Source organism: Phasianus colchicus, unplaced genomic scaffold (assembly GCF_987193195.1).
Source record: "Phasianus colchicus unplaced genomic scaffold, bPhaCol1.hap1.1 HAP1_SCAFFOLD_90, whole genome shotgun sequence".
In the NCBI taxonomy this organism is placed as follows: domain Eukaryota; kingdom Metazoa; phylum Chordata; class Aves; order Galliformes; family Phasianidae; genus Phasianus; species Phasianus colchicus.
The window spans coordinates 70,640-140,621 of record NW_028325261.1 but is presented as its reverse complement, the minus strand read 5'-3'; the positions used below and the strand labels follow the sequence as shown (position 1 = coordinate 140,621).

Below are 69,982 nucleotides of genomic sequence, written 5' to 3'. Positions count from 1 at the left end.
GGGAACTGCATCGAGGTTGTTTCAGCTGTCTCTGGTGCCCCCACGCGGTCAATCGGCAGAATTGCGGCAGCGTCGCTACGTCGCCGCAGGCAGCAGGGCGCGTGCGCGCAGGCACGCGGAAGTGGTGCTCGGTCCCCCGGGAAGTAGTGCGCATGCGCCACAAGCTTTCCAATCGCACGCATTTCTTCGAAGCCCTGAGATGCAGGTGAGCAGTCAATACTTGGACCGCCGGCTCCGCGACACTTTTCTCTCTTCCGATCCAGAATGCTCCTCGTCTGTTTCCTCGGGCGGTTTTATGCCCCGGTCTGCTTCGAGAACGTACTGGAGGCGCTGCAAACGACGGCGCGTGCGTTTTGCGGCCGTGAGGAAAGCGTGCGTATTGCGGCGTCGAGGCTGGCGCGCGCGCAGAGCACGTGGCACACGCGCATTGCGGGGCACAGCCACGCGCATGCGCCGTCGCGGGCAGAGTGCGGCGCATGCCCCGTTCGGAACAGAATCCAGTGCGCGCGTAGCGCTTTTTTTTTTCTTCTTCTTCTTTTTTTTTTTTAAACCACTGGCGCATGCGTCGTGCTTTCTCATGAATCGCGCGTCCGTACTCCGTGCTGTTGTCTCGAGAACCGCGCCTGCGTAGTGCGGTGCGGAGACTGCCGCGTGCGCGGTGCCTAGCTTGGCCCGTGTGCGTTGCTCTCGCGAGACTTGCTTTTCCAGGAACGCTGCGGTGCAGGGCTGGGGCTGGAGCCCCAAACGTCTGCTCCTCCACCGCGGCGGCAAGCACGTTGGGTGCCACGAGGCGCTGAGGGGCAGCCGTGAGCCGACCCGGTCCGTTCCCGGGTGGGCTCGGGCATAAATCGGCGGAAATAGACGAGGGGCATCCTGGATTAGAAGGGGAAATTATCGCTGAGCCGGCGGTGCAAGAATCGGCTGCTTGCCCGTCCCCGCAGTGGTCTGTCGAAACAATTGCTATCTTTCAGTTGACGCGCGCGTGTTCGCTATTACCTGGAGGACTGATCACCATAGAGAGCGGCGGATTAGCGGCGCAGAGCGGTTTAAACGCCACTTCCGCGTTTGTACGCGCATGCGTTGTACCGCTTGCCGGCCTGAGCAGCAGGCAGCGGCAGTTCCGCGCATTGGCCACGAGGTGGCAGCAGAGACCGCGGGAAGAACTCCGGCGGCATTGCCGGCGACCCGCGGCGCAGGCCGTGGCGATCCGTTCCGCGTTGTGATGACGGGGGAAGAGCGCGAAGTTACAAGCGGGGGGAAAAGACGAAGAAAACAAAGGGAAACTACTCCAGACCCCGGAAAGCTGTGCTAAGTGCTTATGAATATCTGTTAAAAAAGAAAACAGACTCGTTTTTGCCAGCATCCATTGCACTGTTTCTAAATATTCACATACCGAAATGTAACTGCCCGGCAAATTTAACGATAACGAAATAAAGCACTTTGGCAGAAAGCACTGGGCTATATTAACGTTTGCTCAGCCTCTGTCTTGTTCACATTTTAATGTGTTTTTTTCCAAGGTCTTTCTTCAACTCCAGGTTTCATTTTTGGCTTTTTATTCTTTTTAATGCCATAAAACGGGTAGTTTTAGGCCCTAGCAGGTCTACGCAGGCAGAGACAAAGTTGCAGTTCTGAGATTCTTGGGGACCGTTACATCATTTCCACAAAGATTAACAAAACCTGCAGTTCTCCACTTAAGTTTACAGATGGAAAACATGAATTCAGCTGCATGGAAAGAATCGATGTGTCACAGCTGCCATCGGGAGGATGGCCAGAGAGTTGTGCAGGTCCACTGCTTGCTCAGCTGCACCTTTTTATCTGCCCTTCTCTGGTCCTCCTGCAGCTGGACAGATAGCCCACAAGGGCACGGGGGACGCAGACCCCCCCGGCCAGCTGCAGCAGTCGCTCCTGCCAGTGCTCCCTTTCCTCCCGACCATTCCCATTTTGCAGGCTGGTGCCCTGTGTGGCAGAGGAGGAGAGAGCTGCGGGCAGAAGGAAAACAGGGTGCTGGGATTCCTCCAGCCCGCTGCCAGATGTCTTCTCTGGCGTGTTGGGGGTGGGCAGAGGACTGTGGGAGCAGCTTCGAGGCTCTGGGCAGGAGGGAAGGCAGCAAAGATGCAGCTTCAGGCAGCGGACTCTGAGCTGGAGCAGTGCAGCCAGGCACGGCTGCACAGCTCACAGTCTGGACACACGGAAGAAGTTCGTCCAGCTGAGGGCTGCAGGGCTGTCCTTACCAAGCGCTCCCCCGTGCTGCAGTTCTGCATGGGCACCGATTGCTCAAGCTCTTCCCTCTGCAGGAGCTCAGAAGCAACAACAGCCCCGACCCCAAACCAGGCAGGTAATGACAACATACACACACAGATACACACCCGCTACAGAATCTGGCACTCTGCAGTCCTCCCAGAGCTTGTTGCTGCTTTTTAGGCTGCTCCACCGCTATTCTGTCCTTTTCCCTTCATTCCCCTATGTCTCGCCCCCTTCCTTCGCCCCGTGCCATCCTCATTCCTTTTTCAGGCTTCCTCCTTTCTTTCCTCACTTCCTTCCCCGTCCCTTCCCCCACAGGCAACGGCCTGTGTTCTGCTGCTGTTTCAGCTGACAATCCTGAAACCACACTTTTCAAAGACATTGGATCAGATCGCATACTGTCACTGATTTAAAAAAGAAAACAACAAGTGCAGTATTATGTATGGATAACAAACTCCTACCTGCTTGAAAAACAGTAGCAGCTCCTCATCCTGGAGTGTCACCATCACCCCCACGTTGGGCTGGCACTGCTCATCTGCCCCGCAGTGCTGCTCAAACTCCTGGCACAGCCTGCCACCTCCTTGTGTCACCTCCACGTGCCACCTCCTCTTGCCTCTCTAGTTCTGACCCCACGCGTCAACCCCATGTCCCTCCGTGTCCCCCCATGTCCCTGTGTCCCCATGTGCCCTCTCATGTCCCCTCAAGTCCTCCCACGCCCCCTGCCCCGCTTTGCTCCATGCCGATGTTGTCGGCTTGAGGACAAGGACGGGGATGCCTGTGGGAGTGGAGTCCGGGGAGACGTTGCTGGCCATGCGCAGTGGGGTGATGGTGTCCTCGGGGCATGGCTGTGACAGTGGGGTGAGGGTAGCACCCCACAAGTGGGGATCATTGCCCCCAAAATGGGGCTTGTGCCCCCTGCATGTGGGCAAGTTGTATGGGGAGTGCGTTCTGGAGATGCTTTGTCTGTTCTCCAGATCTGCAGTGACTTCAGCAATCCCACGTCGTGCCGCAGCAGAAATGGGTCCTGCGGTACGTCAGTGATCTCTGACTTGAGGTGCGCAGGGGCTGCACGAAGTACGCACGCTGCAGCCTCCCTACTTCTTTGGGGTTTGGGATTGATGTTGGAGCCCAATGGCTACACGGTGCCTTACAGGCAGGTGCCAGCTTCACCCACTGAGGACACCAAATCGTAAAATATTTTCACGATGGTCTTTAATCGCTGCGTGAGTAGGTAATGCACATTTCTCACTGGGGAGCCATAAGCTGACCCTGGCAGTTTGGCAAACAGCACTCGCTCCACTCACACCGTAATCGCAGCCTTTTCGCTGCACATGCAGCTTCTCAGCATCTTGCTGCATCAGTATTAAAATCTGTGCTCTCCTATCTATTAGAAATTTTATCAGTTGCCTTTGAGGACATCTGACTGGAATCAAAATATGTGGGCCATCCTTGCTCATTCAGTGATAAACTTCCCCTTGCCAGACAGGCAGACCCAATTCACTTTTTTTTTTTTTTTTATTCATGACGTTATGGGAACTTTGAGATCACAGCCTGAAGCAGTGATGGAGCATCTGGTGAGGGGTGGTGCAGCCCTGCAAGCACAGGTGGAAGCAATGCAGCTGTGGGACCAGGTGGGGCTGAGCCTGGCTCCACCCCTCCCTCACCTCATTTAAGGGCTGGCAGCCCCCAAGGCAGCATCTTTTGCTGGAGACTGCCTGCTGTGGACTGTTGGGTGAGTGCTCTTTCCTGGAAAGAGGCAACTGATTTTTGTTCCCTGCTGTAGGGCTTTGATCTTCCCCTTTCTGAGGGGATCTGAAGCTGGACTTGTGGGAATGGAGTGTTGTTTCTGCATTTGATATTAAAAAGAAGCAATTGGTTTGAAGAAGTAGAACATAATGCATTTGTATTCTGTAACTTATCCTTAGAAATAGTTGATCTAAGAAGTAAAATACTGTATATGTTAGTGGCATGTTTTAGAAACATTATTACTGAAATATGTGATTAATTCCTTATTGCAAAACTGTAATAGTTGTTAAGTGTTCCAAACAATGCGAGTATAGCGTGCTAAGAATTAGAAAACATTGTAGAGCTGTTCTCTTAGGATAAGAAACTCTTAGCAAAAGAAAGATCTAGCAAACATCAAAGAAGTTAGGGCCTCTACACAAGGCTGGACTGTCTCACTCCATGAGAAGGTTGGGGTGTGAAGGCAGGCACCAGGATACTCCCCTGCCTCTCTCCCAAGCTTATCTTTGTAGAAAGGAGGACAAGCAGGTATCCACAAAATAACGATCAGATGTGGAATAAGTTAATTAACTACAGATTGATGCTTATGCAGCAAAAATTTGTTTGTCCAGTGTTTCCATGTTTAGAGAAGTGTCGAGAAGATTGTGAACCTGAAGTACTCAGCCGATGAGGAGCCAGGGGGTAAGAGAGAAGCGTCGGGGAATAGGGAATAAAAGAGGTAACTCTGTTTTCTGTGTGCTCTCCTGCTTGCAGGAGGCCCGCCATTGCAATTGCAAATAAAATCTGCTTTATCAGAGATACCGTCCTAGAAAAGTATTTGGATATTTCCTACAGACTGGAGCAGCAATGTCTGCTATGCTTGTTCTTATTTTTCTTTTCAATTCTTTTCTTAAGGGAGTGAAGGGGTTATCTCCCTTTCTCCGAACTGGTAACGGAGGGGCTGACATACATTCCTTTCTTTTGCTCTTGTCTCATTTCTGGAATGCTTCAGTCAGTCCCAAGGTAATGCTGGTTGGCTGACTGAGCATTGCAACTCTGGAAATGCCTGGAGCTAATGCGCTTTTCCGTAAAGGGATCCTGTGTTCTCCAGGTTTCCTCTGTAACTCTTCTTAAGTTCAGTACCTTCTTGTGAAGTCTCTGTTCCCTCTTTCATGATTCTCATTGCCTAATCTCCAACCTGAGACTCCAAACTTGGTTTGTCTGCTATCACGTTGTCCCAATCCATTTCATGATGCGTTCCCTCTGTGTCCTCGTGTCCCGCCTGTGTCTTTGTGTCCTCCCTGTGTCCTCTGCCCATGTCCCCTCTGTGTCTCCTGTGCCACGTATTAATTCCGCCCATGCTGAGTATTTAAATCATGTTCCTTGTGTCTTTGGATCCATTCCGTTTTGCAGCTCGATGGGGTTTAAGGGTTCCTGGGGCTCCTCTAGTTAGTGGTTTAAGCACTGTGAAATCTGTGGAGCGGATAATGGAACGCCACAAATCCCTTGTTCATGCATCGCTTGTATGCAGGTGGGTTTTGTGATGGCTGTGGGATGCTCACTAAAAGATGGAATGGGTGTCACAAGGGGCTCGCCTTGCTCCCTGGGGTTTATTGTTCTGGCCCAATAAGCTATGTGGCTAGTAATAGGGTGAGGTGCATGTATCGGGCTGGGACCTGAGCTTAAGAAAACCCCCAGCCCCAGTGGCCATTTTCTTCATCCTAGCTTAGTGTAATACAGTCTCCACTACTTGAGCATACTGAACACGAGTATTCTGTTCCTGTCTTGTCTGGTTCTCTCCTAGACCTCCCTTACAAATTTGTCAGTAGTAACAGATGTCAGGGCATAGTTCTCAGAGCATGTTACTTTCCTAGTCTGTACGATAGCCAATCTCCCCACCCCTCTTCCTTCCATCTCCTGACCACCATTAAATAGCTAGTTCTGCAGCTGTGGGACCCACCAGTGTGATGAAGCAGTACCTCTGGTGTGCTGAATACTGGCACTGGCACAGAGAGGCTCTATGGCTGATGTGAATCTTCCTGACTGGACTACTTGGTGAGCTTCCCCAGAGCTGTTGAGCACACAGGCTTCCCCACCTACCCTGATTGCTCACCAGGCCATCGATGTCTTTTGTGGACATGGCTTCAGGTATCATACCAGAGACTCCTTAGATTCGGAAGTGACCATTTATGATGGTCTAGTCCAACTCGCCCACAATGAACAGGGATATTCACAGCTAGATCAGGTTGCCCTGTGTGTCACCTTGGAAGGGACAGGGCATCCACCGCATCTCTGGGCAACCTGGTCCACTGCACAGAATCACAGAATGTCTTGGGTTGGAAGGGACCTCAAGGATCGTGAATCTCCAACCCCCCTGCTACATGCAGGACCATCAACCTCCCCATTTCATACTAGACCAGGCTGCCCAGGGCCCCATCCAACCTGGATTGAACACCTCCAGGGATGGACGGGGCATCCACAGCCTCTCTGGGCAGCTGTTCCAGCACCTCACCGCTCTCTCTGTAAAGAACTTCCCCCTGACGTCCAACCTAAATCTTCCCTCCCTCAACTTAAAACGTTTCCCCTTGTCCCTTGCTGTGAAAGATATTTTCCTTATATCTAACCTAAATTTTCCCTTCTTCTTTCCTTTAGGCTCCCCTTTGGGTATCGAAAGGCTGTTACCAGGTCACCTCGGAGCCTTCACTTCTCCGGGCTGAACAGCCCCAGCTCTCTCAGCCTGTCCTCACAGGTGAGGTGTTTGATCCTTTGGTTCTTTTTTTTTTTTTTTTTGTGGCCGTCCTCTGTATGTGCTCCAACGGGTCCATGTCTCTTCTGCACTGAGGACTCTTCATATGGACACAGTACTCCAGGTGAGGCCTCTTCAGCACAGAGCAGAGGGGCAGGATCGCCCCTTTTCACCTGCTGACCGCACATCTTTTGGTGCAGCCCAGGATGTGGCTGGTTTTCTGGGCTGGGAGGGCACTTTGCTGGCTCACATACAGCTTGCCATCCACCAGGTCTTTTGGGACAGGCCTATGCTCAGCTCTTTCATCCCCCAGCATGTATTGGTAGTGGGAGGTTCTCTTGTCCCAGGTGCAAGACACTGCACCTGGATTTGTTGAAGCTGATGAGGTTTGTCTGTGCCCGCTGCTTGAGCCTGTCTAGATCCCTGTGGTTGGCGTCCTGCCCCTCTGGTGTGTCACTGGTCCTCACAGCTTGGTGTTGTCAGCAAATTTTCTGAGGGTGCACTTGATCCCGCTGGTGATGCCACTGATGAAGATATTGAAGAGTCTCAGCCCCAGCGCGGACCCCTTTGAGATGCCATTCATCACCGATCGCCATCCAGACACGGAGCCGTTGGCTCCTGGACTCGATGCTGCAGCCGGTTCTTTGTCCATTGAACGGTCCGCTCACCGAATCCGTATCCTTCCAATTTGGAAAGAAGGATGTTGTGTCAGAGGCCTTGCTGAAGTCCAGGTGGATGATATCAGTGGTTCTTCACTTGGCTATTGATGCAGTGACACCATCACAGACGGCCGCTAGATCGGTCAGGCAGGATTTACCCTTGGTCCTCTGGGTGCTCCAACAGGTCCCTGTCTTTTCTGCACTAAGGACTCTACACCTGGGCGCGATCCCTAGATATGGGATCACGTAGAATATCGTCTCAGATAAGGGAAACCACTTTACTTCACAGGTCCTACAGGAGCTAATGAGAACTCTAGAAATCAAGCGGGAGTTCCGTACTCACCGGCACCCTCCTTCTTCAGGGAAAGTAGGATGGATCGGTCAGATGCTGACAAAGCGCTTGTCAAAATGGATTTTAGAGACCAAATGACCATGGCCAAAGCGTTTACCTGTAGCCCTTCTCTGAATACGAACCGCTCCCAGAAAAGACTTGGGAGTATCAACGTATGAAGTGTTGTTTGGGTTGATGTACTTGGGAGGGAGAGGTGAGATGCCCTCTCTTGAAGCCAAGGATAAGTTTCCTAAGAACTACATACTCGGGTTGTCTGCTTCTCTGTTATCCCTCAAGGGACATGGACTGCTGTCTCGAGCTCCACCTCTGGAATTTCTAGTGCCCTCATTCCGTGCTGGAGGCTGGGTCCTAACACGCACGTGTAAGGAATCAAAGCTTCAGCCCGAGTGGGATGGACCATTTCAGGTGCTGCTGCAGTGGATGTCGTCTGCCTTCACTTCAGCAATGCTTTCGATACAGTCTCCCACGACATCCTGCAAATGAAGCTGAGGAAGCGTGGGTTAGATGAGTGGACAACGAGGTGGGCTGAGAACTGGCTTACTGGCTGAGCTCAGGGGGCGGTGATCGGCGGTGCAGAGTGCGGGTGGAGAGCTGTGAGTGGCGGCGCTCCTTGGGGGTTGGTTCTGGGTCTGGTTGTGAAAGGTAGGTTGTGTTTTTGCAGTAGAAGCTTTTAGTGTTTTCGGTACGTAGTATTGACCTTCACTGAACTTATAACCCTCTTGTGAAATAGCTGTTTTCCTTCCACTAAGAAAGCTGTTGAACAGAGTAGAAAGTTAAAGATTGGGGGCGTTCTGACTGGGGTAGAAGTGAGCCAGGTGCAAAACAAGGCAAAGATGCGGGCTGGAGAAAGAGAGCCCAGCACAGGACAGAACGCATGTGCTCACTCTTGGAAATATGGCCCTCGTATCTCCATGGAGAAGTACAAAACATATGAAAGAACAACGGGTTGGTAATGGACCTTATATGGAAATGTATCATAGCAACAGCATCGGGGAGAGTGTAAGCCTGAGACGCTCAACCAGTGAATGCCAGGAGAGCGTTACCTGCGTTGGGTTTGGAGTATAGAACGGAATGAATTTCGCTGACTGTTGCACAGTCCCTCCCTCGCTAATAGGGGACATGAGCCTGTTATTGCAATGACGAATAAACTTTGCTGCTATCACTGAGATCCTGGCCTAACCTGAATTTTTTGGCTTTGAGTGTTTCTCACAAACGTGGTGTCAAAACCAAATGTGGTTAATCGTTTCAAGCCATGGCTTGGCTGCACGCATCTGCCTGCTTCGTACGAGGTTTTTCATTACCTCGGACGCTGGCTGCAAAAAATAGAGTAATAAAAATCTTGACAACATCAATTTGCTGGTTATTTGTTTATTGACAAGTACCCCTACGCGCTGAGCGCAGGTTTGGTGGGTTTGTCGAAGATTTCCTTCGTTGTCTTTGTCGTCTTCCCTTCCCCCCTCTCCCTTCTGTGTTTTTCCTCTGCCATCAAAAGAGAGAACGGGCTGGCGATGGCTTGGTGCAGACCCACAGCAGTCCTAGCGGCGAAGTGATTTCCGCGGTCTCTGGTGCCACCGCGTGGCCGATCGGCAAAAGTGCGTCGCGGTTGTTTCCGCGATCTCTCGCGCCCCCTCGTGGCCAATCGGGGGAACTGCATCGAGGTTGTTTCAGCTGTCTCTGGTGCCCCCACGCGGTCAATCGGCAGAATTGCGGCAGCGTCGCTACGTCGCCGCAGGCAGCAGGGCGCGTGCGCGCAGGCACGCGGAAGTGGTGCTCGGTCCCCCGGGAAGTAGTGCGCATGCGCCACAAGCTTTCCAATCGCACGCATTTCTTCGAAGCCCTGAGATGCAGGTGAGCAGTCAATACTTGGACCGCCGGCTCCGCGACACTTTTCTCTCTTCCGATCCAGAATGCTCCTCGTCTGTTTCCTCGGGCGGTTTTATGCCCCGGTCTGCTTCGAGAACGTACTGGAGGCGCTGCAAACGACGGCGCGTGCGTTTTGCGGCCGTGAGGAAAGCGTGCGTATTGCGGCGTCGAGGCTGGCGCGCGCGCAGAGCACGTGGCACACGCGCATTGCGGGGCACAGCCACGCGCATGCGCCGTCGCGGGCAGAGTGCGGCGCATGCCCCGTTCGGAACAGAATCCAGTGCGCGCGTAGCGCTTTTTTTTTTCTTCTTCTTCTTTTTTTTTTTTAAACCACTGGCGCATGCGTCGTGCTTTCTCATGAATCGCGCGTCCGTACTCCGTGCTGTTGTCTCGAGAACCGCGCCTGCGTAGTGCGGTGCGGAGACTGCCGCGTGCGCGGTGCCTAGCTTGGCCCGTGTGCGTTGCTCTCGCGAGACTTGCTTTTCCAGGAACGCTGCGGTGCAGGGCTGGGGCTGGAGCCCCAAACGTCTGCTCCTCCACCGCGGCGGCAAGCACGTTGGGTGCCACGAGGCGCTGAGGGGCAGCCGTGAGCCGACCCGGTCCGTTCCCGGGTGGGCTCGGGCATAAATCGGCGGAAATAGACGAGGGGCATCCTGGATTAGAAGGGGAAATTATCGCTGAGCCGGCGGTGCAAGAATCGGCTGCTTGCCCGTCCCCGCAGTGGTCTGTCGAAACAATTGCTATCTTTCAGTTGACGCGCGCGTGTTCGCTATTACCTGGAGGACTGATCACCATAGAGAGCGGCGGATTAGCGGCGCAGAGCGGTTTAAACGCCACTTCCGCGTTTGTACGCGCATGCGTTGTACCGCTTGCCGGCCTGAGCAGCAGGCAGCGGCAGTTCCGCGCATTGGCCACGAGGTGGCAGCAGAGACCGCGGGAAGAACTCCGGCGGCATTGCCGGCGACCCGCGGCGCAGGCCGTGGCGATCCGTTCCGCGTTGTGATGACGGGGGAAGAGCGCGAAGTTACAAGCGGGGGGAAAAGACGAAGAAAACAAAGGGAAACTACTCCAGACCCCGGAAAGCTGTGCTAAGTGCTTATGAATATCTGTTAAAAAAGAAAACAGACTCGTTTTTGCCAGCATCCATTGCACTGTTTCTAAATATTCACATACCGAAATGTAACTGCCCGGCAAATTTAACGATAACGAAATAAAGCACTTTGGCAGAAAGCACTGGGCTATATTAACGTTTGCTCAGCCTCTGTCTTGTTCACATTTTAATGTGTTTTTTTCCAAGGTCTTTCTTCAACTCCAGGTTTCATTTTTGGCTTTTTATTCTTTTTAATGCCATAAAACGGGTAGTTTTAGGCCCTAGCAGGTCTACGCAGGCAGAGACAAAGTTGCAGTTCTGAGATTCTTGGGGACCGTTACATCATTTCCACAAAGATTAACAAAACCTGCAGTTCTCCACTTAAGTTTACAGATGGAAAACATGAATTCAGCTGCATGGAAAGAATCGATGTGTCACAGCTGCCATCGGGAGGATGGCCAGAGAGTTGTGCAGGTCCACTGCTTGCTCAGCTGCACCTTTTTATCTGCCCTTCTCTGGTCCTCCTGCAGCTGGACAGATAGCCCACAAGGGCACGGGGGACGCAGACCCCCCCGGCCAGCTGCAGCAGTCGCTCCTGCCAGTGCTCCCTTTCCTCCCGACCATTCCCATTTTGCAGGCTGGTGCCCTGTGTGGCAGAGGAGGAGAGAGCTGCGGGCAGAAGGAAAACAGGGTGCTGGGATTCCTCCAGCCCGCTGCCAGATGTCTTCTCTGGCGTGTTGGGGGTGGGCAGAGGACTGTGGGAGCAGCTTCGAGGCTCTGGGCAGGAGGGAAGGCAGCAAAGATGCAGCTTCAGGCAGCGGACTCTGAGCTGGAGCAGTGCAGCCAGGCACGGCTGCACAGCTCACAGTCTGGACACACGGAAGAAGTTCGTCCAGCTGAGGGCTGCAGGGCTGTCCTTACCAAGCGCTCCCCCGTGCTGCAGTTCTGCATGGGCACCGATTGCTCAAGCTCTTCCCTCTGCAGGAGCTCAGAAGCAACAACAGCCCCGACCCCAAACCAGGCAGGTAATGACAACATACACACACAGATACACACCCGCTACAGAATCTGGCACTCTGCAGTCCTCCCAGAGCTTGTTGCTGCTTTTTAGGCTGCTCCACCGCTATTCTGTCCTTTTCCCTTCATTCCCCTATGTCTCGCCCCCTTCCTTCGCCCCGTGCCATCCTCATTCCTTTTTCAGGCTTCCTCCTTTCTTTCCTCACTTCCTTCCCCGTCCCTTCCCCCACAGGCAACGGCCTGTGTTCTGCTGCTGTTTCAGCTGACAATCCTGAAACCACACTTTTCAAAGACATTGGATCAGATCGCATACTGTCACTGATTTAAAAAAGAAAACAACAAGTGCAGTATTATGTATGGATAACAAACTCCTACCTGCTTGAAAAACAGTAGCAGCTCCTCATCCTGGAGTGTCACCATCACCCCCACGTTGGGCTGGCACTGCTCATCTGCCCCGCAGTGCTGCTCAAACTCCTGGCACAGCCTGCCACCTCCTTGTGTCACCTCCACGTGCCACCTCCTCTTGCCTCTCTAGTTCTGACCCCACGCGTCAACCCCATGTCCCTCCGTGTCCCCCCATGTCCCTGTGTCCCCATGTGCCCTCTCATGTCCCCTCAAGTCCTCCCACGCCCCCTGCCCCGCTTTGCTCCATGCCGATGTTGTCGGCTTGAGGACAAGGACGGGGATGCCTGTGGGAGTGGAGTCCGGGGAGACGTTGCTGGCCATGCGCAGTGGGGTGATGGTGTCCTCGGGGCATGGCTGTGACAGTGGGGTGAGGGTAGCACCCCACAAGTGGGGATCATTGCCCCCAAAATGGGGCTTGTGCCCCCTGCATGTGGGCAAGTTGTATGGGGAGTGCGTTCTGGAGATGCTTTGTCTGTTCTCCAGATCTGCAGTGACTTCAGCAATCCCACGTCGTGCCGCAGCAGAAATGGGTCCTGCGGTACGTCAGTGATCTCTGACTTGAGGTGCGCAGGGGCTGCACGAAGTACGCACGCTGCAGCCTCCCTACTTCTTTGGGGTTTGGGATTGATGTTGGAGCCCAATGGCTACACGGTGCCTTACAGGCAGGTGCCAGCTTCACCCACTGAGGACACCAAATCGTAAAATATTTTCACGATGGTCTTTAATCGCTGCGTGAGTAGGTAATGCACATTTCTCACTGGGGAGCCATAAGCTGACCCTGGCAGTTTGGCAAACAGCACTCGCTCCACTCACACCGTAATCGCAGCCTTTTCGCTGCACATGCAGCTTCTCAGCATCTTGCTGCATCAGTATTAAAATCTGTGCTCTCCTATCTATTAGAAATTTTATCAGTTGCCTTTGAGGACATCTGACTGGAATCAAAATATGTGGGCCATCCTTGCTCATTCAGTGATAAACTTCCCCTTGCCAGACAGGCAGACCCAATTCACTTTTTTTTTTTTTTTTTATTCATGACGTTATGGGAACTTTGAGATCACAGCCTGAAGCAGTGATGGAGCATCTGGTGAGGGGTGGTGCAGCCCTGCAAGCACAGGTGGAAGCAATGCAGCTGTGGGACCAGGTGGGGCTGAGCCTGGCTCCACCCCTCCCTCACCTCATTTAAGGGCTGGCAGCCCCCAAGGCAGCATCTTTTGCTGGAGACTGCCTGCTGTGGACTGTTGGGTGAGTGCTCTTTCCTGGAAAGAGGCAACTGATTTTTGTTCCCTGCTGTAGGGCTTTGATCTTCCCCTTTCTGAGGGGATCTGAAGCTGGACTTGTGGGAATGGAGTGTTGTTTCTGCATTTGATATTAAAAAGAAGCAATTGGTTTGAAGAAGTAGAACATAATGCATTTGTATTCTGTAACTTATCCTTAGAAATAGTTGATCTAAGAAGTAAAATACTGTATATGTTAGTGGCATGTTTTAGAAACATTATTACTGAAATATGTGATTAATTCCTTATTGCAAAACTGTAATAGTTGTTAAGTGTTCCAAACAATGCGAGTATAGCGTGCTAAGAATTAGAAAACATTGTAGAGCTGTTCTCTTAGGATAAGAAACTCTTAGCAAAAGAAAGATCTAGCAAACATCAAAGAAGTTAGGGCCTCTACACAAGGCTGGACTGTCTCACTCCATGAGAAGGTTGGGGTGTGAAGGCAGGCACCAGGATACTCCCCTGCCTCTCTCCCAAGCTTATCTTTGTAGAAAGGAGGACAAGCAGGTATCCACAAAATAACGATCAGATGTGGAATAAGTTAATTAACTACAGATTGATGCTTATGCAGCAAAAATTTGTTTGTCCAGTGTTTCCATGTTTAGAGAAGTGTCGAGAAGATTGTGAACCTGAAGTACTCAGCCGATGAGGAGCCAGGGGGTAAGAGAGAAGCGTCGGGGAATAGGGAATAAAAGAGGTAACTCTGTTTTCTGTGTGCTCTCCTGCTTGCAGGAGGCCCGCCATTGCAATTGCAAATAAAATCTGCTTTATCAGAGATACCGTCCTAGAAAAGTATTTGGATATTTCCTACAGACTGGAGCAGCAATGTCTGCTATGCTTGTTCTTATTTTTCTTTTCAATTCTTTTCTTAAGGGAGTGAAGGGGTTATCTCCCTTTCTCCGAACTGGTAACGGAGGGGCTGACATACATTCCTTTCTTTTGCTCTTGTCTCATTTCTGGAATGCTTCAGTCAGTCCCAAGGTAATGCTGGTTGGCTGACTGAGCATTGCAACTCTGGAAATGCCTGGAGCTAATGCGCTTTTCCGTAAAGGGATCCTGTGTTCTCCAGGTTTCCTCTGTAACTCTTCTTAAGTTCAGTACCTTCTTGTGAAGTCTCTGTTCCCTCTTTCATGATTCTCATTGCCTAATCTCCAACCTGAGACTCCAAACTTGGTTTGTCTGCTATCACGTTGTCCCAATCCATTTCATGATGCGTTCCCTCTGTGTCCTCGTGTCCCGCCTGTGTCTTTGTGTCCTCCCTGTGTCCTCTGCCCATGTCCCCTCTGTGTCTCCTGTGCCACGTATTAATTCCGCCCATGCTGAGTATTTAAATCATGTTCCTTGTGTCTTTGGATCCATTCCGTTTTGCAGCTCGATGGGGTTTAAGGGTTCCTGGGGCTCCTCTAGTTAGTGGTTTAAGCACTGTGAAATCTGTGGAGCGGATAATGGAACGCCACAAATCCCTTGTTCATGCATCGCTTGTATGCAGGTGGGTTTTGTGATGGCTGTGGGATGCTCACTAAAAGATGGAATGGGTGTCACAAGGGGCTCGCCTTGCTCCCTGGGGTTTATTGTTCTGGCCCAATAAGCTATGTGGCTAGTAATAGGGTGAGGTGCATGTATCGGGCTGGGACCTGAGCTTAAGAAAACCCCCAGCCCCAGTGGCCATTTTCTTCATCCTAGCTTAGTGTAATACAGTCTCCACTACTTGAGCATACTGAACACGAGTATTCTGTTCCTGTCTTGTCTGGTTCTCTCCTAGACCTCCCTTACAAATTTGTCAGTAGTAACAGATGTCAGGGCATAGTTCTCAGAGCATGTTACTTTCCTAGTCTGTACGATAGCCAATCTCCCCACCCCTCTTCCTTCCATCTCCTGACCACCATTAAATAGCTAGTTCTGCAGCTGTGGGACCCACCAGTGTGATGAAGCAGTACCTCTGGTGTGCTGAATACTGGCACTGGCACAGAGAGGCTCTATGGCTGATGTGAATCTTCCTGACTGGACTACTTGGTGAGCTTCCCCAGAGCTGTTGAGCACACAGGCTTCCCCACCTACCCTGATTGCTCACCAGGCCATCGATGTCTTTTGTGGACATGGCTTCAGGTATCATACCAGAGACTCCTTAGATTCGGAAGTGACCATTTATGATGGTCTAGTCCAACTCGCCCACAATGAACAGGGATATTCACAGCTAGATCAGGTTGCCCTGTGTGTCACCTTGGAAGGGACAGGGCATCCACCGCATCTCTGGGCAACCTGGTCCACTGCACAGAATCACAGAATGTCTTGGGTTGGAAGGGACCTCAAGGATCGTGAATCTCCAACCCCCCTGCTACATGCAGGACCATCAACCTCCCCATTTCATACTAGACCAGGCTGCCCAGGGCCCCATCCAACCTGGATTGAACACCTCCAGGGATGGACGGGGCATCCACAGCCTCTCTGGGCAGCTGTTCCAGCACCTCACCGCTCTCTCTGTAAAGAACTTCCCCCTGACGTCCAACCTAAATCTTCCCTCCCTCAACTTAAAACGTTTCCCCTTGTCCCTTGCTGTGAAAGATATTTTCCTTATATCTAACCTAAATTTTCCCTTCTTCTTTCCTTTAGGCTCCCCTTTGGGTATCGAAAGGCTGTTACCAGGTCACCTCGGAGCCTTCACTTCTCCGGGCTGAACAGCCCCAGCTCTCTCAGCCTGTCCTCACAGGTGAGGTGTTTGATCCTTTGGTTCTTTTTTTTTTTTTTTTTGTGGCCGTCCTCTGTATGTGCTCCAACGGGTCCATGTCTCTTCTGCACTGAGGACTCTTCATATGGACACAGTACTCCAGGTGAGGCCTCTTCAGCACAGAGCAGAGGGGCAGGATCGCCCCTTTTCACCTGCTGACCGCACATCTTTTGGTGCAGCCCAGGATGTGGCTGGTTTTCTGGGCTGGGAGGGCACTTTGCTGGCTCACATACAGCTTGCCATCCACCAGGTCTTTTGGGACAGGCCTATGCTCAGCTCTTTCATCCCCCAGCATGTATTGGTAGTGGGAGGTTCTCTTGTCCCAGGTGCAAGACACTGCACCTGGATTTGTTGAAGCTGATGAGGTTTGTCTGTGCCCGCTGCTTGAGCCTGTCTAGATCCCTGTGGTTGGCGTCCTGCCCCTCTGGTGTGTCACTGGTCCTCACAGCTTGGTGTTGTCAGCAAATTTTCTGAGGGTGCACTTGATCCCGCTGGTGATGCCACTGATGAAGATATTGAAGAGTCTCAGCCCCAGCGCGGACCCCTTTGAGATGCCATTCATCACCGATCGCCATCCAGACACGGAGCCGTTGGCTCCTGGACTCGATGCTGCAGCCGGTTCTTTGTCCATTGAACGGTCCGCTCACCGAATCCGTATCCTTCCAATTTGGAAAGAAGGATGTTGTGTCAGAGGCCTTGCTGAAGTCCAGGTGGATGATATCAGTGGTTCTTCACTTGGCTATTGATGCAGTGACACCATCACAGACGGCCGCTAGATCGGTCAGGCAGGATTTACCCTTGGTCCTCTGGGTGCTCCAACAGGTCCCTGTCTTTTCTGCACTAAGGACTCTACACCTGGGCGCGATCCCTAGATATGGGATCACGTAGAATATCGTCTCAGATAAGGGAAACCACTTTACTTCACAGGTCCTACAGGAGCTAATGAGAACTCTAGAAATCAAGCGGGAGTTCCGTACTCACCGGCACCCTCCTTCTTCAGAGAAAGTAGGATGGATCGGTCAGATGCTGACAAAGCGCTTGTCAAAATGGATTTTAGAGACCAAATGACCATGGCCAAAGCGTTTACCTGTAGCCCTTCTCTGAATACGAACCGCTCCCAGAAAAGACTTGGGAGTATCAACGTATGAAGTGTTGTTTGGGTTGATGTACTTGGGAGGGAGAGGTGAGATGCCCTCTCTTGAAGCCAAGGATAAGTTTCCTAAGAACTACATACTCGGGTTGTCTGCTTCTCTGTTATCCCTCAAGGGACATGGACTGCTGTCTCGAGCTCCACCTCTGGAATTTCTAGTGCCCTCATTCCGTGCTGGAGGCTGGGTCCTAACACGCACGTGTAAGGAATCAAAGCTTCAGCCCGAGTGGGATGGACCATTTCAGGTGCTGCTGCAGTGGATGTCGTCTGCCTTCACTTCAGCAATGCTTTCGATACAGTCTCCCACGACATCCTGCAAATGAAGCTGAGGAAGCGTGGGTTAGATGAGTGGACAACGAGGTGGGCTGAGAACTGGCTTACTGGCTGAGCTCAGGGGGCGGTGATCGGCGGTGCAGAGTGCGGGTGGAGAGCTGTGAGTGGCGGCGCTCCTTGGGGGTTGGTTCTGGGTCTGGTTGTGAAAGGTAGGTTGTGTTTTTGCAGTAGAAGCTTTTAGTGTTTTCGGTACGTAGTATTGACCTTCACTGAACTTATAACCCTCTTGTGAAATAGCTGTTTTCCTTCCACTAAGAAAGCTGTTGAACAGAGTAGAAAGTTAAAGATTGGGGGCGTTCTGACTGGGGTAGAAGTGAGCCAGGTGCAAAACAAGGCAAAGATGCGGGCTGGAGAAAGAGAGCCCAGCACAGGACAGAACGCATGTGCTCACTCTTGGAAATATGGCCCTCGTATCTCCATGGAGAAGTACAAAACGTACGAAAGAACAACGGGTTGGTAATGGACCTTATATGGAAATGTATCATAGCAACAGCATCGGGGAGAGTGTAAGCCTGAGACGCTCAACCAATGAATGCCAGGAGAGCGTTACCTGCGTTGGGTTTGGAGTATAGAACGGAATGAATTTCGCTGACTGTTGCACAGTCCCTCCCTCGCTAATAGGGGACATGAGCCTGTTATTGCAATGACGAATAAACTTTGCTGCTATCACTGAGATCCTGGCCTAACCTGAATTTTTTGGCTTTGAGTGTTTCTCACAAACGTGGTGTCAAAACCAAATGTGGTTAATCGTTCCAAGCCATGGCTTGGCTGCACGCATCTGCCCGCTTCGTACGAGGTTTTTCATTACCTCGGACGCTGGCTGCAAAAAATAGAGCAATAAAAATCTTGACAACATCAATTTGCTGGTTATTTGTTTATTGACAAGTACCCCTACGCGCTGAGCGCAGGTTTGGTGGGTTTGTCGAAGATTTCCTTCGTTGTCTTTGTCGTCTTCCCTTCCCCCCTCTCCCTTCTGTGTTTTTCCTCTGCCATCAAAAGAGAGAACGGGCTGGCGATGGCTTGGTGCAGACCCACAGCAGTCCTAGCGGCGAAGTGATTTCCGCGGTCTCTGGTGCCACCGCGTGGCCGATCGGCAAAAGTGCGTCGCGGTTGTTTCCGCGATCTCTCGCGCCCCCTCGTGGCCAATCGGGGGAACTGCATCGAGGTTGTTTCAGCTGTCTCTGGTGCCCCCACGCGGTCAATCGGCAGAATTGCGGCAGCGTCGCTACGTCGCCGCAGGCAGCAGGGCGCGTGCGCGCAGGCACGCGGAAGTGGTGCTCGGTCCCCCGGGAAGTAGTGCGCATGCGCCACAAGCTTTCCAATCGCACGCATTTCTTCGAAGCCCTGAGATGCAGGTGAGCAGTCAATACTTGGACCGCCGGCTCCGCGACACTTTTCTCTCTTCCGATCCAGAATGCTCCTCGTCTGTTTCCTCGGGCGGTTTTATGCCCCGGTCTGCTTCGAGAACGTACTGGAGGCGCTGCAAACGACGGCGCGTGCGTTTTGCGGCCGTGAGGAAAGCGTGCGTATTGCGGCGTCGAGGCTGGCGCGCGCGCAGAGCACGTGGCACACGCGCATTGCGGGGCACAGCCAGGCGCATGCGCCGTGGCGGGCAGAGTCCGGCGCTTGCCCCGTTCGGAACAGAATCCAGTGCGTGCGTAGCGCTTTTTTTTTTCTTCTTCTTCTTTTTTTTTTTTAAACCACTGGCGCATGCGTCGTGCTTTCTCATGAATCGCGCGTCCGTACTCCGTGCTGTTGTCTCGAGAACCGCGCCTGCGTAGTGCGGTGCGGAGACTGCCGCGTGCGCGGTGCCTAGCTTGGCCCGTGTGCGTTGCTCTCGCGAGACTTGCTTTTCCGGGAACGCTGCGGTGCAGGGCTGGGGCTGGAGCCCCAAACGTCTGCTCCTCCACCGCGGCGGCAAGCACGTTGGGTGCCACGAGGCGCTGAGGGGCAGCCGTGAGCCGACCCGGTCCGTTCCCGGGTGGGCTCGGGCATAAATCGGCGGAAATAGACGAGGGGCATCCTGGATTAGAAGGGGAAATTATCGCTGAGCCGGCGGTGCAAGAATCGGCTGCTTGCCCGTCCCCGCAGTGGTCTGTCGAAACAATTGCTATCTTTCAGTTGACGCGCGCGTGTTCGCTATTACCTGGAGGACTGATCACCATAGAGAGCGGCGGATTAGCGGCGCAGAGCGGTTTAAACGCCACTTCCGCGTTTGTACGCGCATGCGTTGTACCGCTTGCCGGCCTGAGCAGCAGGCAGCGGCAGTTCCGCGCATTGGCCACGAGGTGGCAGCAGAGACCGCGGGAAGAACTCCGGCGGCATTGCCGGCGACCCGCGGCGCAGGCCGTGGCGATCCGTTCCGCGTTGTGATGACGGGGGAAGAGCGCGAAGTTACAAGCGGGGGGAAAAGACGAAGAAAACAAAGGGAAACTACTCCAGACCCCGGAAAGCTGTGCTAAGTGCTTATGAATATCTGTTAAAAAAGAAAACAGACTCGTTTTTGCCAGCATCCATGGCACTGTTTCTAAATATTCACATACCGAAATGTAACTGCCCGGCAAATTTAACGATAACGAAATAAAGCACTTTGGCAGAAAGCACTGGGCTATATTAACGTTTGCTCAGCCTCTGTCTTGTTCACATTTTAATGTGTTTTTTTCCAAGGTCTTTCTTCAACTCCAGGTTTCATTTTTGGCTTTTTATTCTTTTTAATGCCATAAAACGGGTAGTTTTAGGCCCTAGCAGGTCTACGCAGGCAGAGACAAAGTTGCAGTTCTGAGATTCTTGGGGACCGTTACATCATTTCCACAAAGATTAACAAAACCTGCAGTTCTCCACTTAAGTTTACAGATGGAAAACATGAATTCAGCTGCATGGAAAGAATCGATGTGTCACAGCTGCCATCGGGAGGATGGCCAGAGAGTTGTGCAGGTCCACTGCTTGCTCAGCTGCACCTTTTTATCTGCCCTTCTCTGGTCCTCCTGCAGCTGGACAGATAGCCCACAAGGGCACGGGGGACGCAGACCCCCCCGGCCAGCTGCAGCAGTCGCTCCTGCCAGTGCTCCCTTTCCTCCCGACCATTCCCATTTTGCAGGCTGGTGCCCTGTGTGGCAGAGGAGGAGAGAGCTGCGGGCAGAAGGAAAACAGGGTGCTGGGATTCCTCCAGCCCGCTGCCAGATGTCTTCTCTGGCGTGTTGGGGGTGGGCAGAGGACTGTGGGAGCAGCTTCGAGGCTCTGGGCAGGAGGGAAGGCAGCAAAGATGCAGCTTCAGGCAGCGGACTCTGAGCTGGAGCAGTGCAGCCAGGCACGGCTGCACAGCTCACAGTCTGGACACACGGAAGAAGTTCGTCCAGCTGAGGGCTGCAGGGCTGTCCTTACCAAGCGCTCCCCCGTGCTGCAGTTCTGCATGGGCACCGATTGCTCAAGCTCTTCCCTCTGCAGGAGCTCAGAAGCAACAACAGCCCCGACCCCAAACCAGGCAGGTAATGACAACATACACACACAGATACACACCCGCTACAGAATCTGGCACTCTGCAGTCCTCCCAGAGCTTGTTGCTGCTTTTTAGGCTGCTCCACCGCTATTCTGTCCTTTTCCCTTCATTCCCCTATGTCTCGCCCCCTTCCTTCGCCCCGTGCCATCCTCATTCCTTTTTCAGGCTTCCTCCTTTCTTTCCTCACTTCCTTCCCCGTCCCTTCCCCCACAGGCAACGGCCTGTGTTCTGCTGCTGTTTCAGCTGACAATCCTGAAACCACACTTTTCAAAGACATTGGATCAGATCGCATACTGTCACTGATTTAAAAAAGAAAACAACAAGTGCAGTATTATGTATGGATAACAAACTCCTACCTGCTTGAAAAACAGTAGCAGCTCCTCATCCTGGAGTGTCACCATCACCCCCACGTTGGGCTGGCACTGCTCATCTGCCCCGCAGTGCTGCTCAAACTCCTGGCACAGCCTGCCACCTCCTTGTGTCACCTCCACGTGCCACCTCCTCTTGCCTCTCTAGTTCTGACCCCACGCGTCAACCCCATGTCCCTCCGTGTCCCCCCATGTCCCTGTGTCCCCATGTGCCCTCTCATGTCCCCTCAAGTCCTCCCACGCCCCCTGCCCCGCTTTGCTCCATGCCGATGTTGTCGGCTTGAGGACAAGGACGGGGATGCCTGTGGGAGTGGAGTCCGGGGAGACGTTGCTGGCCATGCGCAGTGGGGTGATGGTGTCCTCGGGGCATGGCTGTGACAGTGGGGTGAGGGTAGCACCCCACAAGTGGGGATCATTGCCCCCAAAATGGGGCTTGTGCCCCCTGCATGTGGGCAAGTTGTATGGGGAGTGCGTTCTGGAGATGCTTTGTCTGTTCTCCAGATCTGCAGTGACTTCAGCAATCCCACGTCGTGCCGCAGCAGAAATGGGTCCTGCGGTACGTCAGTGATCTCTGACTTGAGGTGCGCAGGGGCTGCACGAAGTACGCACGCTGCAGCCTCCCTACTTCTTTGGGGTTTGGGATTGATGTTGGAGCCCAATGGCTACACGGTGCCTTACAGGCAGGTGCCAGCTTCACCCACTGAGGACACCAAATCGTAAAATATTTTCACGATGGTCTTTAATCGCTGCGTGAGTAGGTAATGCACATTTCTCACTGGGGAGCCATAAGCTGACCCTGGCAGTTTGGCAAACAGCACTCGCTCCACTCACACCGTAATCGCAGCCTTTTCGCTGCACATGCAGCTTCTCAGCATCTTGCTGCATCAGTATTAAAATCTGTGCTCTCCTATCTATTAGAAATTTTATCAGTTGCCTTTGAGGACATCTGACTGGAATCAAAATATGTGGGCCATCCTTGCTCATTCAGTGATAAACTTCCCCTTGCCAGACAGGCAGACCCAATTCACTTTTTTTTTTTTTTTTTATTCATGACGTTATGGGAACTTTGAGATCACAGCCTGAAGCAGTGATGGAGCATCTGGTGAGGGGTGGTGCAGCCCTGCAAGCACAGGTGGAAGCAATGCAGCTGTGGGACCAGGTGGGGCTGAGCCTGGCTCCACCCCTCCCTCACCTCATTTAAGGGCTGGCAGCCCCCAAGGCAGCATCTTTTGCTGGAGACTGCCTGCTGTGGACTGTTGGGTGAGTGCTCTTTCCTGGAAAGAGGCAACTGATTTTTGTTCCCTGCTGTAGGGCTTTGATCTTCCCCTTTCTGAGGGGATCTGAAGCTGGACTTGTGGGAATGGAGTGTTGTTTCTGCATTTGATATTAAAAAGAAGCAATTGGTTTGAAGAAGTAGAACATAATGCATTTGTATTCTGTAACTTATCCTTAGAAATAGTTGATCTAAGAAGTAAAATACTGTATATGTTAGTGGCATGTTTTAGAAACATTATTACTGAAATATGTGATTAATTCCTTATTGCAAAACTGTAATAGTTGTTAAGTGTTCCAAACAATGCGAGTATAGCGTGCTAAGAATTAGAAAACATTGTAGAGCTGTTCTCTTAGGATAAGAAACTCTTAGCAAAAGAAAGATCTAGCAAACATCAAAGAAGTTAGGGCCTCTACACAAGGCTGGACTGTCTCACTCCATGAGAAGGTTGGGGTGTGAAGGCAGGCACCAGGATACTCCCCTGCCTCTCTCCCAAGCTTATCTTTGTAGAAAGGAGGACAAGCAGGTATCCACAAAATAACGATCAGATGTGGAATAAGTTAATTAACTACAGATTGATGCTTATGCAGCAAAAATTTGTTTGTCCAGTGTTTCCATGTTTAGAGAAGTGTCGAGAAGATTGTGAACCTGAAGTACTCAGCCGATGAGGAGCCAGGGGGTAAGAGAGAAGCGTCGGGGAATAGGGAATAAAAGAGGTAACTCTGTTTTCTGTGTGCTCTCCTGCTTGCAGGAGGCCCGCCATTGCAATTGCAAATAAAATCTGCTTTATCAGAGATACCGTCCTAGAAAAGTATTTGGATATTTCCTACAGACTGGAGCAGCAATGTCTGCTATGCTTGTTCTTATTTTTCTTTTCAATTCTTTTCTTAAGGGAGTGAAGGGGTTATCTCCCTTTCTCCGAACTGGTAACGGAGGGGCTGACATACATTCCTTTCTTTTGCTCTTGTCTCATTTCTGGAATGCTTCAGTCAGTCCCAAGGTAATGCTGGTTGGCTGACTGAGCATTGCAACTCTGGAAATGCCTGGAGCTAATGCGCTTTTCCGTAAAGGGATCCTGTGTTCTCCAGGTTTCCTCTGTAACTCTTCTTAAGTTCAGTACCTTCTTGTGAAGTCTCTGTTCCCTCTTTCATGATTCTCATTGCCTAATCTCCAACCTGAGACTCCAAACTTGGTTTGTCTGCTATCACGTTGTCCCAATCCATTTCATGATGCGTTCCCTCTGTGTCCTCGTGTCCCGCCTGTGTCTTTGTGTCCTCCCTGTGTCCTCTGCCCATGTCCCCTCTGTGTCTCCTGTGCCACGTATTAATTCCGCCCATGCTGAGTATTTAAATCATGTTCCTTGTGTCTTTGGATCCATTCCGTTTTGCAGCTCGATGGGGTTTAAGGGTTCCTGGGGCTCCTCTAGTTAGTGGTTTAAGCACTGTGAAATCTGTGGAGCGGATAATGGAACGCCACAAATCCCTTGTTCATGCATCGCTTGTATGCAGGTGGGTTTTGTGATGGCTGTGGGATGCTCACTAAAAGATGGAATGGGTGTCACAAGGGGCTCGCCTTGCTCCCTGGGGTTTATTGTTCTGGCCCAATAAGCTATGTGGCTAGTAATAGGGTGAGGTGCATGTATCGGGCTGGGACCTGAGCTTAAGAAAACCCCCAGCCCCAGTGGCCATTTTCTTCATCCTAGCTTAGTGTAATACAGTCTCCACTACTTGAGCATACTGAACACGAGTATTCTGTTCCTGTCTTGTCTGGTTCTCTCCTAGACCTCCCTTACAAATTTGTCAGTAGTAACAGATGTCAGGGCATAGTTCTCAGAGCATGTTACTTTCCTAGTCTGTACGATAGCCAATCTCCCCACCCCTCTTCCTTCCATCTCCTGACCACCATTAAATAGCTAGTTCTGCAGCTGTGGGACCCACCAGTGTGATGAAGCAGTACCTCTGGTGTGCTGAATACTGGCACTGGCACAGAGAGGCTCTATGGCTGATGTGAATCTTCCTGACTGGACTACTTGGTGAGCTTCCCCAGAGCTGTTGAGCACACAGGCTTCCCCACCTACCCTGATTGCTCACCAGGCCATCGATGTCTTTTGTGGACATGGCTTCAGGTATCATACCAGAGACTCCTTAGATTCGGAAGTGACCATTTATGATGGTCTAGTCCAACTCGCCCACAATGAACAGGGATATTCACAGCTAGATCAGGTTGCCCTGTGTGTCACCTTGGAAGGGACAGGGCATCCACCGCATCTCTGGGCAACCTGGTCCACTGCACAGAATCACAGAATGTCTTGGGTTGGAAGGGACCTCAAGGATCGTGAATCTCCAACCCCCCTGCTACATGCAGGACCATCAACCTCCCCATTTCATACTAGACCAGGCTGCCCAGGGCCCCATCCAACCTGGATTGAACACCTCCAGGGATGGACGGGGCATCCACAGCCTCTCTGGGCAGCTGTTCCAGCACCTCACCGCTCTCTCTGTAAAGAACTTCCCCCTGACGTCCAACCTAAATCTTCCCTCCCTCAACTTAAAACGTTTCCCCTTGTCCCTTGCTGTGAAAGATATTTTCCTTATATCTAACCTAAATTTTCCCTTCTTCTTTCCTTTAGGCTCCCCTTTGGGTATCGAAAGGCTGTTACCAGGTCACCTCGGAGCCTTCACTTCTCCGGGCTGAACAGCCCCAGCTCTCTCAGCCTGTCCTCACAGGTGAGGTGTTTGATCCTTTGGTTCTTTTTTTTTTTTTTTTTGTGGCCGTCCTCTGTATGTGCTCCAACGGGTCCATGTCTCTTCTGCACTGAGGACTCTTCATATGGACACAGTACTCCAGGTGAGGCCTCTTCAGCACAGAGCAGAGGGGCAGGATCGCCCCTTTTCACCTGCTGACCGCACATCTTTTGGTGCAGCCCAGGATGTGGCTGGTTTTCTGGGCTGGGAGGGCACTTTGCTGGCTCACATACAGCTTGCCATCCACCAGGTCTTTTGGGACAGGCCTATGCTCAGCTCTTTCATCCCCCAGCATGTATTGGTAGTGGGAGGTTCTCTTGTCCCAGGTGCAAGACACTGCACCTGGATTTGTTGAAGCTGATGAGGTTTGTCTGTGCCCGCTGCTTGAGCCTGTCTAGATCCCTGTGGTTGGCGTCCTGCCCCTCTGGTGTGTCACTGGTCCTCACAGCTTGGTGTTGTCAGCAAATTTTCTGAGGGTGCACTTGATCCCGCTGGTGATGCCACTGATGAAGATATTGAAGAGTCTCAGCCCCAGCGCGGACCCCTTTGAGATGCCATTCATCACCGATCGCCATCCAGACACGGAGCCGTTGGCTCCTGGACTCGATGCTGCAGCCGGTTCTTTGTCCATTGAACGGTCCGCTCACCGAATCCGTATCCTTCCAATTTGGAAAGAAGGATGTTGTGTCAGAGGCCTTGCTGAAGTCCAGGTGGATGATATCAGTGGTTCTTCACTTGGCTATTGATGCAGTGACACCATCACAGACGGCCGCTAGATCGGTCAGGCAGGATTTACCCTTGGTCCTCTGGGTGCTCCAACAGGTCCCTGTCTTTTCTGCACTAAGGACTCTACACCTGGGCGCGATCCCTAGATATGGGATCACGTAGAATATCGTCTCAGATAAGGGAAACCACTTTACTTCACAGGTCCTACAGGAGCTAATGAGAACTCTAGAAATCAAGCGGGAGTTCCGTACTCACCGGCACCCTCCTTCTTCAGAGAAAGTAGGATGGATCGGTCAGATGCTGACAAAGCGCTTGTCAAAATGGATTTTAGAGACCAAATGACCATGGCCAAAGCGTTTACCTGTAGCCCTTCTCTGAATACGAACCGCTCCCAGAAAAGACTTGGGAGTATCAACGTATGAAGTGTTGTTTGGGTTGATGTACTTGGGAGGGAGAGGTGAGATGCCCTCTCTTGAAGCCAAGGATAAGTTTCCTAAGAACTACATACTCGGGTTGTCTGCTTCTCTGTTATCCCTCAAGGGACATGGACTGCTGTCTCGAGCTCCACCTCTGGAATTTCTAGTGCCCTCATTCCGTGCTGGAGGCTGGGTCCTAACACGCACGTGTAAGGAATCAAAGCTTCAGCCCGAGTGGGATGGACCATTTCAGGTGCTGCTGCAGTGGATGTCGTCTGCCTTCACTTCAGCAATGCTTTCGATACAGTCTCCCACGACATCCTGCAAATGAAGCTGAGGAAGCGTGGGTTAGATGAGTGGACAACGAGGTGGGCTGAGAACTGGCTTACTGGCTGAGCTCAGGGGGCGGTGATCGGCGGTGCAGAGTGCGGGTGGAGAGCTGTGAGTGGCGGCGCTCCTTGGGGGTTGGTTCTGGGTCTGGTTGTGAAAGGTAGGTTGTGTTTTTGCAGTAGAAGCTTTTAGTGTTTTCGGTACGTAGTATTGACCTTCACTGAACTTATAACCCTCTTGTGAAATAGCTGTTTTCCTTCCACTAAGAAAGCTGTTGAACAGAGTAGAAAGTTAAAGATTGGGGGCGTTCTGACTGGGGTAGAAGTGAGCCAGGTGCAAAACAAGGCAAAGATGCGGGCTGGAGAAAGAGAGCCCAGCACAGGACAGAACGCATGTGCTCACTCTTGGAAATATGGCCCTCGTATCTCCATGGAGAAGTACAAAACGTACGAAAGAACAACGGGTTGGTAATGGACCTTATATGGAAATGTATCATAGCAACAGCATCGGGGAGAGTGTAAGCCTGAGACGCTCAACCAATGAATGCCAGGAGAGCGTTACCTGCGTTGGGTTTGGAGTATAGAACGGAATGAATTTCGCTGACTGTTGCACAGTCCCTCCCTCGCTAATAGGGGACATGAGCCTGTTATTGCAATGACGAATAAACTTTGCTGCTATCACTGAGATCCTGGCCTAACCTGAATTTTTTGGCTTTGAGTGTTTCTCACAAACGTGGTGTCAAAACCAAATGTGGTTAATCGTTCCAAGCCATGGCTTGGCTGCACGCATCTGCCCGCTTCGTACGAGGTTTTTCATTACCTCGGACGCTGGCTGCAAAAAATAGAGCAATAAAAATCTTGACAACATCAATTTGCTGGTTATTTGTTTATTGACAAGTACCCCTACGCGCTGAGCGCAGGTTTGGTGGGTTTGTCGAAGATTTCCTTCGTTGTCTTTGTCGTCTTCCCTTCCCCCCTCTCCCTTCTGTGTTTTTCCTCTGCCATCAAAAGAGAGAACGGGCTGGCGATGGCTTGGTGCAGACCCACAGCAGTCCTAGCGGCGAAGTGATTTCCGCGGTCTCTGGTGCCACCGCGTGGCCGATCGGCAAAAGTGCGTCGCGGTTGTTTCCGCGATCTCTCGCGCCCCCTCGTGGCCAATCGGGGGAACTGCATCGAGGTTGTTTCAGCTGTCTCTGGTGCCCCCACGCGGTCAATCGGCAGAATTGCGGCAGCGTCGCTACGTCGCCGCAGGCAGCAGGGCGCGTGCGCGCAGGCACGCGGAAGTGGTGCTCGGTCCCCCGGGAAGTAGTGCGCATGCGCCACAAGCTTTCCAATCGCACGCATTTCTTCGAAGCCCTGAGATGCAGGTGAGCAGTCAATACTTGGACCGCCGGCTCCGCGACACTTTTCTCTCTTCCGATCCAGAATGCTCCTCGTCTGTTTCCTCGGGCGGTTTTATGCCCCGGTCTGCTTCGAGAACGTACTGGAGGCGCTGCAAACGACGGCGCGTGCGTTTTGCGGCCGTGAGGAAAGCGTGCGTATTGCGGCGTCGAGGCTGGCGCGCGCGCAGAGCACGTGGCACACGCGCATTGCGGGGCACAGCCAGGCGCATGCGCCGTGGCGGGCAGAGTCCGGCGCTTGCCCCGTTCGGAACAGAATCCAGTGCGTGCGTAGCGCTTTTTTTTTTCTTCTTCTTCTTTTTTTTTTTTAAACCACTGGCGCATGCGTCGTGCTTTCTCATGAATCGCGCGTCCGTACTCCGTGCTGTTGTCTCGAGAACCGCGCCTGCGTAGTGCGGTGCGGAGACTGCCGCGTGCGCGGTGCCTAGCTTGGCCCGTGTGCGTTGCTCTCGCGAGACTTGCTTTTCCGGGAACGCTGCGGTGCAGGGCTGGGGCTGGAGCCCCAAACGTCTGCTCCTCCACCGCGGCGGCAAGCACGTTGGGTGCCACGAGGCGCTGAGGGGCAGCCGTGAGCCGACCCGGTCCGTTCCCGGGTGGGCTCGGGCATAAATCGGCGGAAATAGACGAGGGGCATCCTGGATTAGAAGGGGAAATTATCGCTGAGCCGGCGGTGCAAGAATCGGCTGCTTGCCCGTCCCCGCAGTGGTCTGTCGAAACAATTGCTATCTTTCAGTTGACGCGCGCGTGTTCGCTATTACCTGGAGGACTGATCACCATAGAGAGCGGCGGATTAGCGGCGCAGAGCGGTTTAAACGCCACTTCCGCGTTTGTACGCGCATGCGTTGTACCGCTTGCCGGCCTGAGCAGCAGGCAGCGGCAGTTCCGCGCATTGGCCACGAGGTGGCAGCAGAGACCGCGGGAAGAACTCCGGCGGCATTGCCGGCGACCCGCGGCGCAGGCCGTGGCGATCCGTTCCGCGTTGTGATGACGGGGGAAGAGCGCGAAGTTACAAGCGGGGGGAAAAGACGAAGAAAACAAAGGGAAACTACTCCAGACCCCGGAAAGCTGTGCTAAGTGCTTATGAATATCTGTTAAAAAAGAAAACAGACTCGTTTTTGCCAGCATCCATGGCACTGTTTCTAAATATTCACATACCGAAATGTAACTGCCCGGCAAATTTAACGATAACGAAATAAAGCACTTTGGCAGAAAGCACTGGGCTATATTAACGTTTGCTCAGCCTCTGTCTTGTTCACATTTTAATGTGTTTTTTTCCAAGGTCTTTCTTCAACTCCAGGTTTCATTTTTGGCTTTTTATTCTTTTTAATGCCATAAAACGGGTAGTTTTAGGCCCTAGCAGGTCTACGCAGGCAGAGACAAAGTTGCAGTTCTGAGATTCTTGGGGACCGTTACATCATTTCCACAAAGATTAACAAAACCTGCAGTTCTCCACTTAAGTTTACAGATGGAAAACATGAATTCAGCTGCATGGAAAGAATCGATGTGTCACAGCTGCCATCGGGAGGATGGCCAGAGAGTTGTGCAGGTCCACTGCTTGCTCAGCTGCACCTTTTTATCTGCCCTTCTCTGGTCCTCCTGCAGCTGGACAGATAGCCCACAAGGGCACGGGGGACGCAGACCCCCCCGGCCAGCTGCAGCAGTCGCTCCTGCCAGTGCTCCCTTTCCTCCCGACCATTCCCATTTTGCAGGCTGGTGCCCTGTGTGGCAGAGGAGGAGAGAGCTGCGGGCAGAAGGAAAACAGGGTGCTGGGATTCCTCCAGCCCGCTGCCAGATGTCTTCTCTGGCGTGTTGGGGGTGGGCAGAGGACTGTGGGAGCAGCTTCGAGGCTCTGGGCAGGAGGGAAGGCAGCAAAGATGCAGCTTCAGGCAGCGGACTCTGAGCTGGAGCAGTGCAGCCAGGCACGGCTGCACAGCTCACAGTCTGGACACACGGAAGAAGTTCGTCCAGCTGAGGGCTGCAGGGCTGTCCTTACCAAGCGCTCCCCCGTGCTGCAGTTCTGCATGGGCACCGATTGCTCAAGCTCTTCCCTCTGCAGGAGCTCAGAAGCAACAACAGCCCCGACCCCAAACCAGGCAGGTAATGACAACATACACACACAGATACACACCCGCTACAGAATCTGGCACTCTGCAGTCCTCCCAGAGCTTGTTGCTGCTTTTTAGGCTGCTCCACCGCTATTCTGTCCTTTTCCCTTCATTCCCCTATGTCTCGCCCCCTTCCTTCGCCCCGTGCCATCCTCATTCCTTTTTCAGGCTTCCTCCTTTCTTTCCTCACTTCCTTCCCCGTCCCTTCCCCCACAGGCAACGGCCTGTGTTCTGCTGCTGTTTCAGCTGACAATCCTGAAACCACACTTTTCAAAGACATTGGATCAGATCGCATACTGTCACTGATTTAAAAAAGAAAACAACAAGTGCAGTATTATGTATGGATAACAAACTCCTACCTGCTTGAAAAACAGTAGCAGCTCCTCATCCTGGAGTGTCACCATCACCCCCACGTTGGGCTGGCACTGCTCATCTGCCCCGCAGTGCTGCTCAAACTCCTGGCACAGCCTGCCACCTCCTTGTGTCACCTCCACGTGCCACCTCCTCTTGCCTCTCTAGTTCTGACCCCACGCGTCAACCCCATGTCCCTCCGTGTCCCCCCATGTCCCTGTGTCCCCATGTGCCCTCTCATGTCCCCTCAAGTCCTCCCACGCCCCCTGCCCCGCTTTGCTCCATGCCGATGTTGTCGGCTTGAGGACAAGGACGGGGATGCCTGTGGGAGTGGAGTCCGGGGAGACGTTGCTGGCCATGCGCAGTGGGGTGATGGTGTCCTCGGGGCATGGCTGTGACAGTGGGGTGAGGGTAGCACCCCACAAGTGGGGATCATTGCCCCCAAAATGGGGCTTGTGCCCCCTGCATGTGGGCAAGTTGTATGGGGAGTGCGTTCTGGAGATGCTTTGTCTGTTCTCCAGATCTGCAGTGACTTCAGCAATCCCACGTCGTGCCGCAGCAGAAATGGGTCCTGCGGTACGTCAGTGATCTCTGACTTGAGGTGCGCAGGGGCTGCACGAAGTACGCACGCTGCAGCCTCCCTACTTCTTTGGGGTTTGGGATTGATGTTGGAGCCCAATGGCTACACGGTGCCTTACAGGCAGGTGCCAGCTTCACCCACTGAGGACACCAAATCGTAAAATATTTTCACGATGGTCTTTAATCGCTGCGTGAGTAGGTAATGCACATTTCTCACTGGGGAGCCATAAGCTGACCCTGGCAGTTTGGCAAACAGCACTCGCTCCACTCACACCGTAATCGCAGCCTTTTCGCTGCACATGCAGCTTCTCAGCATCTTGCTGCATCAGTATTAAAATCTGTGCTCTCCTATCTATTAGAAATTTTATCAGTTGCCTTTGAGGACATCTGACTGGAATCAAAATATGTGGGCCATCCTTGCTCATTCAGTGATAAACTTCCCCTTGCCAGACAGGCAGACCCAATTCACTTTTTTTTTTTTTTTTTATTCATGACGTTATGGGAACTTTGAGATCACAGCCTGAAGCAGTGATGGAGCATCTGGTGAGGGGTGGTGCAGCCCTGCAAGCACAGGTGGAAGCAATGCAGCTGTGGGACCAGGTGGGGCTGAGCCTGGCTCCACCCCTCCCTCACCTCATTTAAGGGCTGGCAGCCCCCAAGGCAGCATCTTTTGCTGGAGACTGCCTGCTGTGGACTGTTGGGTGAGTGCTCTTTCCTGGAAAGAGGCAACTGATTTTTGTTCCCTGCTGTAGGGCTTTGATCTTCCCCTTTCTGAGGGGATCTGAAGCTGGACTTGTGGGAATGGAGTGTTGTTTCTGCATTTGATATTAAAAAGAAGCAATTGGTTTGAAGAAGTAGAACATAATGCATTTGTATTCTGTAACTTATCCTTAGAAATAGTTGATCTAAGAAGTAAAATACTGTATATGTTAGTGGCATGTTTTAGAAACATTATTACTGAAATATGTGATTAATTCCTTATTGCAAAACTGTAATAGTTGTTAAGTGTTCCAAACAATGCGAGTATAGCGTGCTAAGAATTAGAAAACATTGTAGAGCTGTTCTCTTAGGATAAGAAACTCTTAGCAAAAGAAAGATCTAGCAAACATCAAAGAAGTTAGGGCCTCTACACAAGGCTGGACTGTCTCACTCCATGAGAAGGTTGGGGTGTGAAGGCAGGCACCAGGATACTCCCCTGCCTCTCTCCCAAGCTTATCTTTGTAGAAAGGAGGACAAGCAGGTATCCACAAAATAACGATCAGATGTGGAATAAGTTAATTAACTACAGATTGATGCTTATGCAGCAAAAATTTGTTTGTCCAGTGTTTCCATGTTTAGAGAAGTGTCGAGAAGATTGTGAACCTGAAGTACTCAGCCGATGAGGAGCCAGGGGGTAAGAGAGAAGCGTCGGGGAATAGGGAATAAAAGAGGTAACTCTGTTTTCTGTGTGCTCTCCTGCTTGCAGGAGGCCCGCCATTGCAATTGCAAATAAAATCTGCTTTATCAGAGATACCGTCCTAGAAAAGTATTTGGATATTTCCTACAGACTGGAGCAGCAATGTCTGCTATGCTTGTTCTTATTTTTCTTTTCAATTCTTTTCTTAAGGGAGTGAAGGGGTTATCTCCCTTTCTCCGAACTGGTAACGGAGGGGCTGACATACATTCCTTTCTTTTGCTCTTGTCTCATTTCTGGAATGCTTCAGTCAGTCCCAAGGTAATGCTGGTTGGCTGACTGAGCATTGCAACTCTGGAAATGCCTGGAGCTAATGCGCTTTTCCGTAAAGGGATCCTGTGTTCTCCAGGTTTCCTCTGTAACTCTTCTTAAGTTCAGTACCTTCTTGTGAAGTCTCTGTTCCCTCTTTCATGATTCTCATTGCCTAATCTCCAACCTGAGACTCCAAACTTGGTTTGTCTGCTATCACGTTGTCCCAATCCATTTCATGATGCGTTCCCTCTGTGTCCTCGTGTCCCGCCTGTGTCTTTGTGTCCTCCCTGTGTCCTCTGCCCATGTCCCCTCTGTGTCTCCTGTGCCACGTATTAATTCCGCCCATGCTGAGTATTTAAATCATGTTCCTTGTGTCTTTGGATCCATTCCGTTTTGCAGCTCGATGGGGTTTAAGGGTTCCTGGGGCTCCTCTAGTTAGTGGTTTAAGCACTGTGAAATCTGTGGAGCGGATAATGGAACGCCACAAATCCCTTGTTCATGCATCGCTTGTATGCAGGTGGGTTTTGTGATGGCTGTGGGATGCTCACTAAAAGATGGAATGGGTGTCACAAGGGGCTCGCCTTGCTCCCTGGGGTTTATTGTTCTGGCCCAATAAGCTATGTGGCTAGTAATAGGGTGAGGTGCATGTATCGGGCTGGGACCTGAGCTTAAGAAAACCCCCAGCCCCAGTGGCCATTTTCTTCATCCTAGCTTAGTGTAATACAGTCTCCACTACTTGAGCATACTGAACACGAGTATTCTGTTCCTGTCTTGTCTGGTTCTCTCCTAGACCTCCCTTACAAATTTGTCAGTAGTAACAGATGTCAGGGCATAGTTCTCAGAGCATGTTACTTTCCTAGTCTGTACGATAGCCAATCTCCCCACCCCTCTTCCTTCCATCTCCTGACCACCATTAAATAGCTAGTTCTGCAGCTGTGGGACCCACCAGTGTGATGAAGCAGTACCTCTGGTGTGCTGAATACTGGCACTGGCACAGAGAGGCTCTATGGCTGATGTGAATCTTCCTGACTGGACTACTTGGTGAGCTTCCCCAGAGCTGTTGAGCACACAGGCTTCCCCACCTACCCTGATTGCTCACCAGGCCATCGATGTCTTTTGTGGACATGGCTTCAGGTATCATACCAGAGACTCCTTAGATTCGGAAGTGACCATTTATGATGGTCTAGTCCAACTCGCCCACAATGAACAGGGATATTCACAGCTAGATCAGGTTGCCCTGTGTGTCACCTTGGAAGGGACAGGGCATCCACCGCATCTCTGGGCAACCTGGTCCACTGCACAGAATCACAGAATGTCTTGGGTTGGAAGGGACCTCAAGGATCGTGAATCTCCAACCCCCCTGCTACATGCAGGACCATCAACCTCCCCATTTCATACTAGACCAGGCTGCCCAGGGCCCCATCCAACCTGGATTGAACACCTCCAGGGATGGACGGGGCATCCACAGCCTCTCTGGGCAGCTGTTCCAGCACCTCACCGCTCTCTCTGTAAAGAACTTCCCCCTGACGTCCAACCTAAATCTTCCCTCCCTCAACTTAAAACGTTTCCCCTTGTCCCTTGCTGTGAAAGATATTTTCCTTATATCTAACCTAAATTTTCCCTTCTTCTTTCCTTTAGGCTCCCCTTTGGGTATCGAAAGGCTGTTACCAGGTCACCTCGGAGCCTTCACTTCTCCGGGCTGAACAGCCCCAGCTCTCTCAGCCTGTCCTCACAGGTGAGGTGTTTGATCCTTTGGTTCTTTTTTTTTTTTTTTTTGTGGCCGTCCTCTGTATGTGCTCCAACGGGTCCATGTCTCTTCTGCACTGAGGACTCTTCATATGGACACAGTACTCCAGGTGAGGCCTCTTCAGCACAGAGCAGAGGGGCAGGATCGCCCCTTTTCACCTGCTGACCGCACATCTTTTGGTGCAGCCCAGGATGTGGCTGGTTTTCTGGGCTGGGAGGGCACTTTGCTGGCTCACATACAGCTTGCCATCCACCAGGTCTTTTGGGACAGGCCTATGCTCAGCTCTTTCATCCCCCAGCATGTATTGGTAGTGGGAGGTTCTCTTGTCCCAGGTGCAAGACACTGCACCTGGATTTGTTGAAGCTGATGAGGTTTGTCTGTGCCCGCTGCTTGAGCCTGTCTAGATCCCTGTGGTTGGCGTCCTGCCCCTCTGGTGTGTCACTGGTCCTCACAGCTTGGTGTTGTCAGCAAATTTTCTGAGGGTGCACTTGATCCCGCTGGTGATGCCACTGATGAAGATATTGAAGAGTCTCAGCCCCAGCGTGGACCCCTTTGAGATGCCATTCATCACCGATCGCCATCCAGACACGGAGCCGTTGGCTCCTGGACTCGATGCTGCAGCCGGTTCTTTGTCCATTGAACGGTCCGCTCACCGAATCCGTATCCTTCCAATTTGGAAAGAAGGATGTTGTGTCAGAGGCCTTGCTGAAGTCCAGGTGGATGATATCAGTGGTTCTTCACTTGGCTATTGATGCAGTGACACCATCACAGACGGCCGCTAGATCGGTCAGGCAGGATTTACCCTTGGTCCTCTGGGTGCTCCAACAGGTCCCTGTCTTTTCTGCACTAAGGACTCTACACCTGGGCGCGATCCCTAGATATGGGATCACGTAGAATATCGTCTCAGATAAGGGAAACCACTTTACTTCACAGGTCCTACAGGAGCTAATGAGAACTCTAGAAATCAAGCGGGAGTTCCGTACTCACCGGCACCCTCCTTCTTCAGAGAAAGTAGGATGGATCGGTCAGATGCTGACAAAGCGCTTGTCAAAATGGATTTTAGAGACCAAATGACCATGGCCAAAGCGTTTACCTGTAGCCCTTCTCTGAATACGAACCGCTCCCAGAAAAGACTTGGGAGTATCAACGTATGAAGTGTTGTTTGGGTTGATGTACTTGGGAGGGAGAGGTGAGATGCCCTCTCTTGAAGCCAAGGATAAGTTTCCTAAGAACTACATACTCGGGTTGTCTGCTTCTCTGTTATCCCTCAAGGGACATGGACTGCTGTCTCGAGCTCCACCTCTGGAATTTCTAGTGCCCTCATTCCGTGCTGGAGGCTGGGTCCTAACACGCACGTGTAAGGAATCAAAGCTTCAGCCCGAGTGGGATGGACCATTTCAGGTGCTGCTGCAGTGGATGTCGTCTGCCTTCACTTCAGCAATGCTTTCGATACAGTCTCCCACGACATCCTGCAAATGAAGCTGAGGAAGCGTGGGTTAGATGAGTGGACAACGAGGTGGGCTGAGAACTGGCTTACTGGCTGAGCTCAGGGGGCGGTGATCGGCGGTGCAGAGTGCGGGTGGAGAGCTGTGAGTGGCGGCGCTCCTTGGGGGTTGGTTCTGGGTCTGGTTGTGAAAGGTAGGTTGTGTTTTTGCAGTAGAAGCTTTTAGTGTTTTCGGTACGTAGTATTGACCTTCACTGAACTTATAACCCTCTTGTGAAATAGCTGTTTTCCTTCCACTAAGAAAGCTGTTGAACAGAGTAGAAAGTTAAAGATTGGGGGCGTTCTGACTGGGGTAGAAGTGAGCCAGGTGCAAAACAAGGCAAAGATGCGGGCTGGAGAAAGAGAGCCCAGCACAGGACAGAACGCATGTGCTCACTCTTGGAAATATGGCCCTCGTATCTCCATGGAGAAGTACAAAACATATGAAAGAACAACGGGTTGGTAATGGACCTTATATGGAAATGTATCATAGCAACAGCATCGGGGAGAGTGTAAGCCTGAGACGCTCAACCAGTGAATGCCAGGAGAGCGTTACCTGCGTTGGGTTTGGAGTATAGAACGGAATGAATTTCGCTGACTGTTGCACAGTCCCTCCCTCGCTAATAGGGGACATGAGCCTGTTATTGCAATGACGAATAAACTTTGCTGCTATCACTGAGATCCTGGCCTAACCTGAATTTTTTGGCTTTGAGTGTTTCTCACAAACGTGGTGTCAAAACCAAATGTGGTTAATCGTTTCAAGCCATGGCTTGGCTGCACGCATCTGCCTGCTTCGTACGAGGTTTTTCATTACCTCGGACGCTGGCTGCAAAAAATAGAGTAATAAAAATCTTGACAACATCAATTTGCTGGTTATTTGTTTATTGACAAGTACCCCTACGCGCTGAGCGCAGGTTTGGTGGGTTTGTCGAAGATTTCCTTCGTTGTCTTTGTCGTCTTCCCTTCCCCCCTCTCCCTTCTGTGTTTTTCCTCTGCCATCAAAAGAGAGAACGGGCTGGCGATGGCTTGGTGCAGACCCACAGCAGTCCTAGCGGCGAAGTGATTTCCGCGGTCTCTGGTGCCACCGCGTGGCCGATCGGCAAAAGTGCGTCGCGGTTGTTTCCGCGATCTCTCGCGCCCCCTCGTGGCCAATCGGGGGAACTGCATCGAGGTTGTTTCAGCTGTCTCTGGTGCCCCCACGCGGTCAATCGGCAGAATTGCGGCAGCGTCGCTACGTCGCCGCAGGCAGCAGGGCGCGTGCGCGCAGGCACGCGGAAGTGGTGCTCGGTCCCCCGGGAAGTAGTGCGCATGCGCCACAAGCTTTCCAATCGCACGCATTTCTTCGAAGCCCTGAGATGCAGGTGAGCAGTCAATACTTGGACCGCCGGCTCCGCGACACTTTTCTCTCTTCCGATCCAGAATGCTCCTCGTCTGTTTCCTCGGGCGGTTTTATGCCCCGGTCTGCTTCGAGAACGTACTGGAGGCGCTGCAAACGACGGCGCGTGCGTTTTGCGGCCGTGAGGAAAGCGTGCGTATTGCGGCGTCGAGGCTGGCGCGCGCGCAGAGCACGTGGCACACGCGCATTGCGGGGCACAGCCACGCGCATGCGCCGTCGCGGGCAGAGTGCGGCGCATGCCCCGTTCGGAACAGAATCCAGTGCGCGCGTAGCGCTTTTTTTTTTCTTCTTCTTCTTTTTTTTTTTTAAACCACTGGCGCATGCGTCGTGCTTTCTCATGAATCGCGCGTCCGTACTCCGTGCTGTTGTCTCGAGAACCGCGCCTGCGTAGTGCGGTGCGGAGACTGCCGCGTGCGCGGTGCCTAGCTTGGCCCGTGTGCGTTGCTCTCGCGAGACTTGCTTTTCCAGGAACGCTGCGGTGCAGGGCTGGGGCTGGAGCCCCAAACGTCTGCTCCTCCACCGCGGCGGCAAGCACGTTGGGTGCCACGAGGCGCTGAGGGGCAGCCGTGAGCCGACCCGGTCCGTTCCCGGGTGGGCTCGGGCATAAATCGGCGGAAATAGACGAGGGGCATCCTGGATTAGAAGGGGAAATTATCGCTGAGCCGGCGGTGCAAGAATCGGCTGCTTGCCCGTCCCCGCAGTGGTCTGTCGAAACAATTGCTATCTTTCAGTTGACGCGCGCGTGTTCGCTATTACCTGGAGGACTGATCACCATAGAGAGCGGCGGATTAGCGGCGCAGAGCGGTTTAAACGCCACTTCCGCGTTTGTACGCGCATGCGTTGTACCGCTTGCCGGCCTGAGCAGCAGGCAGCGGCAGTTCCGCGCATTGGCCACGAGGTGGCAGCAGAGACCGCGGGAAGAACTCCGGCGGCATTGCCGGCGACCCGCGGCGCAGGCCGTGGCGATCCGTTCCGCGTTGTGATGACGGGGGAAGAGCGCGAAGTTACAAGCGGGGGGAAAAGACGAAGAAAACAAAGGGAAACTACTCCAGACCCCGGAAAGCTGTGCTAAGTGCTTATGAATATCTGTTAAAAAAGAAAACAGACTCGTTTTTGCCAGCATCCATGGCACTGTTTCTAAATATTCACATACCGAAATGTAACTGCCCGGCAAATTTAACGATAACGAAATAAAGCACTTTGGCAGAAAGCACTGGGCTATATTAACGTTTGCTCAGCCTCTGTCTTGTTCACATTTTAATGTGTTTTTTTCCAAGGTCTTTCTTCAACTCCAGGTTTCATTTTTGGCTTTTTATTCTTTTTAATGCCATAAAACGGGTAGTTTTAGGCCCTAGCAGGTCTACGCAGGCAGAGACAAAGTTGCAGTTCTGAGATTCTTGGGGACCGTTACATCATTTCCACAAAGATTAACAAAACCTGCAGTTCTCCACTTAAGTTTACAGATGGAAAACATGAATTCAGCTGCATGGAAAGAATCGATGTGTCACAGCTGCCATCGGGAGGATGGCCAGAGAGTTGTGCAGGTCCACTGCTTGCTCAGCTGCACCTTTTTATCTGCCCTTCTCTGGTCCTCCTGCAGCTGGACAGATAGCCCACAAGGGCACGGGGGACGCAGACCCCCCCGGCCAGCTGCAGCAGTCGCTCCTGCCAGTGCTCCCTTTCCTCCCGACCATTCCCATTTTGCAGGCTGGTGCCCTGTGTGGCAGAGGAGGAGAGAGCTGCGGGCAGAAGGAAAACAGGGTGCTGGGATTCCTCCAGCCCGCTGCCAGATGTCTTCTCTGGCGTGTTGGGGGTGGGCAGAGGACTGTGGGAGCAGCTTCGAGGCTCTGGGCAGGAGGGAAGGCAGCAAAGATGCAGCTTCAGGCAGCGGACTCTGAGCTGGAGCAGTGCAGCCAGGCACGGCTGCACAGCTCACAGTCTGGACACACGGAAGAAGTTCGTCCAGCTGAGGGCTGCAGGGCTGTCCTTACCAAGCGCTCCCCCGTGCTGCAGTTCTGCATGGGCACCGATTGCTCAAGCTCTTCCCTCTGCAGGAGCTCAGAAGCAACAACAGCCCCGACCCCAAACCAGGCAGGTAATGACAACATACACACACAGATACACACCCGCTACAGAATCTGGCACTCTGCAGTCCTCCCAGAGCTTGTTGCTGCTTTTTAGGCTGCTCCACCGCTATTCTGTCCTTTTCCCTTCATTCCCCTATGTCTCGCCCCCTTCCTTCGCCCCGTGCCATCCTCATTCCTTTTTCAGGCTTCCTCCTTTCTTTCCTCACTTCCTTCCCCGTCCCTTCCCCCACAGGCAACGGCCTGTGTTCTGCTGCTGTTTCAGCTGACAATCCTGAAACCACACTTTTCAAAGACATTGGATCAGATCGCATACTGTCACTGATTTAAAAAAGAAAACAACAAGTGCAGTATTATGTATGGATAACAAACTCCTACCTGCTTGAAAAACAGTAGCAGCTCCTCATCCTGGAGTGTCACCATCACCCCCACGTTGGGCTGGCACTGCTCATCTGCCCCGCAGTGCTGCTCAAACTCCTGGCACAGCCTGCCACCTCCTTGTGTCACCTCCACGTGCCACCTCCTCTTGCCTCTCTAGTTCTGACCCCACGCGTCAACCCCATGTCCCTCCGTGTCCCCCCATGTCCCTGTGTCCCCATGTGCCCTCTCATGTCCCCTCAAGTCCTCCCACGCCCCCTGCCCCGCTTTGCTCCATGCCGATGTTGTCGGCTTGAGGACAAGGACGGGGATGCCTGTGGGAGTGGAGTCCGGGGAGACGTTGCTGGCCATGCGCAGTGGGGTGATGGTGTCCTCGGGGCATGGCTGTGACAGTGGGGTGAGGGTAGCACCCCACAAGTGGGGATCATTGCCCCCAAAATGGGGCTTGTGCCCCCTGCATGTGGGCAAGTTGTATGGGGAGTGCGTTCTGGAGATGCTTTGTCTGTTCTCCAGATCTGCAGTGACTTCAGCAATCCCACGTCGTGCCGCAGCAGAAATGGGTCCTGCGGTACGTCAGTGATCTCTGACTTGAGGTGCGCAGGGGCTGCACGAAGTACGCACGCTGCAGCCTCCCTACTTCTTTGGGGTTTGGGATTGATGTTGGAGCCCAATGGCTACACGGTGCCTTACAGGCAGGTGCCAGCTTCACCCACTGAGGACACCAAATCGTAAAATATTTTCACGATGGTCTTTAATCGCTGCGTGAGTAGGTAATGCACATTTCTCACTGGGGAGCCATAAGCTGACCCTGGCAGTTTGGCAAACAGCACTCGCTCCACTCACACCGTAATCGCAGCCTTTTCGCTGCACATGCAGCTTCTCAGCATCTTGCTGCATCAGTATTAAAATCTGTGCTCTCCTATCTATTAGAAATTTTATCAGTTGCCTTTGAGGACATCTGACTGGAATCAAAATATGTGGGCCATCCTTGCTCATTCAGTGATAAACTTCCCCTTGCCAGACAGGCAGACCCAATTCACTTTTTTTTTTTTTTTTATTCATGACGTTATGGGAACTTTGAGATCACAGCCTGAAGCAGTGATGGAGCATCTGGTGAGGGGTGGTGCAGCCCTGCAAGCACAGGTGGAAGCAATGCAGCTGTGGGACCAGGTGGGGCTGAGCCTGGCTCCACCCCTCCCTCACCTCATTTAAGGGCTGGCAGCCCCCAAGGCAGCATCTTTTGCTGGAGACTGCCTGCTGTGGACTGTTGGGTGAGTGCTCTTTCCTGGAAAGAGGCAACTGATTTTTGTTCCCTGCTGTAGGGCTTTGATCTTCCCCTTTCTGAGGGGATCTGAAGCTGGACTTGTGGGAATGGAGTGTTGTTTCTGCATTTGATATTAAAAAGAAGCAATTGGTTTGAAGAAGTAGAACATAATGCATTTGTATTCTGTAACTTATCCTTAGAAATAGTTGATCTAAGAAGTAAAATACTGTATATGTTAGTGGCATGTTTTAGAAACATTATTACTGAAATATGTGATTAATTCCTTATTGCAAAACTGTAATAGTTGTTAAGTGTTCCAAACAATGCGAGTATAGCGTGCTAAGAATTAGAAAACATTGTAGAGCTGTTCTCTTAGGATAAGAAACTCTTAGCAAAAGAAAGATCTAGCAAACATCAAAGAAGTTAGGGCCTCTACACAAGGCTGGACTGTCTCACTCCATGAGAAGGTTGGGGTGTGAAGGCAGGCACCAGGATACTCCCCTGCCTCTCTCCCAAGCTTATCTTTGTAGAAAGGAGGACAAGCAGGTATCCACAAAATAACGATCAGATGTGGAATAAGTTAATTAACTACAGATTGATGCTTATGCAGCAAAAATTTGTTTGTCCAGTGTTTCCATGTTTAGAGAAGTGTCGAGAAGATTGTGAACCTGAAGTACTCAGCCGATGAGGAGCCAGGGGGTAAGAGAGAAGCGTCGGGGAATAGGGAATAAAAGAGGTAACTCTGTTTTCTGTGTGCTCTCCTGCTTGCAGGAGGCCCGCCATTGCAATTGCAAATAAAATCTGCTTTATCAGAGATACCGTCCTAGAAAAGTATTTGGATATTTCCTACAGACTGGAGCAGCAATGTCTGCTATGCTTGTTCTTATTTTTCTTTTCAATTCTTTTCTTAAGGGAGTGAAGGGGTTATCTCCCTTTCTCCGAACTGGTAACGGAGGGGCTGACATACATTCCTTTCTTTTGCTCTTGTCTCATTTCTGGAATGCTTCAGTCAGTCCCAAGGTAATGCTGGTTGGCTGACTGAGCATTGCAACTCTGGAAATGCCTGGAGCTAATGCGCTTTTCCGTAAAGGGATCCTGTGTTCTCCAGGTTTCCTCTGTAACTCTTCTTAAGTTCAGTACCTTCTTGTGAAGTCTCTGTTCCCTCTTTCATGATTCTCATTGCCTAATCTCCAACCTGAGACTCCAAACTTGGTTTGTCTGCTATCACGTTGTCCCAATCCATTTCATGATGCGTTCCCTCTGTGTCCTCGTGTCCCGCCTGTGTCTTTGTGTCCTCCCTGTGTCCTCTGCCCATGTCCCCTCTGTGTCTCCTGTGCCACGTATTAATTCCGCCCATGCTGAGTATTTAAATCATGTTCCTTGTGTCTTTGGATCCATTCCGTTTTGCAGCTCGATGGGGTTTAAGGGTTCCTGGGGCTCCTCTAGTTAGTGGTTTAAGCACTGTGAAATCTGTGGAGCGGATAATGGAACGCCACAAATCCCTTGTTCATGCATCGCTTGTATGCAGGTGGGTTTTGTGATGGCTGTGGGATGCTCACTAAAAGATGGAATGGGTGTCACAAGGGGCTCGCCTTGCTCCCTGGGGTTTATTGTTCTGGCCCAATAAGCTATGTGGCTAGTAATAGGGTGAGGTGCATGTATCGGGCTGGGACCTGAGCTTAAGAAAACCCCCAGCCCCAGTGGCCATTTTCTTCATCCTAGCTTAGTGTAATACAGTCTCCACTACTTGAGCATACTGAACACGAGTATTCTGTTCCTGTCTTGTCTGGTTCTCTCCTAGACCTCCCTTACAAATTTGTCAGTAGTAACAGATGTCAGGGCATAGTTCTCAGAGCATGTTACTTTCCTAGTCTGTACGATAGCCAATCTCCCCACCCCTCTTCCTTCCATCTCCTGACCACCATTAAATAGCTAGTTCTGCAGCTGTGGGACCCACCAGTGTGATGAAGCAGTACCTCTGGTGTGCTGAATACTGGCACTGGCACAGAGAGGCTCTATGGCTGATGTGAATCTTCCTGACTGGACTACTTGGTGAGCTTCCCCAGAGCTGTTGAGCACACAGGCTTCCCCACCTACCCTGATTGCTCACCAGGCCATCGATGTCTTTTGTGGACATGGCTTCAGGTATCATACCAGAGACTCCTTAGATTCGGAAGTGACCATTTATGATGGTCTAGTCCAACTCGCCCACAATGAACAGGGATATTCACAGCTAGATCAGGTTGCCCTGTGTGTCACCTTGGAAGGGACAGGGCATCCACCGCATCTCTGGGCAACCTGGTCCACTGCACAGAATCACAGAATGTCTTGGGTTGGAAGGGACCTCAAGGATCGTGAATCTCCAACCCCCCTGCTACATGCAGGACCATCAACCTCCCCATTTCATACTAGACCAGGCTGCCCAGGGCCCCATCCAACCTGGATTGAACACCTCCAGGGATGGACGGGGCATCCACAGCCTCTCTGGGCAGCTGTTCCAGCACCTCACCGCTCTCTCTGTAAAGAACTTCCCCCTGACGTCCAACCTAAATCTTCCCTCCCTCAACTTAAAACGTTTCCCCTTGTCCCTTGCTGTGAAAGATATTTTCCTTATATCTAACCTAAATTTTCCCTTCTTCTTTCCTTTAGGCTCCCCTTTGGGTATCGAAAGGCTGTTACCAGGTCACCTCGGAGCCTTCACTTCTCCGGGCTGAACAGCCCCAGCTCTCTCAGCCTGTCCTCACAGGTGAGGTGTTTGATCCTTTGGTTCTTTTTTTTTTTTTTTTTGTGGCCGTCCTCTGTATGTGCTCCAACGGGTCCATGTCTCTTCTGCACTGAGGACTCTTCATATGGACACAGTACTCCAGGTGAGGCCTCTTCAGCACAGAGCAGAGGGGCAGGATCGCCCCTTTTCACCTGCTGACCGCACATCTTTTGGTGCAGCCCAGGATGTGGCTGGTTTTCTGGGCTGGGAGGGCACTTTGCTGGCTCACATACAGCTTGCCATCCACCAGGTCTTTTGGGACAGGCCTATGCTCAGCTCTTTCATCCCCCAGCATGTATTGGTAGTGGGAGGTTCTCTTGTCCCAGGTGCAAGACACTGCACCTGGATTTGTTGAAGCTGATGAGGTTTGTCTGTGCCCGCTGCTTGAGCCTGTCTAGATCCCTGTGGTTGGCGTCCTGCCCCTCTGGTGTGTCACTGGTCCTCACAGCTTGGTGTTGTCAGCAAATTTTCTGAGGGTGCACTTGATCCCGCTGGTGATGCCACTGATGAAGATATTGAAGAGTCTCAGCCCCAGCGTGGACCCCTTTGAGATGCCATTCATCACCGATCGCCATCCAGACACGGAGCCGTTGGCTCCTGGACTCGATGCTGCAGCCGGTTCTTTGTCCATTGAACGGTCCGCTCACCGAATCCGTATCCTTCCAATTTGGAAAGAAGGATGTTGTGTCAGAGGCCTTGCTGAAGTCCAGGTGGATGATATCAGTGGTTCTTCACTTGGCTATTGATGCAGTGACACCATCACAGACGGCCGCTAGATCGGTCAGGCAGGATTTACCCTTGGTCCTCTGGGTGCTCCAACAGGTCCCTGTCTTTTCTGCACTAAGGACTCTACACCTGGGCGCGATCCCTAGATATGGGATCACGTAGAATATCGTCTCAGATAAGGGAAACCACTTTACTTCACAGGTCCTACAGGAGCTAATGAGAACTCTAGAAATCAAGCGGGAGTTCCGTACTCACCGGCACCCTCCTTCTTCAGAGAAAGTAGGATGGATCGGTCAGATGCTGACAAAGCGCTTGTCAAAATGGATTTTAGAGACCAAATGACCATGGCCAAAGCGTTTACCTGTAGCCCTTCTCTGAATACGAACCGCTCCCAGAAAAGACTTGGGAGTATCAACGTATGAAGTGTTGTTTGGGTTGATGTACTTGGGAGGGAGAGGTGAGATGCCCTCTCTTGAAGCCAAGGATAAGTTTCCTAAGAACTACATACTCGGGTTGTCTGCTTCTCTGTTATCCCTCAAGGGACATGGACTGCTGTCTCGAGCTCCACCTCTGGAATTTCTAGTGCCCTCATTCCGTGCTGGAGGCTGGGTCCTAACACGCACGTGTAAGGAATCAAAGCTTCAGCCCGAGTGGGATGGACCATTTCAGGTGCTGCTGCAGTGGATGTCGTCTGCCTTCACTTCAGCAATGCTTTCGATACAGTCTCCCACGACATCCTGCAAATGAAGCTGAGGAAGCGTGGGTTAGATGAGTGGACAACGAGGTGGGCTGAGAACTGGCTTACTGGCTGAGCTCAGGGGGCGGTGATCGGCGGTGCAGAGTGCGGGTGGAGAGCTGTGAGTGGCGGCGCTCCTTGGGGGTTGGTTCTGGGTCTGGTTGTGAAAGGTAGGTTGTGTTTTTGCAGTAGAAGCTTTTAGTGTTTTCGGTACGTAGTATTGACCTTCACTGAACTTATAACCCTCTTGTGAAATAGCTGTTTTCCTTCCACTAAGAAAGCTGTTGAACAGAGTAGAAAGTTAAAGATTGGGGGCGTTCTGACTGGGGTAGAAGTGAGCCAGGTGCAAAACAAGGCAAAGATGCGGGCTGGAGAAAGAGAGCCCAGCACAGGACAGAACGCATGTGCTCACTCTTGGAAATATGGCCCTCGTATCTCCATGGAGAAGTACAAAACATATGAAAGAACAACGGGTTGGTAATGGACCTTATATGGAAATGTATCATAGCAACAGCATCGGGGAGAGTGTAAGCCTGAGACGCTCAACCAGTGAATGCCAGGAGAGCGTTACCTGCGTTGGGTTTGGAGTATAGAACGGAATGAATTTCGCTGACTGTTGCACAGTCCCTCCCTCGCTAATAGGGGACATGAGCCTGTTATTGCAATGACGAATAAACTTTGCTGCTATCACTGAGATCCTGGCCTAACCTGAATTTTTTGGCTTTGAGTGTTTCTCACAAACGTGGTGTCAAAACCAAATGTGGTTAATCGTTTCAAGCCATGGCTTGGCTGCACGCATCTGCCTGCTTCGTACGAGGTTTTTCATTACCTCGGACGCTGGCTGCAAAAAATAGAGTAATAAAAATCTTGACAACATCAATTTGCTGGTTATTTGTTTATTGACAAGTACCCCTACGCGCTGAGCGCAGGTTTGGTGGGTTTGTCGAAGATTTCCTTCGTTGTCTTTGTCGTCTTCCCTTCCCCCCTCTCCCTTCTGTGTTTTTCCTCTGCCATCAAAAGAGAGAACGGGCTGGCGATGGCTTGGTGCAGACCCACAGCAGTCCTAGCGGCGAAGTGATTTCCGCGGTCTCTGGTGCCACCGCGTGGCCGATCGGCAAAAGTGCGTCGCGGTTGTTTCCGCGATCTCTCGCGCCCCCTCGTGGCCAATCGGGGGAACTGCATCGAGGTTGTTTCAGCTGTCTCTGGTGCCCCCACGCGGTCAATCGGCAGAATTGCGGCAGCGTCGCTACGTCGCCGCAGGCAGCAGGGCGCGTGCGCGCAGGCACGCGGAAGTGGTGCTCGGTCCCCCGGGAAGTAGTGCGCATGCGCCACAAGCTTTCCAATCGCACGCATTTCTTCGAAGCCCTGAGATGCAGGTGAGCAGTCAATACTTGGACCGCCGGCTCCGCGACACTTTTCTCTCTTCCGATCCAGAATGCTCCTCGTCTGTTTCCTCGGGCGGTTTTATGCCCCGGTCTGCTTCGAGAACGTACTGGAGGCGCTGCAAACGACGGCGCGTGCGTTTTGCGGCCGTGAGGAAAGCGTGCGTATTGCGGCGTCGAGGCTGGCGCGCGCGCAGAGCACGTGGCACACGCGCATTGCGGGGCACAGCCACGCGCATGCGCCGTCGCGGGCAGAGTGCGGCGCATGCCCCGTTCGGAACAGAATCCAGTGCGCGCGTAGCGCTTTTTTTTTTCTTCTTCTTCTTTTTTTTTTTTAAACCACTGGCGCATGCGTCGTGCTTTCTCATGAATCGCGCGTCCGTACTCCGTGCTGTTGTCTCGAGAACCGCGCCTGCGTAGTGCGGTGCGGAGACTGCCGCGTGCGCGGTGCCTAGCTTGGCCCGTGTGCGTTGCTCTCGCGAGACTTGCTTTTCCAGGAACGCTGCGGTGCAGGGCTGGGGCTGGAGCCCCAAACGTCTGCTCCTCCACCGCGGCGGCAAGCACGTTGGGTGCCACGAGGCGCTGAGGGGCAGCCGTGAGCCGACCCGGTCCGTTCCCGGGTGGGCTCGGGCATAAATCGGCGGAAATAGACGAGGGGCATCCTGGATTAGAAGGGGAAATTATCGCTGAGCCGGCGGTGCAAGAATCGGCTGCTTGCCCGTCCCCGCAGTGGTCTGTCGAAACAATTGCTATCTTTCAGTTGACGCGCGCGTGTTCGCTATTACCTGGAGGACTGATCACCATAGAGAGCGGCGGATTAGCGGCGCAGAGCGGTTTAAACGCCACTTCCGCGTTTGTACGCGCATGCGTTGTACCGCTTGCCGGCCTGAGCAGCAGGCAGCGGCAGTTCCGCGCATTGGCCACGAGGTGGCAGCAGAGACCGCGGGAAGAACTCCGGCGGCATTGCCGGCGACCCGCGGCGCAGGCCGTGGCGATCCGTTCCGCGTTGTGATGACGGGGGAAGAGCGCGAAGTTACAAGCGGGGGGAAAAGACGAAGAAAACAAAGGGAAACTACTCCAGACCCCGGAAAGCTGTGCTAAGTGCTTATGAATATCTGTTAAAAAAGAAAACAGACTCGTTTTTGCCAGCATCCATGGCACTGTTTCTAAATATTCACATACCGAAATGTAACTGCCCGGCAAATTTAACGATAACGAAATAAAGCACTTTGGCAGAAAGCACTGGGCTATATTAACGTTTGCTCAGCCTCTGTCTTGTTCACATTTTAATGTGTTTTTTTCCAAGGTCTTTCTTCAACTCCAGGTTTCATTTTTGGCTTTTTATTCTTTTTAATGCCATAAAACGGGTAGTTTTAGGCCCTAGCAGGTCTACGCAGGCAGAGACAAAGTTGCAGTTCTGAGATTCTTGGGGACCGTTACATCATTTCCACAAAGATTAACAAAACCTGCAGTTCTCCACTTAAGTTTACAGATGGAAAACATGAATTCAGCTGCATGGAAAGAATCGATGTGTCACAGCTGCCATCGGGAGGATGGCCAGAGAGTTGTGCAGGTCCACTGCTTGCTCAGCTGCACCTTTTTATCTGCCCTTCTCTGGTCCTCCTGCAGCTGGACAGATAGCCCACAAGGGCACGGGGGACGCAGACCCCCCCGGCCAGCTGCAGCAGTCGCTCCTGCCAGTGCTCCCTTTCCTCCCGACCATTCCCATTTTGCAGGCTGGTGCCCTGTGTGGCAGAGGAGGAGAGAGCTGCGGGCAGAAGGAAAACAGGGTGCTGGGATTCCTCCAGCCCGCTGCCAGATGTCTTCTCTGGCGTGTTGGGGGTGGGCAGAGGACTGTGGGAGCAGCTTCGAGGCTCTGGGCAGGAGGGAAGGCAGCAAAGATGCAGCTTCAGGCAGCGGACTCTGAGCTGGAGCAGTGCAGCCAGGCACGGCTGCACAGCTCACAGTCTGGACACACGGAAGAAGTTCGTCCAGCTGAGGGCTGCAGGGCTGTCCTTACCAAGCGCTCCCCCGTGCTGCAGTTCTGCATGGGCACCGATTGCTCAAGCTCTTCCCTCTGCAGGAGCTCAGAAGCAACAACAGCCCCGACCCCAAACCAGGCAGGTAATGACAACATACACACACAGATACACACCCGCTACAGAATCTGGCACTCTGCAGTCCTCCCAGAGCTTGTTGCTGCTTTTTAGGCTGCTCCACCGCTATTCTGTCCTTTTCCCTTCATTCCCCTATGTCTCGCCCCCTTCCTTCGCCCCGTGCCATCCTCATTCCTTTTTCAGGCTTCCTCCTTTCTTTCCTCACTTCCTTCCCCGTCCCTTCCCCCACAGGCAACGGCCTGTGTTCTGCTGCTGTTTCAGCTGACAATCCTGAAACCACACTTTTCAAAGACATTGGATCAGATCGCATACTGTCACTGATTTAAAAAAGAAAACAACAAGTGCAGTATTATGTATGGATAACAAACTCCTACCTGCTTGAAAAACAGTAGCAGCTCCTCATCCTGGAGTGTCACCATCACCCCCACGTTGGGCTGGCACTGCTCATCTGCCCCGCAGTGCTGCTCAAACTCCTGGCACAGCCTGCCACCTCCTTGTGTCACCTCCACGTGCCACCTCCTCTTGCCTCTCTAGTTCTGACCCCACGCGTCAACCCCATGTCCCTCCGTGTCCCCCCATGTCCCTGTGTCCCCATGTGCCCTCTCATGTCCCCTCAAGTCCTCCCACGCCCCCTGCCCCGCTTTGCTCCATGCCGATGTTGTCGGCTTGAGGACAAGGACGGGGATGCCTGTGGGAGTGGAGTCCGGGGAGACGTTGCTGGCCATGCGCAGTGGGGTGATGGTGTCCTCGGGGCATGGCTGTGACAGTGGGGTGAGGGTAGCACCCCACAAGTGGGGATCATTGCCCCCAAAATGGGGCTTGTGCCCCCTGCATGTGGGCAAGTTGTATGGGGAGTGCGTTCTGGAGATGCTTTGTCTGTTCTCCAGATCTGCAGTGACTTCAGCAATCCCACGTCGTGCCGCAGCAGAAATGGGTCCTGCGGTACGTCAGTGATCTCTGACTTGAGGTGCGCAGGGGCTGCACGAAGTACGCACGCTGCAGCCTCCCTACTTCTTTGGGGTTTGGGATTGATGTTGGAGCCCAATGGCTACACGGTGCCTTACAGGCAGGTGCCAGCTTCACCCACTGAGGACACCAAATCGTAAAATATTTTCACGATGGTCTTTAATCGCTGCGTGAGTAGGTAATGCACATTTCTCACTGGGGAGCCATAAGCTGACCCTGGCAGTTTGGCAAACAGCACTCGCTCCACTCACACCGTAATCGCAGCCTTTTCGCTGCACATGCAGCTTCTCAGCATCTTGCTGCATCAGTATTAAAATCTGTGCTCTCCTATCTATTAGAAATTTTATCAGTTGCCTTTGAGGACATCTGACTGGAATCAAAATATGTGGGCCATCCTTGCTCATTCAGTGATAAACTTCCCCTTGCCAGACAGGCAGACCCAATTCACTTTTTTTTTTTTTTTTATTCATGACGTTATGGGAACTTTGAGATCACAGCCTGAAGCAGTGATGGAGCATCTGGTGAGGGGTGGTGCAGCCCTGCAAGCACAGGTGGAAGCAATGCAGCTGTGGGACCAGGTGGGGCTGAGCCTGGCTCCACCCCTCCCTCACCTCATTTAAGGGCTGGCAGCCCCCAAGGCAGCATCTTTTGCTGGAGACTGCCTGCTGTGGACTGTTGGGTGAGTGCTCTTTCCTGGAAAGAGGCAACTGATTTTTGTTCCCTGCTGTAGGGCTTTGATCTTCCCCTTTCTGAGGGGATCTGAAGCTGGACTTGTGGGAATGGAGTGTTGTTTCTGCATTTGATATTAAAAAGAAGCAATTGGTTTGAAGAAGTAGAACATAATGCATTTGTATTCTGTAACTTATCCTTAGAAATAGTTGATCTAAGAAGTAAAATACTGTATATGTTAGTGGCATGTTTTAGAAACATTATTACTGAAATATGTGATTAATTCCTTATTGCAAAACTGTAATAGTTGTTAAGTGTTCCAAACAATGCGAGTATAGCGTGCTAAGAATTAGAAAACATTGTAGAGCTGTTCTCTTAGGATAAGAAACTCTTAGCAAAAGAAAGATCTAGCAAACATCAAAGAAGTTAGGGCCTCTACACAAGGCTGGACTGTCTCACTCCATGAGAAGGTTGGGGTGTGAAGGCAGGCACCAGGATACTCCCCTGCCTCTCTCCCAAGCTTATCTTTGTAGAAAGGAGGACAAGCAGGTATCCACAAAATAACGATCAGATGTGGAATAAGTTAATTAACTACAGATTGATGCTTATGCAGCAAAAATTTGTTTGTCCAGTGTTTCCATGTTTAGAGAAGTGTCGAGAAGATTGTGAACCTGAAGTACTCAGCCGATGAGGAGCCAGGGGGTAAGAGAGAAGCGTCGGGGAATAGGGAATAAAAGAGGTAACTCTGTTTTCTGTGTGCTCTCCTGCTTGCAGGAGGCCCGCCATTGCAATTGCAAATAAAATCTGCTTTATCAGAGATACCGTCCTAGAAAAGTATTTGGATATTTCCTACAGACTGGAGCAGCAATGTCTGCTATGCTTGTTCTTATTTTTCTTTTCAATTCTTTTCTTAAGGGAGTGAAGGGGTTATCTCCCTTTCTCCGAACTGGTAACGGAGGGGCTGACATACATTCCTTTCTTTTGCTCTTGTCTCATTTCTGGAATGCTTCAGTCAGTCCCAAGGTAATGCTGGTTGGCTGACTGAGCATTGCAACTCTGGAAATGCCTGGAGCTAATGCGCTTTTCCGTAAAGGGATCCTGTGTTCTCCAGGTTTCCTCTGTAACTCTTCTTAAGTTCAGTACCTTCTTGTGAAGTCTCTGTTCCCTCTTTCATGATTCTCATTGCCTAATCTCCAACCTGAGACTCCAAACTTGGTTTGTCTGCTATCACGTTGTCCCAATCCATTTCATGATGCGTTCCCTCTGTGTCCTCGTGTCCCGCCTGTGTCTTTGTGTCCTCCCTGTGTCCTCTGCCCATGTCCCCTCTGTGTCTCCTGTGCCACGTATTAATTCCGCCCATGCTGAGTATTTAAATCATGTTCCTTGTGTCTTTGGATCCATTCCGTTTTGCAGCTCGATGGGGTTTAAGGGTTCCTGGGGCTCCTCTAGTTAGTGGTTTAAGCACTGTGAAATCTGTGGAGCGGATAATGGAACGCCACAAATCCCTTGTTCATGCATCGCTTGTATGCAGGTGGGTTTTGTGATGGCTGTGGGATGCTCACTAAAAGATGGAATGGGTGTCACAAGGGGCTCGCCTTGCTCCCTGGGGTTTATTGTTCTGGCCCAATAAGCTATGTGGCTAGTAATAGGGTGAGGTGCATGTATCGGGCTGGGACCTGAGCTTAAGAAAACCCCCAGCCCCAGTGGCCATTTTCTTCATCCTAGCTTAGTGTAATACAGTCTCCACTACTTGAGCATACTGAACACGAGTATTCTGTTCCTGTCTTGTCTGGTTCTCTCCTAGACCTCCCTTACAAATTTGTCAGTAGTAACAGATGTCAGGGCATAGTTCTCAGAGCATGTTACTTTCCTAGTCTGTACGATAGCCAATCTCCCCACCCCTCTTCCTTCCATCTCCTGACCACCATTAAATAGCTAGTTCTGCAGCTGTGGGACCCACCAGTGTGATGAAGCAGTACCTCTGGTGTGCTGAATACTGGCACTGGCACAGAGAGGCTCTATGGCTGATGTGAATCTTCCTGACTGGACTACTTGGTGAGCTTCCCCAGAGCTGTTGAGCACACAGGCTTCCCCACCTACCCTGATTGCTCACCAGGCCATCGATGTCTTTTGTGGACATGGCTTCAGGTATCATACCAGAGACTCCTTAGATTCGGAAGTGACCATTTATGATGGTCTAGTCCAACTCGCCCACAATGAACAGGGATATTCACAGCTAGATCAGGTTGCCCTGTGTGTCACCTTGGAAGGGACAGGGCATCCACCGCATCTCTGGGCAACCTGGTCCACTGCACAGAATCACAGAATGTCTTGGGTTGGAAGGGACCTCAAGGATCGTGAATCTCCAACCCCCCTGCTACATGCAGGACCATCAACCTCCCCATTTCATACTAGACCAGGCTGCCCAGGGCCCCATCCAACCTGGATTGAACACCTCCAGGGATGGACGGGGCATCCACAGCCTCTCTGGGCAGCTGTTCCAGCACCTCACCGCTCTCTCTGTAAAGAACTTCCCCCTGACGTCCAACCTAAATCTTCCCTCCCTCAACTTAAAACGTTTCCCCTTGTCCCTTGCTGTGAAAGATATTTTCCTTATATCTAACCTAAATTTTCCCTTCTTCTTTCCTTTAGGCTCCCCTTTGGGTATCGAAAGGCTGTTACCAGGTCACCTCGGAGCCTTCACTTCTCCGGGCTGAACAGCCCCAGCTCTCTCAGCCTGTCCTCACAGGTGAGGTGTTTGATCCTTTGGTTCTTTTTTTTTTTTTTTTTGTGGCCGTCCTCTGTATGTGCTCCAACGGGTCCATGTCTCTTCTGCACTGAGGACTCTTCATATGGACACAGTACTCCAGGTGAGGCCTCTTCAGCACAGAGCAGAGGGGCAGGATCGCCCCTTTTCACCTGCTGACCGCACATCTTTTGGTGCAGCCCAGGATGTGGCTGGTTTTCTGGGCTGGGAGGGCACTTTGCTGGCTCACATACAGCTTGCCATCCACCAGGTCTTTTGGGACAGGCCTATGCTCAGCTCTTTCATCCCCCAGCATGTATTGGTAGTGGGAGGTTCTCTTGTCCCAGGTGCAAGACACTGCACCTGGATTTGTTGAAGCTGATGAGGTTTGTCTGTGCCCGCTGCTTGAGCCTGTCTAGATCCCTGTGGTTGGCGTCCTGCCCCTCTGGTGTGTCACTGGTCCTCACAGCTTGGTGTTGTCAGCAAATTTTCTGAGGGTGCACTTGATCCCGCTGGTGATGCCACTGATGAAGATATTGAAGAGTCTCAGCCCCAGCGTGGACCCCTTTGAGATGCCATTCATCACCGATCGCCATCCAGACACGGAGCCGTTGGCTCCTGGACTCGATGCTGCAGCCGGTTCTTTGTCCATTGAACGGTCCGCTCACCGAATCCGTATCCTTCCAATTTGGAAAGAAGGATGTTGTGTCAGAGGCCTTGCTGAAGTCCAGGTGGATGATATCAGTGGTTCTTCACTTGGCTATTGATGCAGTGACACCATCACAGACGGCCGCTAGATCGGTCAGGCAGGATTTACCCTTGGTCCTCTGGGTGCTCCAACAGGTCCCTGTCTTTTCTGCACTAAGGACTCTACACCTGGGCGCGATCCCTAGATATGGGATCACGTAGAATATCGTCTCAGATAAGGGAAACCACTTTACTTCACAGGTCCTACAGGAGCTAATGAGAACTCTAGAAATCAAGCGGGAGTTCCGTACTCACCGGCACCCTCCTTCTTCAGAGAAAGTAGGATGGATCGGTCAGATGCTGACAAAGCGCTTGTCAAAATGGATTTTAGAGACCAAATGACCATGGCCAAAGCGTTTACCTGTAGCCCTTCTCTGAATACGAACCGCTCCCAGAAAAGACTTGGGAGTATCAACGTATGAAGTGTTGTTTGGGTTGATGTACTTGGGAGGGAGAGGTGAGATGCCCTCTCTTGAAGCCAAGGATAAGTTTCCTAAGAACTACATACTCGGGTTGTCTGCTTCTCTGTTATCCCTCAAGGGACATGGACTGCTGTCTCGAGCTCCACCTCTGGAATTTCTAGTGCCCTCATTCCGTGCTGGAGGCTGGGTCCTAACACGCACGTGTAAGGAATCAAAGCTTCAGCCCGAGTGGGATGGACCATTTCAGGTGCTGCTGCAGTGGATGTCGTCTGCCTTCACTTCAGCAATGCTTTCGATACAGTCTCCCACGACATCCTGCAAATGAAGCTGAGGAAGCGTGGGTTAGATGAGTGGACAACGAGGTGGGCTGAGAACTGGCTTACTGGCTGAGCTCAGGGGGCGGTGATCGGCGGTGCAGAGTGCGGGTGGAGAGCTGTGAGTGGCGGCGCTCCTTGGGGGTTGGTTCTGGGTCTGGTTGTGAAAGGTAGGTTGTGTTTTTGCAGTAGAAGCTTTTAGTGTTTTCGGTACGTAGTATTGACCTTCACTGAACTTATAACCCTCTTGTGAAATAGCTGTTTTCCTTCCACTAAGAAAGCTGTTGAACAGAGTAGAAAGTTAAAGATTGGGGGCGTTCTGACTGGGGTAGAAGTGAGCCAGGTGCAAAACAAGGCAAAGATGCGGGCTGGAGAAAGAGAGCCCAGCACAGGACAGAACGCATGTGCTCACTCTTGGAAATATGGCCCTCGTATCTCCATGGAGAAGTACAAAACATATGAAAGAACAACGGGTTGGTAATGGACCTTATATGGAAATGTATCATAGCAACAGCATCGGGGAGAGTGTAAGCCTGAGACGCTCAACCAGTGAATGCCAGGAGAGCGTTACCTGCGTTGGGTTTGGAGTATAGAACGGAATGAATTTCGCTGACTGTTGCACAGTCCCTCCCTCGCTAATAGGGGACATGAGCCTGTTATTGCAATGACGAATAAACTTTGCTGCTATCACTGAGATCCTGGCCTAACCTGAATTTTTTGGCTTTGAGTGTTTCTCACAAACGTGGTGTCAAAACCAAATGTGGTTAATCGTTTCAAGCCATGGCTTGGCTGCACGCATCTGCCTGCTTCGTACGAGGTTTTTCATTACCTCGGACGCTGGCTGCAAAAAATAGAGTAATAAAAATCTTGACAACATCAATTTGCTGGTTATTTGTTTATTGACAAGTACCCCTACGCGCTGAGCGCAGGTTTGGTGGGTTTGTCGAAGATTTCCTTCGTTGTCTTTGTCGTCTTCCCTTCCCCCCTCTCCCTTCTGTGTTTTTCCTCTGCCATCAAAAGAGAGAACGGGCTGGCGATGGCTTGGTGCAGACCCACAGCAGTCCTAGCGGCGAAGTGATTTCCGCGGTCTCTGGTGCCACCGCGTGGCCGATCGGCAAAAGTGCGTCGCGGTTGTTTCCGCGATCTCTCGCGCCCCCTCGTGGCCAATCGGGGGAACTGCATCGAGGTTGTTTCAGCTGTCTCTGGTGCCCCCACGCGGTCAATCGGCAGAATTGCGGCAGCGTCGCTACGTCGCCGCAGGCAGCAGGGCGCGTGCGCGCAGGCACGCGGAAGTGGTGCTCGGTCCCCCGGGAAGTAGTGCGCATGCGCCACAAGCTTTCCAATCGCACGCATTTCTTCGAAGCCCTGAGATGCAGGTGAGCAGTCAATACTTGGACCGCCGGCTCCGCGACACTTTTCTCTCTTCCGATCCAGAATGCTCCTCGTCTGTTTCCTCGGGCGGTTTTATGCCCCGGTCTGCTTCGAGAACGTACTGGAGGCGCTGCAAACGACGGCGCGTGCGTTTTGCGGCCGTGAGGAAAGCGTGCGTATTGCGGCGTCGAGGCTGGCGCGCGCGCAGAGCACGTGGCACACGCGCATTGCGGGGCACAGCCACGCGCATGCGCCGTCGCGGGCAGAGTGCGGCGCATGCCCCGTTCGGAACAGAATCCAGTGCGCGCGTAGCGCTTTTTTTTTTCTTCTTCTTCTTTTTTTTTTTTAAACCACTGGCGCATGCGTCGTGCTTTCTCATGAATCGCGCGTCCGTACTCCGTGCTGTTGTCTCGAGAACCGCGCCTGCGTAGTGCGGTGCGGAGACTGCCGCGTGCGCGGTGCCTAGCTTGGCCCGTGTGCGTTGCTCTCGCGAGACTTGCTTTTCCAGGAACGCTGCGGTGCAGGGCTGGGGCTGGAGCCCCAAACGTCTGCTCCTCCACCGCGGCGGCAAGCACGTTGGGTGCCACGAGGCGCTGAGGGGCAGCCGTGAGCCGACCCGGTCCGTTCCCGGGTGGGCTCGGGCATAAATCGGCGGAAATAGACGAGGGGCATCCTGGATTAGAAGGGGAAATTATCGCTGAGCCGGCGGTGCAAGAATCGGCTGCTTGCCCGTCCCCGCAGTGGTCTGTCGAAACAATTGCTATCTTTCAGTTGACGCGCGCGTGTTCGCTATTACCTGGAGGACTGATCACCATAGAGAGCGGCGGATTAGCGGCGCAGAGCGGTTTAAACGCCACTTCCGCGTTTGTACGCGCATGCGTTGTACCGCTTGCCGGCCTGAGCAGCAGGCAGCGGCAGTTCCGCGCATTGGCCACGAGGTGGCAGCAGAGACCGCGGGAAGAACTCCGGCGGCATTGCCGGCGACCCGCGGCGCAGGCCGTGGCGATCCGTTCCGCGTTGTGATGACGGGGGAAGAGCGCGAAGTTACAAGCGGGGGGAAAAGACGAAGAAAACAAAGGGAAACTACTCCAGACCCCGGAAAGCTGTGCTAAGTGCTTATGAATATCTGTTAAAAAAGAAAACAGACTCGTTTTTGCCAGCATCCATGGCACTGTTTCTAAATATTCACATACCGAAATGTAACTGCCCGGCAAATTTAACGATAACGAAATAAAGCACTTTGGCAGAAAGCACTGGGCTATATTAACGTTTGCTCAGCCTCTGTCTTGTTCACATTTTAATGTGTTTTTTTCCAAGGTCTTTCTTCAACTCCAGGTTTCATTTTTGGCTTTTTATTCTTTTTAATGCCATAAAACGGGTAGTTTTAGGCCCTAGCAGGTCTACGCAGGCAGAGACAAAGTTGCAGTTCTGAGATTCTTGGGGACCGTTACATCATTTCCACAAAGATTAACAAAACCTGCAGTTCTCCACTTAAGTTTACAGATGGAAAACATGAATTCAGCTGCATGGAAAGAATCGATGTGTCACAGCTGCCATCGGGAGGATGGCCAGAGAGTTGTGCAGGTCCACTGCTTGCTCAGCTGCACCTTTTTATCTGCCCTTCTCTGGTCCTCCTGCAGCTGGACAGATAGCCCACAAGGGCACGGGGGACGCAGACCCCCCCGGCCAGCTGCAGCAGTCGCTCCTGCCAGTGCTCCCTTTCCTCCCGACCATTCCCATTTTGCAGGCTGGTGCCCTGTGTGGCAGAGGAGGAGAGAGCTGCGGGCAGAAGGAAAACAGGGTGCTGGGATTCCTCCAGCCCGCTGCCAGATGTCTTCTCTGGCGTGTTGGGGGTGGGCAGAGGACTGTGGGAGCAGCTTCGAGGCTCTGGGCAGGAGGGAAGGCAGCAAAGATGCAGCTTCAGGCAGCGGACTCTGAGCTGGAGCAGTGCAGCCAGGCACGGCTGCACAGCTCACAGTCTGGACACACGGAAGAAGTTCGTCCAGCTGAGGGCTGCAGGGCTGTCCTTACCAAGCGCTCCCCCGTGCTGCAGTTCTGCATGGGCACCGATTGCTCAAGCTCTTCCCTCTGCAGGAGCTCAGAAGCAACAACAGCCCCGACCCCAAACCAGGCAGGTAATGACAACATACACACACAGATACACACCCGCTACAGAATCTGGCACTCTGCAGTCCTCCCAGAGCTTGTTGCTGCTTTTTAGGCTGCTCCACCGCTATTCTGTCCTTTTCCCTTCATTCCCCTATGTCTCGCCCCCTTCCTTCGCCCCGTGCCATCCTCATTCCTTTTTCAGGCTTCCTCCTTTCTTTCCTCACTTCCTTCCCCGTCCCTTCCCCCACAGGCAACGGCCTGTGTTCTGCTGCTGTTTCAGCTGACAATCCTGAAACCACACTTTTCAAAGACATTGGATCAGATCGCATACTGTCACTGATTTAAAAAAGAAAACAACAAGTGCAGTATTATGTATGGATAACAAACTCCTACCTGCTTGAAAAACAGTAGCAGCTCCTCATCCTGGAGTGTCACCATCACCCCCACGTTGGGCTGGCACTGCTCATCTGCCCCGCAGTGCTGCTCAAACTCCTGGCACAGCCTGCCACCTCCTTGTGTCACCTCCACGTGCCACCTCCTCTTGCCTCTCTAGTTCTGACCCCACGCGTCAACCCCATGTCCCTCCGTGTCCCCCCATGTCCCTGTGTCCCCATGTGCCCTCTCATGTCCCCTCAAGTCCTCCCACGCCCCCTGCCCCGCTTTGCTCCATGCCGATGTTGTCGGCTTGAGGACAAGGACGGGGATGCCTGTGGGAGTGGAGTCCGGGGAGACGTTGCTGGCCATGCGCAGTGGGGTGATGGTGTCCTCGGGGCATGGCTGTGACAGTGGGGTGAGGGTAGCACCCCACAAGTGGGGATCATTGCCCCCAAAATGGGGCTTGTGCCCCCTGCATGTGGGCAAGTTGTATGGGGAGTGCGTTCTGGAGATGCTTTGTCTGTTCTCCAGATCTGCAGTGACTTCAGCAATCCCACGTCGTGCCGCAGCAGAAATGGGTCCTGCGGTACGTCAGTGATCTCTGACTTGAGGTGCGCAGGGGCTGCACGAAGTACGCACGCTGCAGCCTCCCTACTTCTTTGGGGTTTGGGATTGATGTTGGAGCCCAATGGCTACACGGTGCCTTACAGGCAGGTGCCAGCTTCACCCACTGAGGACACCAAATCGTAAAATATTTTCACGATGGTCTTTAATCGCTGCGTGAGTAGGTAATGCACATTTCTCACTGGGGAGCCATAAGCTGACCCTGGCAGTTTGGCAAACAGCACTCGCTCCACTCACACCGTAATCGCAGCCTTTTCGCTGCACATGCAGCTTCTCAGCATCTTGCTGCATCAGTATTAAAATCTGTGCTCTCCTATCTATTAGAAATTTTATCAGTTGCCTTTGAGGACATCTGACTGGAATCAAAATATGTGGGCCATCCTTGCTCATTCAGTGATAAACTTCCCCTTGCCAGACAGGCAGACCCAATTCACTTTTTTTTTTTTTTTTATTCATGACGTTATGGGAACTTTGAGATCACAGCCTGAAGCAGTGATGGAGCATCTGGTGAGGGGTGGTGCAGCCCTGCAAGCACAGGTGGAAGCAATGCAGCTGTGGGACCAGGTGGGGCTGAGCCTGGCTCCACCCCTCCCTCACCTCATTTAAGGGCTGGCAGCCCCCAAGGCAGCATCTTTTGCTGGAGACTGCCTGCTGTGGACTGTTGGGTGAGTGCTCTTTCCTGGAAAGAGGCAACTGATTTTTGTTCCCTGCTGTAGGGCTTTGATCTTCCCCTTTCTGAGGGGATCTGAAGCTGGACTTGTGGGAATGGAGTGTTGTTTCTGCATTTGATATTAAAAAGAAGCAATTGGTTTGAAGAAGTAGAACATAATGCATTTGTATTCTGTAACTTATCCTTAGAAATAGTTGATCTAAGAAGTAAAATACTGTATATGTTAGTGGCATGTTTTAGAAACATTATTACTGAAATATGTGATTAATTCCTTATTGCAAAACTGTAATAGTTGTTAAGTGTTCCAAACAATGCGAGTATAGCGTGCTAAGAATTAGAAAACATTGTAGAGCTGTTCTCTTAGGATAAGAAACTCTTAGCAAAAGAAAGATCTAGCAAACATCAAAGAAGTTAGGGCCTCTACACAAGGCTGGACTGTCTCACTCCATGAGAAGGTTGGGGTGTGAAGGCAGGCACCAGGATACTCCCCTGCCTCTCTCCCAAGCTTATCTTTGTAGAAAGGAGGACAAGCAGGTATCCACAAAATAACGATCAGATGTGGAATAAGTTAATTAACTACAGATTGATGCTTATGCAGCAAAAATTTGTTTGTCCAGTGTTTCCATGTTTAGAGAAGTGTCGAGAAGATTGTGAACCTGAAGTACTCAGCCGATGAGGAGCCAGGGGGTAAGAGAGAAGCGTCGGGGAATAGGGAATAAAAGAGGTAACTCTGTTTTCTGTGTGCTCTCCTGCTTGCAGGAGGCCCGCCATTGCAATTGCAAATAAAATCTGCTTTATCAGAGATACCGTCCTAGAAAAGTATTTGGATATTTCCTACAGACTGGAGCAGCAATGTCTGCTATGCTTGTTCTTATTTTTCTTTTCAATTCTTTTCTTAAGGGAGTGAAGGGGTTATCTCCCTTTCTCCGAACTGGTAACGGAGGGGCTGACATACATTCCTTTCTTTTGCTCTTGTCTCATTTCTGGAATGCTTCAGTCAGTCCCAAGGTAATGCTGGTTGGCTGACTGAGCATTGCAACTCTGGAAATGCCTGGAGCTAATGCGCTTTTCCGTAAAGGGATCCTGTGTTCTCCAGGTTTCCTCTGTAACTCTTCTTAAGTTCAGTACCTTCTTGTGAAGTCTCTGTTCCCTCTTTCATGATTCTCATTGCCTAATCTCCAACCTGAGACTCCAAACTTGGTTTGTCTGCTATCACGTTGTCCCAATCCATTTCATGATGCGTTCCCTCTGTGTCCTCGTGTCCCGCCTGTGTCTTTGTGTCCTCCCTGTGTCCTCTGCCCATGTCCCCTCTGTGTCTCCTGTGCCACGTATTAATTCCGCCCATGCTGAGTATTTAAATCATGTTCCTTGTGTCTTTGGATCCATTCCGTTTTGCAGCTCGATGGGGTTTAAGGGTTCCTGGGGCTCCTCTAGTTAGTGGTTTAAGCACTGTGAAATCTGTGGAGCGGATAATGGAACGCCACAAATCCCTTGTTCATGCATCGCTTGTATGCAGGTGGGTTTTGTGATGGCTGTGGGATGCTCACTAAAAGATGGAATGGGTGTCACAAGGGGCTCGCCTTGCTCCCTGGGGTTTATTGTTCTGGCCCAATAAGCTATGTGGCTAGTAATAGGGTGAGGTGCATGTATCGGGCTGGGACCTGAGCTTAAGAAAACCCCCAGCCCCAGTGGCCATTTTCTTCATCCTAGCTTAGTGTAATACAGTCTCCACTACTTGAGCATACTGAACACGAGTATTCTGTTCCTGTCTTGTCTGGTTCTCTCCTAGACCTCCCTTACAAATTTGTCAGTAGTAACAGATGTCAGGGCATAGTTCTCAGAGCATGTTACTTTCCTAGTCTGTACGATAGCCAATCTCCCCACCCCTCTTCCTTCCATCTCCTGACCACCATTAAATAGCTAGTTCTGCAGCTGTGGGACCCACCAGTGTGATGAAGCAGTACCTCTGGTGTGCTGAATACTGGCACTGGCACAGAGAGGCTCTATGGCTGATGTGAATCTTCCTGACTGGACTACTTGGTGAGCTTCCCCAGAGCTGTTGAGCACACAGGCTTCCCCACCTACCCTGATTGCTCACCAGGCCATCGATGTCTTTTGTGGACATGGCTTCAGGTATCATACCAGAGACTCCTTAGATTCGGAAGTGACCATTTATGATGGTCTAGTCCAACTCGCCCACAATGAACAGGGATATTCACAGCTAGATCAGGTTGCCCTGTGTGTCACCTTGGAAGGGACAGGGCATCCACCGCATCTCTGGGCAACCTGGTCCACTGCACAGAATCACAGAATGTCTTGGGTTGGAAGGGACCTCAAGGATCGTGAATCTCCAACCCCCCTGCTACATGCAGGACCATCAACCTCCCCATTTCATACTAGACCAGGCTGCCCAGGGCCCCATCCAACCTGGATTGAACACCTCCAGGGATGGACGGGGCATCCACAGCCTCTCTGGGCAGCTGTTCCAGCACCTCACCGCTCTCTCTGTAAAGAACTTCCCCCTGACGTCCAACCTAAATCTTCCCTCCCTCAACTTAAAACGTTTCCCCTTGTCCCTTGCTGTGAAAGATATTTTCCTTATATCTAACCTAAATTTTCCCTTCTTCTTTCCTTTAGGCTCCCCTTTGGGTATCGAAAGGCTGTTACCAGGTCACCTCGGAGCCTTCACTTCTCCGGGCTGAACAGCCCCAGCTCTCTCAGCCTGTCCTCACAGGTGAGGTGTTTGATCCTTTGGTTCTTTTTTTTTTTTTTTTTGTGGCCGTCCTCTGTATGTGCTCCAACGGGTCCATGTCTCTTCTGCACTGAGGACTCTTCATATGGACACAGTACTCCAGGTGAGGCCTCTTCAGCACAGAGCAGAGGGGCAGGATCGCCCCTTTTCACCTGCTGACCGCACATCTTTTGGTGCAGCCCAGGATGTGGCTGGTTTTCTGGGCTGGGAGGGCACTTTGCTGGCTCACATACAGCTTGCCATCCACCAGGTCTTTTGGGACAGGCCTATGCTCAGCTCTTTCATCCCCCAGCATGTATTGGTAGTGGGAGGTTCTCTTGTCCCAGGTGCAAGACACTGCACCTGGATTTGTTGAAGCTGATGAGGTTTGTCTGTGCCCGCTGCTTGAGCCTGTCTAGATCCCTGTGGTTGGCGTCCTGCCCCTCTGGTGTGTCACTGGTCCTCACAGCTTGGTGTTGTCAGCAAATTTTCTGAGGGTGCACTTGATCCCGCTGGTGATGCCACTGATGAAGATATTGAAGAGTCTCAGCCCCAGCGTGGACCCCTTTGAGATGCCATTCATCACCGATCGCCATCCAGACACGGAGCCGTTGGCTCCTGGACTCGATGCTGCAGCCGGTTCTTTGTCCATTGAACGGTCCGCTCACCGAATCCGTATCCTTCCAATTTGGAAAGAAGGATGTTGTGTCAGAGGCCTTGCTGAAGTCCAGGTGGATGATATCAGTGGTTCTTCACTTGGCTATTGATGCAGTGACACCATCACAGACGGCCGCTAGATCGGTCAGGCAGGATTTACCCTTGGTCCTCTGGGTGCTCCAACAGGTCCCTGTCTTTTCTGCACTAAGGACTCTACACCTGGGCGCGATCCCTAGATATGGGATCACGTAGAATATCGTCTCAGATAAGGGAAACCACTTTACTTCACAGGTCCTACAGGAGCTAATGAGAACTCTAGAAATCAAGCGGGAGTTCCGTACTCACCGGCACCCTCCTTCTTCAGAGAAAGTAGGATGGATCGGTCAGATGCTGACAAAGCGCTTGTCAAAATGGATTTTAGAGACCAAATGACCATGGCCAAAGCGTTTACCTGTAGCCCTTCTCTGAATACGAACCGCTCCCAGAAAAGACTTGGGAGTATCAACGTATGAAGTGTTGTTTGGGTTGATGTACTTGGGAGGGAGAGGTGAGATGCCCTCTCTTGAAGCCAAGGATAAGTTTCCTAAGAACTACATACTCGGGTTGTCTGCTTCTCTGTTATCCCTCAAGGGACATGGACTGCTGTCTCGAGCTCCACCTCTGGAATTTCTAGTGCCCTCATTCCGTGCTGGAGGCTGGGTCCTAACACGCACGTGTAAGGAATCAAAGCTTCAGCCCGAGTGGGATGGACCATTTCAGGTGCTGCTGCAGTGGATGTCGTCTGCCTTCACTTCAGCAATGCTTTCGATACAGTCTCCCACGACATCCTGCAAATGAAGCTGAGGAAGCGTGGGTTAGATGAGTGGACAACGAGGTGGGCTGAGAACTGGCTTACTGGCTGAGCTCAGGGGGCGGTGATCGGCGGTGCAGAGTGCGGGTGGAGAGCTGTGAGTGGCGGCGCTCCTTGGGGGTTGGTTCTGGGTCTGGTTGTGAAAGGTAGGTTGTGTTTTTGCAGTAGAAGCTTTTAGTGTTTTCGGTACGTAGTATTGACCTTCACTGAACTTATAACCCTCTTGTGAAATAGCTGTTTTCCTTCCACTAAGAAAGCTGTTGAACAGAGTAGAAAGTTAAAGATTGGGGGCGTTCTGACTGGGGTAGAAGTGAGCCAGGTGCAAAACAAGGCAAAGATGCGGGCTGGAGAAAGAGAGCCCAGCACAGGACAGAACGCATGTGCTCACTCTTGGAAATATGGCCCTCGTATCTCCATGGAGAAGTACAAAACATATGAAAGAACAACGGGTTGGTAATGGACCTTATATGGAAATGTATCATAGCAACAGCATCGGGGAGAGTGTAAGCCTGAGACGCTCAACCAGTGAATGCCAGGAGAGCGTTACCTGCGTTGGGTTTGGAGTATAGAACGGAATGAATTTCGCTGACTGTTGCACAGTCCCTCCCTCGCTAATAGGGGACATGAGCCTGTTATTGCAATGACGAATAAACTTTGCTGCTATCACTGAGATCCTGGCCTAACCTGAATTTTTTGGCTTTGAGTGTTTCTCACAAACGTGGTGTCAAAACCAAATGTGGTTAATCGTTTCAAGCCATGGCTTGGCTGCACGCATCTGCCTGCTTCGTACGAGGTTTTTCATTACCTCGGACGCTGGCTGCAAAAAATAGAGTAATAAAAATCTTGACAACATCAATTTGCTGGTTATTTGTTTATTGACAAGTACCCCTACGCGCTGAGCGCAGGTTTGGTGGGTTTGTCGAAGATTTCCTTCGTTGTCTTTGTCGTCTTCCCTTCCCCCCTCTCCCTTCTGTGTTTTTCCTCTGCCATCAAAAGAGAGAACGGGCTGGCGATGGCTTGGTGCAGACCCACAGCAGTCCTAGCGGCGAAGTGATTTCCGCGGTCTCTGGTGCCACCGCGTGGCCGATCGGCAAAAGTGCGTCGCGGTTGTTTCCGCGATCTCTCGCGCCCCCTCGTGGCCAATCGGGGGAACTGCATCGAGGTTGTTTCAGCTGTCTCTGGTGCCCCCACGCGGTCAATCGGCAGAATTGCGGCAGCGTCGCTACGTCGCCGCAGGCAGCAGGGCGCGTGCGCGCAGGCACGCGGAAGTGGTGCTCGGTCCCCCGGGAAGTAGTGCGCATGCGCCACAAGCTTTCCAATCGCACGCATTTCTTCGAAGCCCTGAGATGCAGGTGAGCAGTCAATACTTGGACCGCCGGCTCCGCGACACTTTTCTCTCTTCCGATCCAGAATGCTCCTCGTCTGTTTCCTCGGGCGGTTTTATGCCCCGGTCTGCTTCGAGAACGTACTGGAGGCGCTGCAAACGACGGCGCGTGCGTTTTGCGGCCGTGAGGAAAGCGTGCGTATTGCGGCGTCGAGGCTGGCGCGCGCGCAGAGCACGTGGCACACGCGCATTGCGGGGCACAGCCACGCGCATGCGCCGTCGCGGGCAGAGTGCGGCGCATGCCCCGTTCGGAACAGAATCCAGTGCGCGCGTAGCGCTTTTTTTTTTCTTCTTCTTCTTTTTTTTTTTTAAACCACTGGCGCATGCGTCGTGCTTTCTCATGAATCGCGCGTCCGTACTCCGTGCTGTTGTCTCGAGAACCGCGCCTGCGTAGTGCGGTGCGGAGACTGCCGCGTGCGCGGTGCCTAGCTTGGCCCGTGTGCGTTGCTCTCGCGAGACTTGCTTTTCCAGGAACGCTGCGGTGCAGGGCTGGGGCTGGAGCCCCAAACGTCTGCTCCTCCACCGCGGCGGCAAGCACGTTGGGTGCCACGAGGCGCTGAGGGGCAGCCGTGAGCCGACCCGGTCCGTTCCCGGGTGGGCTCGGGCATAAATCGGCGGAAATAGACGAGGGGCATCCTGGATTAGAAGGGGAAATTATCGCTGAGCCGGCGGTGCAAGAATCGGCTGCTTGCCCGTCCCCGCAGTGGTCTGTCGAAACAATTGCTATCTTTCAGTTGACGCGCGCGTGTTCGCTATTACCTGGAGGACTGATCACCATAGAGAGCGGCGGATTAGCGGCGCAGAGCGGTTTAAACGCCACTTCCGCGTTTGTACGCGCATGCGTTGTACCGCTTGCCGGCCTGAGCAGCAGGCAGCGGCAGTTCCGCGCATTGGCCACGAGGTGGCAGCAGAGACCGCGGGAAGAACTCCGGCGGCATTGCCGGCGACCCGCGGCGCAGGCCGTGGCGATCCGTTCCGCGTTGTGATGACGGGGGAAGAGCGCGAAGTTACAAGCGGGGGGAAAAGACGAAGAAAACAAAGGGAAACTACTCCAGACCCCGGAAAGCTGTGCTAAGTGCTTATGAATATCTGTTAAAAAAGAAAACAGACTCGTTTTTGCCAGCATCCATGGCACTGTTTCTAAATATTCACATACCGAAATGTAACTGCCCGGCAAATTTAACGATAACGAAATAAAGCACTTTGGCAGAAAGCACTGGGCTATATTAACGTTTGCTCAGCCTCTGTCTTGTTCACATTTTAATGTGTTTTTTTCCAAGGTCTTTCTTCAACTCCAGGTTTCATTTTTGGCTTTTTATTCTTTTTAATGCCATAAAACGGGTAGTTTTAGGCCCTAGCAGGTCTACGCAGGCAGAGACAAAGTTGCAGTTCTGAGATTCTTGGGGACCGTTACATCATTTCCACAAAGATTAACAAAACCTGCAGTTCTCCACTTAAGTTTACAGATGGAAAACATGAATTCAGCTGCATGGAAAGAATCGATGTGTCACAGCTGCCATCGGGAGGATGGCCAGAGAGTTGTGCAGGTCCACTGCTTGCTCAGCTGCACCTTTTTATCTGCCCTTCTCTGGTCCTCCTGCAGCTGGACAGATAGCCCACAAGGGCACGGGGGACGCAGACCCCCCCGGCCAGCTGCAGCAGTCGCTCCTGCCAGTGCTCCCTTTCCTCCCGACCATTCCCATTTTGCAGGCTGGTGCCCTGTGTGGCAGAGGAGGAGAGAGCTGCGGGCAGAAGGAAAACAGGGTGCTGGGATTCCTCCAGCCCGCTGCCAGATGTCTTCTCTGGCGTGTTGGGGGTGGGCAGAGGACTGTGGGAGCAGCTTCGAGGCTCTGGGCAGGAGGGAAGGCAGCAAAGATGCAGCTTCAGGCAGCGGACTCTGAGCTGGAGCAGTGCAGCCAGGCACGGCTGCACAGCTCACAGTCTGGACACACGGAAGAAGTTCGTCCAGCTGAGGGCTGCAGGGCTGTCCTTACCAAGCGCTCCCCCGTGCTGCAGTTCTGCATGGGCACCGATTGCTCAAGCTCTTCCCTCTGCAGGAGCTCAGAAGCAACAACAGCCCCGACCCCAAACCAGGCAGGTAATGACAACATACACACACAGATACACACCCGCTACAGAATCTGGCACTCTGCAGTCCTCCCAGAGCTTGTTGCTGCTTTTTAGGCTGCTCCACCGCTATTCTGTCCTTTTCCCTTCATTCCCCTATGTCTCGCCCCCTTCCTTCGCCCCGTGCCATCCTCATTCCTTTTTCAGGCTTCCTCCTTTCTTTCCTCACTTCCTTCCCCGTCCCTTCCCCCACAGGCAACGGCCTGTGTTCTGCTGCTGTTTCAGCTGACAATCCTGAAACCACACTTTTCAAAGACATTGGATCAGATCGCATACTGTCACTGATTTAAAAAAGAAAACAACAAGTGCAGTATTATGTATGGATAACAAACTCCTACCTGCTTGAAAAACAGTAGCAGCTCCTCATCCTGGAGTGTCACCATCACCCCCACGTTGGGCTGGCACTGCTCATCTGCCCCGCAGTGCTGCTCAAACTCCTGGCACAGCCTGCCACCTCCTTGTGTCACCTCCACGTGCCACCTCCTCTTGCCTCTCTAGTTCTGACCCCACGCGTCAACCCCATGTCCCTCCGTGTCCCCCCATGTCCCTGTGTCCCCATGTGCCCTCTCATGTCCCCTCAAGTCCTCCCACGCCCCCTGCCCCGCTTTGCTCCATGCCGATGTTGTCGGCTTGAGGACAAGGACGGGGATGCCTGTGGGAGTGGAGTCCGGGGAGACGTTGCTGGCCATGCGCAGTGGGGTGATGGTGTCCTCGGGGCATGGCTGTGACAGTGGGGTGAGGGTAGCACCCCACAAGTGGGGATCATTGCCCCCAAAATGGGGCTTGTGCCCCCTGCATGTGGGCAAGTTGTATGGGGAGTGCGTTCTGGAGATGCTTTGTCTGTTCTCCAGATCTGCAGTGACTTCAGCAATCCCACGTCGTGCCGCAGCAGAAATGGGTCCTGCGGTACGTCAGTGATCTCTGACTTGAGGTGCGCAGGGGCTGCACGAAGTACGCACGCTGCAGCCTCCCTACTTCTTTGGGGTTTGGGATTGATGTTGGAGCCCAATGGCTACACGGTGCCTTACAGGCAGGTGCCAGCTTCACCCACTGAGGACACCAAATCGTAAAATATTTTCACGATGGTCTTTAATCGCTGCGTGAGTAGGTAATGCACATTTCTCACTGGGGAGCCATAAGCTGACCCTGGCAGTTTGGCAAACAGCACTCGCTCCACTCACACCGTAATCGCAGCCTTTTCGCTGCACATGCAGCTTCTCAGCATCTTGCTGCATCAGTATTAAAATCTGTGCTCTCCTATCTATTAGAAATTTTATCAGTTGCCTTTGAGGACATCTGACTGGAATCAAAATATGTGGGCCATCCTTGCTCATTCAGTGATAAACTTCCCCTTGCCAGACAGGCAGACCCAATTCACTTTTTTTTTTTTTTTTTATTCATGACGTTATGGGAACTTTGAGATCACAGCCTGAAGCAGTGATGGAGCATCTGGTGAGGGGTGGTGCAGCCCTGCAAGCACAGGTGGAAGCAATGCAGCTGTGGGACCAGGTGGGGCTGAGCCTGGCTCCACCCCTCCCTCACCTCATTTAAGGGCTGGCAGCCCCCAAGGCAGCATCTTTTGCTGGAGACTGCCTGCTGTGGACTGTTGGGTGAGTGCTCTTTCCTGGAAAGAGGCAACTGATTTTTGTTCCCTGCTGTAGGGCTTTGATCTTCCCCTTTCTGAGGGGATCTGAAGCTGGACTTGTGGGAATGGAGTGTTGTTTCTGCATTTGATATTAAAAAGAAGCAATTGGTTTGAAGAAGTAGAACATAATGCATTTGTATTCTGTAACTTATCCTTAGAAATAGTTGATCTAAGAAGTAAAATACTGTATATGTTAGTGGCATGTTTTAGAAACATTATTACTGAAATATGTGATTAATTCCTTATTGCAAAACTGTAATAGTTGTTAAGTGTTCCAAACAATGCGAGTATAGCGTGCTAAGAATTAGAAAACATTGTAGAGCTGTTCTCTTAGGATAAGAAACTCTTAGCAAAAGAAAGATCTAGCAAACATCAAAGAAGTTAGGGCCTCTACACAAGGCTGGACTGTCTCACTCCATGAGAAGGTTG

At 52.1% G+C, this 69,982-nt stretch overlaps 4 long non-coding RNA genes across 8 annotated transcripts; all 4 read left to right on the top strand.

The window, feature by feature from the left end:
• The first annotated feature begins 32,411 nt into the window (after positions 1-32,411).
• Positions 32,412-35,350, top strand: LOC149911549 (uncharacterized). 2 transcript variants are annotated; one of them, XR_016463195.1, is made up of 3 exons: positions 32,412-32,757; positions 34,708-34,804; positions 35,271-35,350. It is a non-coding gene; the product is annotated as an uncharacterized LOC149911549 (long non-coding RNA). The 2 variants fall into 2 exon arrangements; XR_016463196.1 differs by lacking the exon at positions 32,412-32,757 and adding an exon at positions 33,211-33,586.
• Positions 35,351-41,774: 6,424 nt separating this feature from the next.
• Positions 41,775-44,713, top strand: LOC149911548 (uncharacterized). 2 transcript variants are annotated; one of them, XR_016463197.1, is made up of 3 exons: positions 41,775-42,120; positions 44,071-44,167; positions 44,634-44,713. It is a non-coding gene; the product is annotated as an uncharacterized LOC149911548 (long non-coding RNA). The 2 variants fall into 2 exon arrangements; XR_016463198.1 differs by lacking the exon at positions 41,775-42,120 and adding an exon at positions 42,574-42,949.
• A 6,424-nt stretch (positions 44,714-51,137) lies between these two features.
• Positions 51,138-54,076, top strand: LOC149911547 (uncharacterized). 2 transcript variants are annotated; one of them, XR_016463199.1, is made up of 3 exons: positions 51,138-51,483; positions 53,434-53,530; positions 53,997-54,076. It is a non-coding gene; the product is annotated as an uncharacterized LOC149911547 (long non-coding RNA). The 2 variants fall into 2 exon arrangements; XR_016463200.1 differs by lacking the exon at positions 51,138-51,483 and adding an exon at positions 51,937-52,312.
• Positions 54,077-60,500: 6,424 nt separating this feature from the next.
• On the top strand, positions 60,501-63,439 carry LOC149911546 (uncharacterized). 2 transcript variants are annotated; one of them, XR_016463201.1, is made up of 3 exons: positions 60,501-60,846; positions 62,797-62,893; positions 63,360-63,439. It is a non-coding gene; the product is annotated as an uncharacterized LOC149911546 (long non-coding RNA). The 2 variants fall into 2 exon arrangements; XR_016463202.1 differs by lacking the exon at positions 60,501-60,846 and adding an exon at positions 61,300-61,675.
• Positions 63,440-69,982: the final 6,543 nt, after the last annotated feature.